The following is a 71224-nucleotide window of genomic DNA, read 5'->3' on the forward strand; positions in this document are numbered from 1 at the left end:
TTACAAGTGATAAGCCCGATAAGGTCCCATATCACTTTTCTAGTCCCCATCATTTGTTCCTCGCTGTACGAACGAAATCCCAACTTCCAAATGCAATCCCTGCGCACTCATCAATCATTAATCCAGGTCCTCCATTTTTAATACATACAGATCAGACGGTGGTACATCCATACACTACATCTACATCCAAGAATATAGATTCTAATCCGAAGGTGCCCGTTAAATCTCCTTCCTACCGACCAACAACAATACCAAGATACTGCTTGGTAATCGTAACCGTATACGCTTATACTATACAAAAGTGTATACTGTACACCAATGATGGTACTGTTGTGACGTAATGATCTGACGGTCCCGCCAACTTTATAATTGATCAAAGGTCATGATTACTGGGCCCACCGCATGCATTTGACCACGGCCATACGGCAAAACCACCAAGATCATGGGCATCGGGGTAGGTGAAAAATGAAGGTTTACAGCGAAACTCCTGTCCGTTCTCAGCACCGTAAAAATAATTTATTATAAACCATTTAAATTTTGTATGAACAGATAACGTAAGTATCATAACAGTGACACTAACCTTGATTATTTAAATTAATAGAGAGTTAACTTAGTCTTAATCTTATAGCAGCAGCCCCACTGAACGCCGCTCCACAAAGGAAAACAGAATTAAAGCGCGGCCATTTCGTAATTTTGTGGAAAGTTTGCCGCGTGTCACCTGATCAAGGCTATATCGTGAAAATAATATCATTAAAAAATTGAAATCGGCGCTTCTCTTCAAAAAGAAAAAAGAAAAAGGAGAAAAAATAAATAAATAATTTTAAAAGAATAAGAAAAACTCGTCTTTCTTTCTGTTCCCTCTGGTATTTATAATCTCTGACCTGAAGAAAATCTTGGCTTATTATATGTAGATTGTCCTGTAAAGATAGGGCTTCTGGTTTTCTGGTTGCGTGGAGGAAGAGCAGAGCTTCAGAGGTACGTTCTTTTGCATTCTTCCATTCTTAATTGTAGTTTTGTCGATTCTTGCTCTGGTTTTTGAATGTCGATTTGATCTTTTGTTTTATTGTAGACGATTCGGTTGTTTGAACAAACTGGTTCATTTCTCAACTGTAATCTCGCAATTCTTGGGGGGCGTGAATGGTTTTGTATCTGTTGAGGGGAGTGGTGTGGCCTAATTGGAAATTTGGAATAGGATTTGTTTCTGTTTCTTCACGAAATTGACAAGGCTTAGGATTGCGGTTGTTCACGAGTTCTAGTGTTTCGTTGTTTGATCCTTGATTTTAGGATCCGATACGGAGGATGTGTGTTGTCATGTGTCGGTTTCACCTTCGAGGCACCGGGGGTTAGGTGGTAGTTGAGTGGTTGGGGACGGGGACGGGGACGGGGAGGGGATAACATGACTGATTTTGGGCCGCGGCAACAGAAGCAGGAGAGCAATGATGCTCGTGCGGAGTTCCAGCGGGGTTTGGAGGAGTTGATGCGTGGTCATTTGGATGATTGTATGTCATTGGCTTCGTGTAGCTCTACTCGAGATCAGGAGGATGATGATGAGGAGGGTGATCAGCTTGTGCGCCGCAGGCGACGGTCGGATCTCGAAGGGGATGACTTGGCTGAGTCGTCTGCGGCGCGAAGGCGCCACTCGCGTATTCTGAGTAGGTGGGCTGCTCGGCAGGCCCAGGAGATGATTACTACCATTGAGAGGCGGAACCGTGAATCTGAACTCATGGCTCTTGCCGGTTTGCATACTGTTTCCATGCTTGATTCTTCCTTTTTGAGGGAGTCACAGTCTCCCACTTCAAGACGGCAGGGGGCTGTTGAGAGGCCGAGCACGCAGGCATCCTCTCTCCTGCAAATGTGGCGGGAGCTGGAGGATGAGCACGTGCTCAACCATGCCCGAGAAAGGGTGAGGGAAAGGTTGAGGCAGCAGAGGGATGTTGAATCTAATACCAATCTTTCAACCACAAACATGTCTGAAACCCGGGAGAGTGAACACCGTGGCAGTTTGGATGATGCAAGTGAGAGTGAGAACGAGTATGGGACGTGGTCTCAAGGTCAAATGGAGTCACATAATGAACGTGGAGATCATAACAATTCTAGCCGTGAACAGTCTCCTGATATTGGCGAAGTTGAAAGGGAAAGAGTGAGGCAGATTGTTAGGGGATGGATGGACATTGGTATGAGTGACCACACGTCCAATGCTTCCCAGAGAAACAATAGCCCTAGGGCGGAGTGGCTTGGTGAAACTGAACGGGAGAGGGTAAGACTCGTGAGAGAGTGGGTCCAAATGACAAGTCAGCAGCAGAGAGGTTCTCGTAGCAGTAGAAGGGAAGAAAGAGCTGTTGCACTTGGTTCTCAGATTGAAAGGGTTCGTGATGGTATGGTTGTTGACCATGATGAACGCCAAACTGTGCACATTCGAAGGGACAGGCTGCGGTTGCGTGGAAGACAAGCTCTCATTGATTTGTTGGTAAGGGTTGAGAGGGAAAGGCAGAGGGAACTGCAAAGCTTGTTGGAGCATCGAGCTGTCTCGGACTTTGCTCATCGCAACCGTATCCAGGTCAGTTGCTTATCAAAATGTTCATTTCTTTTATGTTTACCCTAGTATGTATGAATATTGCATTTACTCTTGTTATCTGCAATTCCACAAGGAAATTAAATTCTAGGTACTCTGATAGTCTGATTTGGAAACTCGATACTTTTTTAGGATGGGACCTAGCCAATTAGGGGTAGGTGTGTTGGTAACATGCTTAAGATATAGAAATTCAATGTCTTGAGTGTCTCTCTTTACTTGAAATGCATATTTATAATTGAGTAATAAAAGCTAGATAAAATGTGATACCTAGAATGTAATGCATGCATAGCTGTGCTTATGCATGCATACACGCACCCATGCATTAATTAACAACTTCTTTTGTAACTTTGAGGTGTACCTCATCTTATATAGTACTTAGAATTTACATAATAAATGGATGGTTAAACCATGCCTCTTTTTTATCATTCCTTGAGATATCAAGGAATTTATCTGATGATTATGATATTTTAATCTTTCCAAAACTATTCTACTATTTTGATTCAAATGTTCCTAAAATGTTTCTATTTTCAACTTAGACGAAGTCTTTGTCCTAGAATCAACTATTTTCGCTGTCTTCTTCTTTCACAATTTTTACATCTTCAAATGATTTACTAATAAAGTTTCTAGTCATTTAATGCCCAATGAATTCATTTAGAATCATTTTAGTATCTTCAATAATTCCATGAGTAGGTATTCATTTTTAAATATATAGGATGCTTATGTTCTCAGTTCTCAACATTTCCTACTCACAAGTTAGAATTCCAGATGAGACCATCTATAGAAATTATATTTGTTACTATGATGTTTAAATTACATGCTATATGCTATTGTATGACTTTGGAATCTGATGTGGTATTTTTTCCAGTCATTACTCAGAGGTAGATTCTTGCGAAATGAAAGATCTTATGAGGATGAGAGGCCACCTTCAATGGCAGCGAGTGAGTTAGGCCAGTTAAGACAATGGCATACTGTATCTGGTTTAAGGTATGCATTACCTGTTCTATTCCATGTCTTCTCTACCTTTTTCAGCATTGCCTTCACATTATTTTTCTTGCATTGTGCTTTATTTGTTACTACCTGGTACATTTTCTTTCTGGTTCAGCTCTGCAATTTCTACTTCTTTGTAGAGCATGTAAAGAGGACACAATTCTATAATATTGTTTGTATGCATTCTCTTTGGTAGTGTACTTCCAGTTTGATTAGTTGGAAAATAAGAATTTACGCCTGATACATCTTTGGCAGATAAAATTTAGCGACGGATAATTTTGTTGACATTTATTCATAGAAAATTAATTTCAATTTGTGTGTTGCTAAGAACCCATTACAGGCTAACTAAACAAGGGAACTTTGCAAAGCTTAAGTTGAAAACATTGTTGAGATTATAATTCTTAACAGTTCCAACTTCCAAAACATCATTATTGAAAAGTTGTGAACTTATCAATTGACAAACCTAAATTGAGATCAGGATACAAATTGAAGGAAGAATTTGATTGTTGCCTGCTTCATGTCTTTGGCAAGAGACTGATTCCACTTGGTGTCTTGTCCACAAGCCTTTCCTTCCCAAAAGTTGGTTTAGGGCTTTTATGTTTGAAAATCTTCCATAAATCTTATAGAACATTTGTTACCCATTTTTTTTAAATGTTCATCAATAATTTCCTTTGGAGCCTGTGGGTTAAATTCTCATTTGGGACTGTTTTGCTAGTTCTTTTAACTTCTGTCCTTTATTGGCATGTAGTATAGGTATGGATTAAAAGAAAAAGATGCCCCCTTGATTTTAATCATACATCTTTATAAATTAAATTCCTAGGAGTTCTATTCTTCTTGTTTGTGATATTTGAAAAATACATATGGTAATCAATAAGAAAGACTCAGGAAATGGTACTAATCACATACTGTAGAGACATTTTAAGGTTAAATATTGAGCTAGTGTGTCCAAGCTGATACTTGGAAAACCTTTATTAATGAAAATTGATTTTAGTTGTTTCTGCAAGCTCCTGTCTGGAGTCCTGTCAATTTAGGGCTCGAGTTTCTCCCCATTATAGCTCCTTTTGATTGAAGGAATGCACACCAATGCCCATGGAATAATGTCCTGGATTATATGATATGGTAGAACATCCTGTAATGTCTTGAAAGCACTTGAAGTTGGAGAAGTATCTAATCTAATGTCTTGAGTGGAATTCTTAAGGATTTTGATCACATGCCTATATTCAAAATAAATTTGTTTCTTTTCCACTTTTATGATAGTATTTAGAAGGGGATTTATGAGATATATAAGAATATTTTTGGGTTTGATTTGACTAGATTTGTAGCAGAGGGGGGGAGTAGAGGTGACAGGTTTAGAAGTCTGGGTAAGAGGGGGGATTGATCATAGGAGGGTGTTGATAAGATTGGATGATGATGGAGAATGGACCATGACGTTTGCTGCAAAGATGGAAATGACTAAATGAGGGGTGTGGTGGGGGATGGGGGAGTAGGAGTGAAGAAATGAAATATCTCTGATTATCACTGTATTGAATGGCAGGTTTTGGTGGTTTGGTATTGTTTTTTGTTGTGTTATGGTGAGGTCTTGCTTAGGATGATGAGAACCCTCCATATGCACGAGGCACTCAGGCACATGACTTGAGCTTGTGAACCTCCATTCTCAAAATTGGTTAAAAATGAAATACCAGTAAATAGACAAAGCCCTGTTTGAACATTTTGGTGAGATTTTTATTTTTATTTTCATTTATTTTTATTTATTTTTACTTCATATTAACAGTTGATAATATTCATCAGATTAAGCCAAGAAGAAGTACAAGCATATTGTTGGGTCTACAACTGCTCTTTATTTACTCGAACGACCCTTGATGGGAAGTGATTAAGTAAAGCATCCACAGGGTTTAAAAGATTACAAATATGTTAAAAGTAAGCGGTGCAACATTTGCTCATTGCTCAAACAATATAGAAAATAAGAATTTGTAACAAAAACAGTTTCTCTTTTCTATTTTGTTTGTTTCCTAGTCATACTTCTCTGGTAGCCTAGTTTTTGGTTAATCTTTGAGCTGCTTTCTGCTGACATAAGGCAAACTTCAACAGATGGGGTATACTCCCCTAAGTGTCCAAAGCACGAGGATGGGTTCGAGTTGTTTAACCCAATGTTTTCAATTCGTCATTGACCGGGCTGGTGGGAATTGGATCAATGACCCGGTAATGATTCTGGTTCTGACCGATCTAATTCCTGCCACTTTACAAAAAACTGTTAACTTGTCCTGTTGACCCAAAGGATTGAATCATTGACCTGTTTGGCCTGTTCACTGGCTTAGAAGGTTTTCACGTTTTTTTTTTATTTTTTTTTATTGCAGCAATTTCACAGTTGACCATTGACCCATCCACACAAGGCAAAAGTGGTTCAGCCTCTGGGTCGACATTGGTTTAACCTTCAAGGGCCATGCCATGACATTTTCTTGAATCCATTTTTCAAGGAAGAAAAGGTTAAGTCTTGTCTTGACATCAGCAATTACGAAGAACTTTTTGAGATGTGAATGTCTAATAATGTAATAGCTCGATCTGTTCTTGTTGCTTGACTGAAAGTCTGTAACCATCTTCCTAAAGCCTACGTGCCTTTTGGAAGTTTAATAACTGTTATAAAAAGCCTACATGCCTACACGCCTTATTTGAAAAGCCTATTAAGATAATCCATACCTTTTGTATTCTAACATTATATACCTGCAAAAAAGGGTTAAAAATGTTGCTTTTGTTGATAGTGAGCCAAGCTTCAATAAAAATAAAAAAGGTATACATGTAAAAAATTATACATATAAAAAATAAAAATTCTATATGTAAAAAACTATTTATGGTTATACATATAAAAAATTATTTGTTATTGTATATAAAACTAAAAATATTATATATAATTTAAGCTTGATTAGGCTTGTGAGCCTCACAAGCGGGAGCTTCATTAGGCTTGAGCTTGGCTTGATTAGCAAATGAGCCATATTGGGCTCAAGCTCAGCTCAAAGCTCAGTTTAAACCGAGTTGAATCGAGCTTTTCACGAGTTAAGCTCAACTAGCTCATGAAAAGCTCTGTTCGTGTCCACCCCTATTTGTTACCAAGTAACAAAAGATACAAAAAACGACATTTATCTTGTACATTAGCTGTTCATTTACGTGAAATAAGATAGGAGGTAAAAGGGAAATGTTATGTAAAAGTGTTCTCAAGAATCTGTGGAGTGTGTCACCCATTTAGGAGGGTCAATGCAACACTGATTCTAGTTGTTATCTATTGCATGGATTCACTTGTTTGGTGATCTGCCTTTAATTGGAATTTTTTGTAGAAGGTTCTTAATCATTACCGTAGTTTTTTTTTTCAACTATTTGTTTTTAATTTCATGTTGTATATTAATATGTTGCTAAATTATATTTGTGCAACACAATATGTAAGTCTGTTTCTTACTTTTTGGTGTAGGATCACCTTCTCTTATACCAATTGATGTAGGATGAACCTGAGGGTGAGCTTAGGCAGGTAGGTGTTGATTGGGTAGAACAGGGTTGAGGAATGATCTTAACACTAAGGTAGAGTTGATCAGGTTAGGAAGGGTCTTGAGACTTAACTGTAACAATTGTAGATTTGTCCCAAAACTGTGAAAAATTTTTGTTTGGGGAAAATGGGTTTAGTGTTAGATTTTATTAATGAAATTCTGTATGTAGGTTTTGTCCTGGATAAACATAAGTAGTGATCGCATTTGGTAGGGCTAGGAGTATGTCTTGGTTATAATGATGAACACTTTGCTTTGTGAAGAAAACCTGAAAATTATGGAATCTAGGGTTTTAGGTGGAACTTTGAGAGATTTGGTGGAATGGTTATGAAAACCCATGGAGGGCACCCAAATATGAGAGCACTTGGAAATGGTTTGGCACAAATGTACAAAAGCTGTTGGAATCGGAAAACTTTGGGTTTGATGATAAATAAGGAAAACTTATCTGGATCAGTTATAGTCCCTTGGGAAAGTTTAATGATCACCATTTGATGAATTTATGGTTGTTGACGGCCTTGATTACCAATATCATAGGAAAGTAATTCCTAAACTACTTAAACAATGACTATGAAACTTTAAAAAACACAATTTACTTATGATTAGACAAACTGAACTCTAAGGCTGGACTTCACAGACAACATGCAAAATGACCAAAATGGCCCTGTTGTCAGAAAAAAAAAATTACATGAAAAAAATAGAATGTTTCATTTGGCTTCTTTACTTTGCATCACCTTCTCGTTTCATCTGGATTAGAAATGTAATCATAATTTGTTAATTTGACACCTTTTATGTAAATCAGGGAGGGATTTCACTCTAGACTAGAAAATATTGTTCGTGGTCAAGTAAGCGGCCATTCGAATATTTCATCTGACAACAACATAAATGGGTCTAGAGATGAAGAAATTCAGTCTAGCACTGTACCTGAAGTAACAACTGAGAACCATGAACAATTTCAATCTAGAAGGCAGGAAAATGAAATTCATCTTTTGTCAGAGCGTACGGTAGAATTTACAAGCAATGCAACTATTGAAAGCACACATATGCAAAGATCCAGTATTGAAGGTGGTGATTGGCAAGAACAAATTGTTGAAGATGGTGGAAGAGAATTGCAACAGCCTAATGAAGCTGAGCTTAATGAATGGCAAGGTGGTAATAGGGAAGAAATGGATGGAAACTGGCAAGAGAATACAGCTAGGAATTGGCCCCAGGAAACTTCAGGAAATGATGGTGGAGAAACTAGTCACCTGCAAGAAACACAGGAGTGGCATGAAGATGTTTCTAGGGAGGGTGTTGAGAATTGGACAGATGGGCCTTCTGATCCTCCAAGAACTCGAAGAGCTGTTCCTGTTAGGCGGGTCAGTAGGTTCTACCCACCTGATGATGATAATGTGTATAGCATGGAATTGAGGGAACTCCTCAGCAGGTGTCTGATCTTATCCTCTGAAATTGTTTTATTTTTACAACTTGACCTTTTGAATTATTTGCAATGGTTATCCATCGATTTCTTATTGTTTTGCTTAATTGAACTTTGGCTACTCTGTAGGCGAAGTGTTTCTAATCTTCTTCGAAGTGGATTCCGTGAGAGCCTGGACCAATTGATACAGTCATATGTAGAAAGACAAGGTCGTTCTCCTATTGATTGGGATCTACATCGGACTTTGGTCACGCCTACTTCACCCCAGCAAGATCAGGAACAAAGAGATGATCAGAATGGTGATCAGCCTGATACTGTTGCGAGACCTCCACTTGTGCTGCCTCCTCCACCAGTCCCCCCACCACGACCTATTTGGCACCAGGATCTGCATCATGCTAATTGGCCTAGGCACAGCATGCATCGTTCAGAAATTGTGCGCCATTTTTTCTCTGTAACACTTCAACTAGAACCCTTTGGCAATAGCATTATATGTTCAATGATTTTATTAAACTTGACAAGTTTGATATTTTTGGTTTTCCTTACATGTCGCACTTTATGGAGTCACACGTCATTTTTTCAAGGTGAAAAGTATTATAGGTGTAGACCACTGAGATTTCATAGCTTGAACTTGCACTCTTCTGTTTGCAAAGTCAATGTTGCAACTTGCAAGCCTGTCAGAGTTGTGACTGTTATCCTTCTATTTCAAAGTCTCTAAATCTACAGCAATGTCTCCAATGGTGACCTCATGGACCACAACATCAGAACCCACTGATTTAGGGTTTTGTAAATATTTAGTGAAATTGTATTCTGTTAGATGGTAATTAAAATCATTGACAACTTAATTGCTATTTTTGACCATTCAAATTATCATGCTTTCACGGATGATAGATCAATTGATTGATGTGACATTTGGCTACTTAATCCTCGTGGTTGATTGTGAAGAGCCTTTTACTAATGGGTTGGCTTGCTCCCGGCTCTGGTGGAGTCGGTTTATGCACCCTTGACCTTGAGTTTACTCTGGGACAGAAGTTTTATCCCTTGAAATCTGTTCTCCAGTAGCCTCTTATTTTTAGATGACACCAGTAACCTCTTTTATTCAAAGTGTACATGCTATTTTTTAATAGTTTATTTTTATTTTTGTTTATTTGTTTTCTCTCTTGACATACAAGGGAAGGGTAGAATCAATTCTCTTTTATTATATAGTCTTGTTATCTAAAAAGACTCATTGTTTCATGAACATTTCTTCACTCATTGCACAAGAATTCCTCGTATTTGTTTCACTTGAGTGTGGGTGCTTTATTTGGAGCAGGAGTGGGAGATCATCAATGATTTGAGGGCTGACATGGCTAGGCTTCAGCAAGGGATGAGCCACATGCAGAGGATGTTGGAAGCCTGCATGGATATGCAACTTGAGTTGCAGCGTTCAGTTAGGCAGGAAGTCTCCGCAGCATTGAACCGGTCAGCTGGTGGGCAAGGTCTGTACAGCTTTTGACACACAGAGACATGTTTATGCTAAAAATGCTCTATGCAAGAAGACCTTTAATCTGCTGATTTAGTAAATTACCATATAATTAGTAATTAACTAATTACAATGACATATCACTCATTGCTTTCTAGTGAAGTTGCTGTTTTGTGTCCGGGATAGGTGTGGAATCATCGGAGGATGGATCGAAATGGGGTCATGTAAGCAAAGGGACATGCTGTGTGTGTTGTGATAGTGATATTGATTCGTTACTGTACAGGTAGGTGGTCTACATAATAAAATTTTATGTGCCTTGTCCAATTTAACAGTAAACACCAAGTCTATGTGCAGTTACCAATAATCTGTCCATGTTTCTTTATCCTCTGTTATTTACAGATGTGGACATATGTGCACTTGTTCAAAATGTGCAAACGAGTTGGTTCGAGGTGGAGGAAAATGTCCACTGTGCAGGGCACCAATCGTTGATGTGATCCGAGCTTATTCTATACTGTAAAGAGAAGAGAATAAAAAAACAAGAAAGAAAGAAAGAAAGAGAAGATAGAAAAAAAAATTAGGTAAGATAAGATGTTGCTGAAGAGCCTTGATATTTGCTATTTTCGTGGCTCTATCAGGTTCTTATCTTTAGATTGTTTTGTTCTTTTTTGCCGCTGTTCTGATCATTTCCAGGATTGCGGAACATTATGCAAATTTATGTTTGGAATGACAAATGGTACCTTCGATTACGATTCATCATTCATGTCTCAATAAAAGATGTCTTCAAACTTGGTGGTATGGTCTTTTGGTTACTGGATAAAGCCAGCTAAGATGCGTGCTCGCATTGAGTGCATACATGCACACACAAATACGAAAGCAAGACACTGTTCCATTCTTCATTTTCATCATCTCCAGGTGGACAGTGTACTTCCCACAAATTCCTCTTGCTCTTTTTTGATAGATAAACTGCCTCTTGCTCAAATGCAGATATGCAGAATCCGGATCTGCTAAAGACAAGATTGTAAGTTGTAACACCCAATCAAAAAGTAAACAGTCAGTTGCTACAGATCTGATTGCACTACGTATCATTTTTTTGGGTCAGGATTACGCGATGGATCACTGATGTATTTATTTCTTATTTCTAAATGGGTGTTGCATATCTTGTTTCTAGCAGATCGGAGTCTGTTATTTGTGGTATGCAATCAACCGCCTGATGCTGTAGATCCCCGGAGTTGGGGGGTGACAATGAAGGGGATGATGGGTAATAAGATAATTGGGTATCCTTGTTATCAGGAAATCCGTTAATCCACATGCATAACAAGCGGGAAAATCTCAGGAATTGGCCAAGATGGTTTGATTTATTTAGCCATAACATAGCCGAACTGTGTATTTGTTAGTACCCTCCTGAGTCCTGACTAGATGGTAGCTCATTCTTGCTCGTAAAGAAGAGAAAAAAAAGACTCCACATGTACAATATGCTTCTGTAGATGTTTCCGCGTTGAAAAGAGAGGTAAAACATCGATTTCACCATATGCAGAGTTTTCTCCCCAAGTTTATTGGATTAATTAGTTCTGTACTATTTGTCGGATGAGTAAAGTGAGGGCATTGGATTAACGCATTTTGCTCCTTCTGCATCGTCGACTTAAAGGTAGAATAGAACAGAGCATGGCTAATTGGCATTTGTTATTGAAACGTATGGCTTTCTACTTGTAAGTTTGAGCTTGACGGTGGACGATCTTTTTGTTATGAGTCAAAACTCGTGATTTGTTGAGAGTTGGGGGGGCTGAAATCCATCATTCATTAACTTGCTTAACTTAATGGACACAACAGCATTCACAGAGATGTCGCCGTTAGAGGAGCAGCAGCAGCATGAGAAAGGGGATTTGATGCCTGTGGATTCAGGGAAAAAGAAAAAGAAAACCAATGGTTATACTTCTGTTGGGATTCAAAATAGTGCATGGAATGAATATAATCCCACGTTGGAAAGAGTGGCCCATTCTAAGCTCTTGGGTTGGTTGTAAAGTGATATCCATCTCTTGTGTAATCATCTTTTACAAGTAACAGTTGTATGCTATTACATTCTAAGGGGAACCGATCCGGTGGCAAGCCATTTGGAACAGCATCATCTCGAAAAGTCGCCCCAAGAAACATACTAGTTTCTACGGACACTGCACAAGATCAACAGCTCGACCTATTTGGAATTGGAACCGATGGGTTTCATGTTGACAGAACCAAGAATCCAGTTTTAGACAATCGGGCTGAATAGCAACAACCTGATATGGGTTCTCTAAGTGATGAATGCGATTGGATGTTGATTTCAGGTCAAAATAACTCGATGCTTTTCTCTAGTGAAGACTTCCGCCAGGCCCCAGGAGTAGGCATCAGAGGGAGCTCTATCTTCAACGCAGTTTTCTCATTGGAAGTTCCCATCTTACAGCCATGCATCCCAACTATTTCTTCTTCTTCTTCTTCTTCTTCTTCTTCTTCTTCTTCCATTGGAGGGTATAGACAACTTATAACTTTTATAAGCCTAAGCAACTATGACTTGAGAAAGATTTTACATGCTGTACTTGCCAATAGTGTCCAATCACATAACTCCTAGAGAAAACTCGGAGGAAAATGAGCATGGGCAACTTTTGTAGTATGGACTATGGAGTGCACTTCAATCCAGTATGGTACCAAAAATCGTATATACTCCTGCAGTTAAACTTTCACCTAGTGCTATCCAAGGTTACAAACTTATAACCATCCAAAAGAAGTTATGCATATATAGTTAGCATACTGGTCAGGTTTTGGCTTAACCAATCTCCCAGAAAGAATCCATTCAGATCCTCTGCATTTTTTGGCAGGTGTTCTGCAGCTTCACTAGATCGCCTCATGGTACCACTGCAATAGAAAGTAGTTGTCTTTTTAGCTAGCTGCCGAACAACTGAAAAAGTACAAGGGAACTCAACGGCAGCTACAATTTTTTGGCAGGTGAGGGCACTATATGTGAGGCTAAACCCAAGGAATTCCTTGTCAAATGGATGGTTCACTTTTGCCTCATAAGTTCTCGTCCTTTTTTATGAATCAATATTTTATTGTCAATTATTTACTAGCATGCAATTACATCTAAGAACTTATTAATTTATTATTCAAATTCTTAAGAGGTTACTTGAAATATGATTATATAAACTATGTATCAGATTTAATAATAATTTGAATTCCATACAGATTGTGTAAAAATATCCCTTGTCATGATTGATACCAATGTAAAAATCTAAGTTTGTAATAATTGGTTGTAGAAAAATAATTTGAATAAATCTGGTCAGCCTTGTAACTACCTACAATGCTTTTAGATCTTTAGTATAAACTGTTAAATTTTAAAATCTAAATCTAGAAATTTTAATTGACAAATTTCATACTTTCAGAATTCTTATTAGCATAAATAATTACCAAGCGTGAGAATGCTAATTCAAGCCTGATAACAGCCACTTTGTGCCAAAAGTAGCTGGACCAACAATTGGGTAAAGGCCTTAAATAGTTGCCAAGAAATGATGAATATTATAAAAATAAAAAGAACAAAGTTTGTCATTTTTAAAACAGAAAAAACTTGAATAAGACTTGCCATGCAAAATTCTTATAAATGAAAAAACAATGTCTACTTAAATCTAAATATAATTATATAAAGTTAATTAAATTATTAAAGATCCAATAAAATTGAATTTTAGCATACATGTTCCAATTAGAGAGTTCCTAACCAACAATTCTTAGTGTATCATCCAAAGGATGTAATTGTTAGCATCTTAAGTTTCTAACTTCCTAGAATGTACTAGTAAATTTATTTTAAAGACCTTTTCTTCTTAAATCTTCTCATACAAGTTGGTTTTAATTTCATGATAATAAACTCTTCCTTTTAAGATTCTTACTTGTTGTTTTTCCTCTTTAGTCGGTTTGAAATATGCCGAGGGTCTGATGAAGATAATACCATTTGAGCAAGGTTGCTCTATAGATGGGTTTATTAGGCTTTGTAAATGGTGACTTCCAAGCCCTACATTAATTGATCCTGTTCAAACCTTGATTACTTTTACCAAAAAAAAACCTTGATTATTGACATCATTATCATCTCTTTCATTGTTATTTTTGATAATGTTAATAGTTCCTGGTATTACCACAGAGAAAAAGAATAACCAAATCTAACAAATTATAACTCCTAAGAAAAAGGAATTCAGTTACAAGCCTACTTGATGGTAGCTAATCCTAGCTTTTCCTAACCTGCTATGGAATTGACACATGTTCTCTTTATATTTTACAAAGATTTTCCACATATAGTTTACAATCTAGGAAAGACTGATCTCACCTGCCTTCAGGACTAGGTGCTTTTACATGATCCAGATTTAATCCATTTTAACCCATTGACACCATTAGACACATCTATGTCCATCATATAATGCTAATTGAGATTATCAGGAAATAGAGCTTCAAAAAGAAATTGCATCTCATATATAAAGAATCCATCAAGTAGAAAGGAAAGAATTGGTTAGGGAGCTGGATTGAATAAAGGTGGAGCTCCTTGGAGTTTTGGGTGGCTTCAGGATAGGCCCTATGGGATCGTCTGACCATCTTGTTGTAAAGATATGGTGGGTAGGATGTAATGTTTTTATTGGAAAACGTCTTGGAGGTTAGGTTTTTAAGGGTTATTGTTTTGTTGACTTTCATTGGGGAAGTGAGTGAGTGTTTTGTTGGGGCCTGTAATGTTGGTAGAGTTAGGGATTTAGAGATTTCTACTGTTCCTTTTTTATGCTATTTTTGGGGTGTTGTATTGGAGTGGATATTGTTTGAGTTGTGGCAGTGTAGAATGGGTGTTTTTTGTTGGCAGTGCCTTATCACCTGCGATTGTATCATTTTTTCCTTTTTCTTAATGAAGTTTTTTATTTTTCTATAAAAAAAATTAAAATAAAGTTAGACAGAGCAGGTCAATCACTTGCCCAGATTCATCTAAGCATTCTCCACCTCCAGTGAAATGCTGGTCAGGACCATGAGATAGGTGTTGTCTTAGCCAGTGCAAATAAATAATTAAAACTTGGCATCAGTAGGATCTGAGCTGGTTCAAATCACATTATTCTTGGCATCCATCTCAAAAGGATATCACTATCCACCAGAACTATGTCATTTCTAAACTAGTGCTTCTACTACATGGAGCTAATTTGAGCTTCGATTAGCACAAGCAGCTGATAGAAAACCCTCTACTTACCTACTCCTTGCTAATTCTCTGCATACACAAGTCACAAGTTCTTGGGCCCTGATTTCCATAATTCTTGCTTGGATTGATTGAATGTTGAGTTACCTATAAGCATTGACCTTGGATTTCCTTTTATTGCTCTAATTACGTACAATCATGTTTAGTAGCCTAACTTTCTTTTCTCTATTCCTTTTTACAAGCACTCCTCCCTTGGTTAATGATTTTGTATTCAGAAATACATTATTTTCTTTCAAATATGAAAGAGGATTAAAAATTTGGAAAAAAAAACTGAATATTGGAGAAAGAAAAGTACCCTGCTAAAGCAGCAGATTCATCAGAACCACCTCCTCCCACTCCTTTGTGGCTGTGCCTTGAGCTTCAATACAAGCTCCTCACGCTCAGCTTCTACCTCAGCATATTTGATGCTCATCTCAGAGTACCTCTCATGCATTTCTTTCAACTCTGCCTCTAGGGATGATATCTTGTCATTGTATCCTTCTTTTGTAAAATCTTCAGTGGCCTCAGTATCACCTGAATGTTCATTTTCCTCCTCAGCTAATAACCTGGTTGACATAATAAATAGGAAACTTATCAGCTATGTTGCACAACGGGGTAAATTCTAACGAACCAAATATAGGTGGTCAGTTAAGTTGGAAAATATTTGCACTTACCTCTTAAGTTGTTCTTTATACATATTATTTGCTTCCAAAGCCTCAGAAAGTTCAATCTCAAGAGCCTGAATCCTTACTGTGGGATCAACTCTTGTACCTTGAGGACTTCTAATATGATTAGAATTAAGGTTATCACCCTGGAACCAAAATAAGAGAGGGAGCGTTCAAATGTATTGAATAGAAAAAGACAGATCGTCCATGACTAAACCACTGTTGCAATAGCCAGTGGTATATTATGCCACTAAAAGTTCGAAAGACCAGGAAGGCATGTAATGACTATCAAGGAAGAAAAAAAAAAATATATGAATATTTATAACCTCTCCCAAGTGTTGGACAGCATCTAGGTTTGGTTGATCTTGTGGAATCTCTCCTATTTGATCAATCTCTACAGATGACCTCTCTTGGTTTTCTCTCTGTTGGTGGGCATTCTTCTCCATTCCTTCCTGTCACCATAATGCCTGAAGTTAAACACCAGATTCTGATGTACGTTTGAATAAAATTTTTAAATAAATCTAAAGTAAAAAAAATACATCAAAGAGTAACCTCTGAAAATTTCAGTTCTTCATGTATCATAAATTTGGCATTAGATTCAGGAAATCCAGACAGATCTTTATTGCTGGACACACTTTGAAACCGGTTTTCTTCTCTCTTTAGCTTCAATTCCTGCTCAAGGACTTGAGCTCTCTTTAAGTACTCATCTTTCTCCTCCTCAAGGTGTTGTATTTTCCGCTGAAATTGACTATTGGTTCTTTTAATTCTGCTAAGCTCAATTTTTATCCCAGCATCCTGAGCAAATAATGCTTCTTTTGCAGTTAGATCACCCTCCAGTCGCAGAACCTTTTCTTCCAGGGCAACTTTGCTGCGTCTGCAATCTTCAAATTCAGACATGGCCTTCTGCAAACTAGAAACTTTCTCAAGCAATGGTCCTCTCTCTGCTTTCAATTCTTCACAGTCTCCAGACAGTAACTGCATCAAAGTTTCAAGTTTTTCCTTCTCAAACTTAGTTTCATTAAGTGAGCTCTTAAGAGACAAAACTAAATTCTGAAGTTCTGCTGTCTTCTTCTGTTTAATTTTCAAGGTAGTAATTTCTTCGAATAGGTGTTGCCTTTCATACTCAGAATCTGCAAGTCTTTGCTCGAGACCAGTCACAGTGCTTTTGAATCTCTCTCCACTAGATTTGGTAGCCTCCAACAATCTCTTCAGTTTTTCATTGCCAGATATTAGTAATTCATGGTTTTTCTTGGAAGCAGCAAGTTCATCAACCAAGACTTGTACCTTCATATTAGTTTTTACTTTGAGGGCATCTAGTTCATTCTCGGACAACTTCACTTTAGCTTGGGCCTCTTGAAGAGAACTTTCTAATTTTGATTTATCTGCACGTAAAGATATTACTTCAAGCACTGCATCTGAAGCTATTCTCTCCCTTTCATCATCAGGTGCTAATAACTGCTCAGCGAGGTGTGCTACCTCTCTTTGGAGGTTCTCAACTTCAGCAGTCTTTTCCAAATACTTTTGTTTTAATAAGTTTTTCTCCAGAATAAGTTTCTCTTTGTGCTCCTTGTTTTCCTGAAGGAGAGCATCCAGTTTTAAAGTTAGGAAATATTCTTTCAAGGAAACGTCTTCTTGCATTGAAGAAAAATTTTCCTGTAAAGCTTCAACTTTTCTGGAGCAATCAGAGAAATGCATTTTTGATTCGAACAATTTGGACTCCAACTGAATGCAGCGCTTGTGCAATTCCAGCTTTTGATTCCTTAACTCTCCATTCAACTTTTGAAGAGAACTACATTCTTCAATGAGACTTTCTGCAGTAGCCTGCAATTTTGGATTTGCTTTTTTTAGATATTCACATTCTTCTTGAGCTTCTGACCACCGTTTTTGCATGTCCTGTAACTTTTGTTTTAGATCCACTTTTTGAGTCTCCATCTGAATTTCCAATCTTCTGATCTCATCCTGGAGACCACTGGAAACAGATTTTGAATTTTCTAGTTCCAATCGACTGGACTCCTTATCATCTGTCAAATACCTTAACTGAGCTTCCAAGCCAGATATGCGTTCTAATAACTGTACATTCTCTTCTTCTAGATAATTTATATGGACCTCCAGTTCTTGTTTTGCACTTTCTAGCTCTGAACATTTCCATTCAAGAGTCTTATTGGCAGAAACATGAGAAGATACAGTGCTGCCAAGAACCACCAAATCATGTCGTACATTATCCAAACACTTCAATAAAATATCGTTTTCCCTAAGTAAAATTTCTGCGTACTCCTCCAATTCACGTTTTTCTTTTTGAAGAGCAGAAACCTTAAGTTCTAACTCTGTTTGAGAACGCCTTAGATCATTGATCTCTTCTACCTTTAATGACAAACTGGCTGCAAGCTCCTCTACTTCATACTGCCTTGATACAAGTTCCTTGCTCAGATCTGCAATGTCCTCTTCCAATCCCATCTCCAATTTCTCATATTCTTCCAAGCTTTGACATGATTCAGACAACTTTGCATCCCTCTCCCTGATTTCTACTTCTTTATGATGAAGTGCATTTTTACATTCTGTAATATTTTCTTCCAATAATTTATTTAGCATAACAAATTTTCTTATAATAGCCTCACCTTGCTCTTTCAGATTAGTTATAGCTATACTGTTCAATGCCATCATACCATCAAGATCATCTTCACATTCAGTATCTACATGAGAATAAGTCTTATACCATGGCTTCTTTACATGAGTTAAGGCCAGCTGAAGCTGATTAGTTAGTTTGGAGAATATATTTGAGATTTCTATGCAAATATTTGAGTCAATATATTCAGATCTAGCACAATCAACAATGTACTGGTCCTCTTTGTCAGTTTTTCTACCTTCAGACCTCTCCAAACGTTGTTGCAGTGCAGTAATTTCCAAATCCCTCTCTTGTACTTCAACTTGGCTTTTGTGAAGTTGGGCATCAAGAGTAGAAGCTTTATCCTTGAAGATTTGTAGCTGAAGTTCCAGTTCAGTATACTTGTTCTCAAGATCTATCAGTTCAGCTTGTAAGTTGGTGGCAACTTCTTCAGGGAACATCTCTTCCTGTAGCTCATTTTCCAATTGGCATATTTGGGATTCAGAGTTTCTGACTTCAGGCTCAGATATACCGATAAAAATGTTGGAATCATCCAAAGAAGCACCTCCTGATGGAAGACCCTTTTTTGATTCATTGAGCATAAGTACAAGATTCAGGTTTTCATCTGTAAGCTCATTGAAGTCTCTCTCTAGTTCATCAATTTTTGCTTTCAAGGATTCAATTTCTTTAGTAAGATCAGGATCATCTCGATGGTCCAGCCCTATTTTTTCATCATTGGGATTACCAGATACCATTGCTTCTAAGTTGGTGATTTGTTCTTCTTTCATGGATAGCATATGTCTCCATTCAGCCTCGATATCCGATACAGCTTGGTTCCTCAGGCTCCGCTCATCCTCAATTACCTTGTTTCTTTCCTCCATGGTTTTCTCTAGTAACTGGATGGTATTTTGCAAGTTCTCTTGTGATTCCTGCAACTCCTTGAGCTGGAGAACCAAGTTAGACTTTTTCCCATCTACCATTTCATTCAAATTTCTACTTATGTTTCCAGCATCACCATCTTCAGAATCAGAATCAGAAAAGGCATTTCTTGTTTTCTCGAGTCTATGAAGTGCTGAAAGATCATCTATCTCCAATCTTTGTTTCTCTATTGTTTCTTCTAGTTCCTGAAGAATAGAAACAAGCTCGATATTTGATTCTTGAGTTTTCTTTAGTTGTAGAGCCAAATTTGCATTTGATTCTTTCTGAAATTTTATCTCATCCTCCAATTCCTTCTGAATATGGCTCATATCTTCTGCCTTAAGTTTTGAATACTCAGTTGCTGTTCCTTTGTCTGTCATTTCCTTCACCAATATTTTAAGTTGTTCAATTTCCTGTTTCAACCCATCACGTTCAGTGCATGCTGCTGAAAGCTCCATATCAAGATCTGCCTTATGTCTTGACTGGTCAGAAAATTCTTTCTTCAATGATTGCAGATCAAGCATTAATTTCTGATCATTCTTTTCCCACATCCTTGCTTCTGCACAGAGTTCATCAATTGTTTCTTCTGAAGATTCAAGAAAGTCTTTGGAAGCACCAACTTCTAAGCATTCCTTTCCCACATCCAATATAGCTTGGTTCCTCAGGCTCCGCTCAACCTCAATTACCTTGTTTTTTTCCTCCAGGGTTTTCTCCAGTAACTTAATGGTATTTTGTAAACTCTCTTGTGATTCCTGCAATTCCTTCAGCTGGAGAACCAAGTTAGACTTTTCGTCTATCATTTCTTGCAAACTTCTACTTCTAGCATCACCATCTTCAGAATTAGAATCGGAAGAGGCATTTCTTGTTTTCTTGAGCAAAGATCTTGTTGTTGAATTTAACTCCCCGGTGTCATTATTTATACAGTTATAGCTATGAAGTTCTGAAAGATTATCTATCTCCAATCTTTGTTTCTCTATTGTTTCTTCTAGTTCCTGAAGAATAGAAACAAGCTCAATATTTGATTCTTGAGTTTTCTTTAGTTGTAGAGCCAAATTTGCATTTGATTCTTTCTGAAATTTTATCTCATTCTCCAATTCCTTCTGAATATGGCTCATACCTTCTGCTTTTAGTTTTGAATCCTCAGTTTCTGTTCCTTTGTCTGTCATTTCCTTCACTAATATTTTAAGTTGTTCAATTTCCTGTTTCAACTCATCACGTTCGGTGCATGCTTCCGAAAGCTCCATATCAAGATCTGCCTGGTATCTTGACTGGTCAGAAAATTCTTTCTTCAATGATTCCAGATCAAGCATTAACTTCCGAGCATTCCTTTCCCACATCCTTGCTTCTGCACGGAGCTCATTAATTGTTTCTTCTGAAGCTTCAAGCAAGCCTTTGGTGGCTGAATCTGAAGCCCTTGAATCAAATGATAAAAGATCAGATTGAGAATTATCAGAAATAGGAGATACACCACGAGGCAAACTACTTTGGGAACCAGTTGAATCTTTTATTTCAGTTGGATCATATGCATCGCCACTCAAGTTGTTTCCAGGGGAAATGTCCATCTTGTCTGTGGAACTATTGGCTGAGTCAGAACTATGGTGTGACCCTGATGCTGAGAAACTTGGGTCCTGTGGTAATAAAAGTAGAGAGCAAAATTATGTGATTTTCCAGGAAAGAAATGCTAATCAGTACAACAAAAGCAGAAAAATTAAAAAAATAAAATTGCATATGTAATTTGCCTACAGAGAAAAACCTCTTGGATGTAAGAAATCTCAGTAAAAGTGTAATATGAAGAAAGCTATAAAACTACAGAAGCATCAAGGGCCTGTCTGACAATATTACCTCAGATGCACCTATCCAAACTCATCCTATAGGTAGTAAAGAGATAAGATACACTGTATCGCATTACACTACAAATAAGCAAGAATGAAATCTGGTTGAGATTCTATTGTGGATGGATGAATAATGTATTTAGAATTAAATATGTTAATTTCCATATTTTGTAGGATACTACAATTATTGTTAATTTCCATTTATAAACACATATTTTCTCATTGTAATTGTGTGATTCAAGCATACTATTAATAAAATTTTGAGTTAATTTGACTTTTCTTTTTCTCTTAGATTAGTTCAAGTATTTTCTCTTATGTACACATAACAGAGTTCTCACTTTTCACTCTTCTTTCTCAATCCTGCGGAAGTTGCAAGTGCAAAATAAATACATGGTAAATCCTGTCTTTATTGATTGTCATCAATCAAGCTGGTTACTTCGTTGGTGGAACACTCGACTGGACCAGTTAATTTGTTGGTGACAAGAAGAAATGTCAGCAACTTGTGGCAAGTTAGTTTCCACAAGGGTTCATGGTTGTGTAGAAAGTCTAGAAATGTCAGCAACTTGTAGCGAGAAGAAAGTTGTTAACATCTGCAGCTTGGATGCTAGGAATGGACCTTTCTTTTCTTTTTTTGAGGAAGAAAAGTAATGAATTTATTAATGAACAGGAAACCAAAAAGACAAACCCTGTACAATAAATTGCTGTACAGAGGGAATATAAAAAGCTGTTCAAAAAACATTTAAGCAATCAGACCCTGACTGTTTATAAAAATATTTTCAAAATAAAAAAAAAGTATTTGTACTCTTTCCTCTAAACATTCTGTGACCCGCCAACCAAGATATCATCTTCCCCAAAATTCTTTTTGTAACTACTTGGAACTGACTTTGTTTTCAAAAATCCTAGTGTTTCTTTCTTTCCATAAAGACCAAAAAACTGCAGCAGGCAACATTCCCCATGCAACTTTCCCTTGCTTACTCAGCCCTCTCAAGTACCACCCTCTTAAGAATGGACTTTTCTTTCACCGGAGAGATCTATTTTGCTCTTATTTTCTGTTCTCATTGTCATTGGTTTCTTCAGCATTGGCTTCATTGGTTAGATACAGTGATTCTTTGGATCACCATGTGCTTGAGTGTGGAAGATAGAGAGTAAAGAGATGAGATACACCATATCTAATCACACTATAAATAAAGAAGAAAATTTATTTGAGATTGTATTAGCTGGATAATGATTGCATTTAGAATTAAATATGTAATTTTCCATATTTTGTAGGGTAGCATTACCAGTTAGCTTCAATTTAGAATAGGTTTCCGTATTGAACCTTACTATGTCCTTTAAGCACACATATACTCTCTTTAATTGTCCAATTCAAGCATATTATCAAAAAAGAAAAAGATTTTATTTAAATTCAGAAGAGTCGTCCACCCTTACTACTGAGGCATATAAGAACAATTTTTTTTTCCATAACCAACAAATATGGGAACACATTATGATGCATTATATATACCAAAGAGAATTAACAAGAAAGTTTTATAGGCAACACATTTTTTCTCTATCAAACATTTCATTGTATGATAATCAATTCTTTAATTTGCATATATTTATCTTCTTCACAAGAATCCTATCCCAGATATGATCTGAGTGAAAGTCTGAAAGTTGCAAGAGCTTGTCAGGAACGCACATGCTTTTCAACTACTAATGCTATAAACTATGTTGTCCATATAACAAATCAGAATGATAATTCATCATCGTCATCATCATCCAAGTCTTATTCCAGCTATATGGAGTCAGCTAATGAATTAGAATGATAATTACCTTGGAAAATGAATATGTATTCTAGTCTCTTAGACCCTAGTATGCTTCATGCTTCATGATTCAGAACCAAAATAATAGTTTAAGAAATTTAAAATGTTTTTTAGTGGAAAATGTGAGCCAAACCGAAAAAAAACATTTAAAAGGATATTACATTTTATTGATTTTCCCCATTTTACAGGATTAATTATTAATCATGACAAACACGTGACAAATAAGTACACTTTCAATTGCATATAGAAATGCTAAACAAAAAAAGAAAAAAGAAAAAAGAAAAAGAGACAAGTAATTAAGAGTGACAAAGGTAACCACACCCTACTCCCAAGTTCTCCTGGACGAGAGGTGCTACTCAAAAGGTTACTAGAAGTAGATCCAACATTCTTAGCAAATGCATTATCAGACCCATTTGATCGGTTGTCCAAATCATAATAGTCTGCATTCAGATCTTCCAGATGGGAACTTCTTTCTTTCCATTGTTCATCCCTGAAATATAGTTTCCACAATCAAATGAAACGGAGGATAATTAGAATGAAGTAAATAGTTTGCAATATTTTGGACCCAGCCAGCTTGGTTAGTATAATATTTGTATGGTAAAATAAAAGGCAGAAACCTGTCTCTTATTTGTGTGAGGCACTGAATTTTGACCTGAAATTTTCAGACAAGGAAAACATCCATGTTACTAATGAATAACAAGAAATTGCATGCTTTCAAGACAAAAAGAACCAAGTTAGGAGATGATCATGAATTTGTCACTTTTGCCATGATGCAAAGAAATGGATGGGATAATTGGCATTCTACTGATATTGTGAATCATCATCTAGTCCCTCAACCATTGTGAAACTTAGTAAATATTTTATTCCGAAGAACATCAAGAATCTTATGCGAAAGGTGAATACCACAGATTAAAAGGAAAGTTCTATAAAACATTTGTAAGGCCAATTATGCTTTATGGAGCAGAGTGTTGGGCAGTCAAGAAACAAGGGCTGCCCAGTGCATGAGAGGCTCCTGCCAATGTGGGGTGTGGGGAGGGACAGATATATGCAGCCTTACCCCCACAGATACACAGAGAGGCTGTTTCCAAGATTTGAACCCTGGTCACCTAGGCCACAATGGAGAAACCCAACCATTGTGCCAAGACCCACCCTTGCAGTCAAGAAACATGTCCAAAAAATTAGTGGCAGAAATTTATATGTGGAGATGGATGAGTATAAAAAATAGGAAGGATAGGGTCACAAATGAAGTCATTTAAAACATAGGAGTAGTTGAAATAGATGATAAAATGAGAGAAAGTAGACCAAGATATGGTTTGATTACATAAATAGAAGACCTTTGACAGCACCCATAAGAAGTGATCAGTTGCAAGTTGAAGGAGCTAGAAAGGCTAGCGGAAGACCAACAAGGACTTGTTTGAAGCAGTAAGAAATGATTTAAGTGCTAATAATTTAACAATGGATATGACATTAAACAGAATGAAATGCCAAAATAGGATTCATGTAGCCGACCCCATATACTTGGGCTAAGGCTTGGACGATAATGAACATCCACATAATATCTAAATTACTTCCACTTGTAAGCATTTCTTAGTAAAGAATGCATATATAATTACAAAACAAGAAGTTTATGCGTATAATTTAAAAAAAAAGGATTATTGCCTCACTTGTAAAACTGTCCCATAATTGCATTTCTTCAATGGAAATAAAAGAGGAACAGTTGCACTTGAATTCATGTAGCTTGTTAGGTTGAGGATAACCTCTCCAAGAATACCAGATTTGGACGAACCCTAGAGCAAGCATGTTATTCAGATTAGTTAAGTTAAACTTGAGAATAAATCTTCAGTGAGAATAGTGGTGTTTAATGCTTTAGCAAATGGAGTTTTTCAAATACTTAATAATGATAAAAATTTAATAAATAATATCAGACCATGGAAAGCTTAATGAGACATTCTTCAGACTCCTTTGATTCACGTGAAACCCATAAAGATTCTATCAGTGTCTCGGTCCATTGACAAGTTCCATCTCTTACTGCTACTTTGCTTGTCTTGGAAGTTGTTTTCCCAGTTTCCAAAGAAACGACATACACAGAAAGCTTTTCCCATCCTTTTGGTACCTGTGTTAAAGATAATTAAAGTAATCAAAAACAATTCAAGCAGGAAAAATTTTCATGGTCTAACACTCTTAATAAAAATATCAACTGCAAAGACATGTATAGGTCCATAAGGGAGTTTGGAAGCTTAAAAGAAAAATTAAGCGCCCAAAATATGTAGACTTCTGTAAAATTATTGTTTCACTTAGAAGTCTATGATGATTTCAACTCCACAAGGGAGAGTCCTTGTTGGTGTAGGCACTATGACAGTGTTGAAGCTACTTTTCAATTTCAATTAAGTCTATACCCTTTCAGGTTTTCACTTTCTTCTTAGAAACATAACAAGAATTACAACTAATTTATAATAAATTCACAACCTGAAGACAATATGGAGGTTCACACCAAAATATGAGAATACAGATGATAAAAACATGAATAGCCATTATAACACTTGGGACTCTTCTTGCACAAAAACAAATTTCAGTCCAGAGAGAATGCTCCATGCTTTACTGAGGTGCTTATTGCTTGACATCTTGAGACAATAGTGCCAAGGTCTAACATGCTGATCAATATAAATTGGGCTAACCTCTCTAGTCAGCCATGTTTTACTTATGTAAACCATTTTTAGTCTTCACTTTTTTTCTTATCAAAGGTGATACATTGTTTGAGCACTTGTTTTTAAAAAGGTAATTTATCAAAGGATAATTACACTATGGGCCTTGAAGCACCCAAGATGTATTTAAGACTATACAAGCATTGCTAGCAAGATAAAAAATACATTCATTGTTGGAGCACGCATCAAACATTTAAAATTGATTATGATGGAATTGGACATCTATACTGGAAAAGCATCAGAATAATTACAACACCTATCTAAAAGAGAAATTTCATGGAGAAAAAAATTTCCCAGTCCTTCATGAAAAAGACTGAGCAGATGGATTTAGATAACCAAACAGTAACTTGATATTCTCAAAACAAATCAAATATTGTTTTCTCAATATAGGATCTACTAGACTTCTATTTGATCCTTCCATTGCACAGAAGTGAAGTTCCTAGTTGGCCATTTCAGTCTATACTTACATGTATGCTTCAAAACTAAGCACCCTAACAATGTTGGGGACTCATGACAATGAAATCCACTTGCATTGATTTGAGTTTATATATACTGGTTCAGTGGTACATGCAAATGTGTGTGTAAGATAAGTGAAAAAACAAATGGACTAAAATTTTGTGATGGTCTTATTGACGTGAGGCCAAGTCAAATATTAGCATTGTACAATAAAGGTCATTTGATTTGTTTTTCAAAAGTTGCATCTTTATTTATATGAAATCAATAATAGTTATTAGTGATAAAATTTAAAAAAATTAAATCATATCTGCTGAGCCACCTCATATCTGCTTTGGTTTTTGGCACTTGAATCTATAACCATGTCAAAATGTTTTTTGGTGTAATTTGATGTTAGTTACATCAATTTAAGTCTATATGCTAGCTTCTTTTCTAATGTTCATTAGTAATATCTACAGACTTCTAGGGCAATCAACACTTCACTAGAATCCCCCTACCCCCCCCCCCCCCCCCAAAAAAAAAAAAAAACAAAAAAAACAAAAAAAAAACAAAACAAAAGAATAAATAAGAAAACCTATAGAGGTTATTAGTGTACTTGATACAATTAGTTTGCACGTAAAAAAAACTTTCAAGCTCAATTAGGAAGAACTGCTTTAATCAAACTTATCTGTCAAATGAGATTTGTCTCATTTGACGGTGAATCACAACAATCAGTCCTGGAAACTAAGCTGCAATTTCTTTCTTCCATTGTCCCACAGTTACTTATGATTCTGAAATTGGGAATTTAATGCCTTCCTATTCATGAGAAACCAGATACCCTCAACAAACTATGGGAATAAGTCTCACAATTGCAGAGCATGCTAAAGTGTTGTCCTCTATGCTTAATTGATTCTAAAGAACTTATAATGCCTAAGAGTTGGGTTGCATGAGAAACCGGATGCCCTAAAAAAACTTTGGGACTGGAAGGATGCTCAAGTGTTGTTCTCAATGCTGAATTTATTCCAAACTTATAATGCCTAAGAGTTGGATTACATGGAAATAAAACAAAAAAAAAAAAAAAAAATTTAGTAAAGAAAAAGAAAGGAAGAAAATGATGTTTCTGTTTGTATCACAACAGTTGTGCATTCATAACAACAGCATTCAAGCAAAATAATTTGGAGTTGTTATGGAAACACTAGAGAGAGAGAGAGAGAGAGAAAGAGAGGTGTTTTGAGTACCTGAAGTGCCTGAAAATTAGAGAATCTGAAATCTATTCTCTTCCCTGACCCTGACCCTGATTTAGACTTGTGCTTGTGCAGCTTGAACATCCTTCTTTCTCCCTTCAAATTCTCCAAAATCTCATTTCATCCCTTCAAACAACACAACCATTGCAACCACAATCACCTCCAATTCCATCACCACCCCATATTCACACAGAGCATTAACTGGTCATAGTTAAGATATTGGGCGTTTTATTGTGGTGTCAGAGAAAACCAGACGAGAATATTAATGGGCGGGACGTCGTCGTTCTGACTGTCAGCTATGGAGGAATAACACCATTAACGTAGTTTAGAAGTGGGTACAGGTCTCAGGACTCCGGACGGAATTTAATTAATTTTTTAAAAAGATCGCAGCGCCGGTGCAACAAATCAGCGTCCAGACAAGGGGAGCCCACAGACATCCATGATCCATTTCGTTCGTTATTTTCGTTACTCTCTCTCTCTCTCTCTCTCTTCACTAATTAATTATTCTGATATCTATCGTTCCTTCATTTCGCGAATAATAAATCCCGTTGATGTGCCCACCAGGTCCACCACCACCGCGCCTCCTCCTCCTCCGCCACTCCCAACCGTTTCTCCTCCGTCGACGTTCTCTCCCTCCAATCGGATCTCCCTATCACATCTCTCTTTGCTAACGTGCGCCCGAAACATACCATGTATCAGATTGGGTAAAAGTACAATGCTTACCCAACTTCTCTGATTAGTTTAGGATGATTAATTACAGAGATGAGAGATGAGAGATCCTCCCTCTACTTTCGAAGCTTTTGACACTTTACTACTGTTTTTCACACTTTGTCCCCCCCTACTTTCATATCACGCCACGTGTCATCAAAATCTTTCTAAAAAAACCTTTATTTTCTATCATAAGATCTCTACCATTGATATGTTGTGACTTCAAGATCTGGACCATCAAATTGCCATTAAATTCATCTCAACCATTCAATTAGCAAATCAACGGATTAAATTGATCTCAACCATCCAAGTGATACAAACATTTTAACTTAAATAATGGGCTGAAAGTCTGAAACCTCCCCCTGAAGTTTCTCGCTATTGCTGATATAGACTCTATTTGTTAAGAATCTTCTTCTAAAAAAAGCATATAAATGTCCAAAATATCTATGCACTTACTTTTTAATAAAAATGTTTGTTTTCCAATTTTTCTTTTCATATGAATTACTATCTCAAACCCTTTCAATCTCTTTTTTGAAATTGGTTTATTTTTTAAATTTACCTTTCATATCAATCACTCAAAGGTAAAATTGCAATTTTAAATTCCCTTTGTTTTTATTTTTAATTGTTCATAAAGTTTGTATTATTTTTTTCAAAAAACCAGCCTCAATAGTCACATAGATATTTTGGACATTTTCATACCTTGGGAGGTGATTACAATTACTAAAGTTCAAGGGAGGTTTCAACATTAAATTAATATAGGTCATTTAAACAAGGTATCAAATCAATTCAAAAATCAAGATTAACAATTGATTAATCAGATCTATCCAAATGATGTAACAATTTAAACTAACGATTTGATCTGTCAAAGTGGCACCATCATCATCATCATCATCGGTCCAACCTTATTAGGGTCATTCCCCTATTTGAGGGAATGGCCATTCCCTAATGAAATTCCATTCCTACTGATTTCAATTCCCATTTTCATTCCTTTCTGAATTAAACAAACTATGAGAATGGACCATTTTATTTCTAATTCCAACTCCGACTGCAAACCAAACGGACCATTAATATTATATCCATTGTATTGTTGTGAACAGACACGACTCCCAACTTTCATATGGGATTCATATTACACGAAAACCCTTGGCTAAACTATATCGCTTAACCAAAAACAACATTGACGTTTGGAACTGGGAAGTACAATCTTGATTGATCATCATCCTTCATCCATCATCCATCCATCCAATGGGTGGGTGTTGGGCCTGGGCCACACTGACATGGGGCCCATCAGCAGTTTGGGAGAAAGTTTACTTTCCTCTTCGAGGAGTCCTTGTTGTAATTGAATGAAGAAGATGGGAGTCATCTGACAAAGTCTATCAAATCACGAGTCTTTGAAAAAGAAAAGTATTCTTTGTGGCTGAGCTTCTCTTTTAGTCCCTTTGTGGGTATGATTTCAATAAAATGGTGCCGTATGTATAGGGGTGTGAATTGGACTGTATTTGGTCCAATTCGATCCAGTTTAATATGAATCTATTATAAATGGATCAGGTTTAATTTAATCCAATGAATATTTTGAATTAATTTAGATTGGACTAATTTAATTTTTGGATAGTCTAATCCGTTCAAATTTATTTTAATTTAGATTAATTTCAATTCAAATGCAATTTATTGACATATATTTTTATCTTATATCAATAGATTAGATATTTATTTAATCCAATTCAATCTATATAAATTTGTTACAGATGAACCAAATCTAATCTAATCTAATAAATATTTTAGACCAGAATAATTCAATCTAATATATCTTATATCTTATTGGTCCAATCCGTTCAAATTAATTTTGGACTGGACGGAATCCGATCCAAAACGGTTCCATTGACACCCTTACGTATGTATGCTAATTAATACGAGAATGGTGAAGGGTGGACAGTGGAGTAAAATGAATGAAAAGGTACATTAAATTATGAGGATTGGGTGCGGGACAGATGGGTCGTACCGGATCCGGTACACGTTTTTTCTGGGTGGTGGACCCGATACACGTGATACGTCCTTAATTGGGTATCAATGACCCTACATGCAGTCAGAATACACCCTTTGCAGGAACCACTGATTAGTTAATGCAGGTCATGGTATGTTATATGGGGGGCAGTACTTGGCATCTATCATCGGGTGGAAGCGGCCAAATTAATGAATTATGAACCCTAATTCCTAAAATCTATATTTTAAATCCTTAAACCCTAAATTTATTAATTCTAAAATCTAAACTTTAAACCCATTAATCCTAAACTCTAAAATCTAAATCTTAAAAATTTAAACTCTAGAAAACCCTTAAACCCTAACCTGAATCTTGTATAAAATGATTTTAATTAGATGCATGTCCTCCGACCGGATAGAAATCAAGTATTTTCTGTTTTATGGACCCCACCAAATATAGTTGAACGGGTGAACCAGAGAGACCATGGTCCAGTGAGCTTTCCAGTTTTCTGTCCAATTTGAGTCTGACAACACTGGCTGGTGCAACTTCTATGTAGGTAATTGAAGAAGCAATTGATGCAGTGAATATAAAGCTTCAACCTACCAGCAATAAGATGTTAAGAAGTGAAATTGACAGTATCCCACCATTCATTCCTCTTACAGTTCTTTCTAACTACACCTTGAATGGCAGTAAATATTGAATGCCTCTTCCTCATCCCACATCAGACTGAGATCATTTTTTCCACAAATTTGATTAAAGTTACTAATTGAGATTTACAAGTCATTTTCAGTTTAAATTTGAACATGTTAGTAGTGGATGACCCAATAGCTGAGATGGTCATTCGACGTCTCTCCAAAAATGGAGGTATAAGATCAATCCTGCCAAACTGTAGGCTCTCCATGGTAAGTCAATGGACCTTAGTTCACTCTGCTGGGTTCTCACCCCTCAACCCCCCAATAAAGCGCAATTAGATCGGAATGTTGTATTCTAATTAAATGGAAGATCAGAATTCATGTAGCCCATGGCACAACGTTGTAAGCACTTTCAATAAGCATTTGAAAATTTTTTTGACACCTGTCCCTTAAATACCCAGTATTTGTTCCAGCTATCTAGGGACTGGGTCTTGAGAGGGCTAGACTAGGTATGGTCTTAACCTTTGGCATTTCTGGCGCAAAGTGATTGCCCTCTGGTTTGAATCAGTCCAAGATTTTACCATGATTTAATGATTTATCAACACAGTCCTAATAGTTCACTAGAGCTGTAAATGGGTCGGGCTTACCTAACAAAACTGAACCTAACCAAATCAATTATACTGGGTCTGCTTCTATAAACTATAATTGGTCCGTTCTGGTTTTGCCATTTCTATCTCGGTTATAATTGTTGGGTTGGGAGAGGTTTTAGCTCTCCCAAACCGATTATAAATGTTTAATATAATAAACAATGTTTCATGGTTTTATCATAGGCACCTATATGCCTCTGTGATGATTTCTTCAATCTTCTCAAGGCTAGTTCCTAAAACTATAGCCACTTTAATTTATGAATAAATCTCAACCTGGTATCCCAAGAATCTCCTCCACAGACACAAAATTAGTTCATACATTATTTGCCTTGAGAATGTAATCTGCATAAATTCATATATAACCAGCTAGAGCCAATATTATCTCTACCTGAGGAAATTAGAGCAAATGAAAACCAAATAAAGCTAAGCTACAATGCTTTTCATTTTCACTTCTGAAATTCCAAGACGGTGTAGAACTGATCAATATAGAATGCTCGGAAATGGGGAAAGCCAGAGGCTAGACCCAACAGCTTAAATTCTTCTTCGGTCCGATGTTTACCCTTAGCTCTGTAGATAGCCATGACAAAGATGTCACCTTCCAGCAGCGCTCGAGTCCTATGGCTTCTGTCTGATTCCTTCGGCAGCACTGGTTCGCAAGCAATCATCTTTCCTCCTGGAGGGAGGGCTTCATAACAGTTTCTCATTATCAACTTGCATTCATCATCCGTCCATGTTGTCAACACCCACTGTTACAAGACATGAACACATAAATCATAAGAACCTTACTAAAGTTTGTGTTTAGGCACGGTATCGAACTTCTGTAACCCTACGCCCTTCGTGAGGATTTGACATGCACCCTCCTGTCCTTAGGCCTGTCAATGATGCCTGTCTCGGTTTGACATTTAAACCAATTATTCACTGAAAATACTATAAAAATGCTGAAAATAAGAACCCATTTGGGAGGGCTTCAGCTTCCGTTGAGCTGCTAGGAAGAAGTTGCTTTAGTTAAACAACTCGTCAAAAGTTGCTACCATATGCATAAATCATGTTTGATAAAATAATAACATGTTCAATGGCTGAGCAAATCAGTAAATTGACAGAAAAACGATATTGTTGCTAATTTTGAAATGGTTTGGGTTCGTATTTTGAAATCATTTGTTGCTGCCTGTTGATTGGCAGGTATGTGTGGGGACTGTTCTTCTCTTCATACTTGCGGTTGAATATGTGTGATAGCAATAGGGTTTGGTGCTGAACCCTATAACAGCAAGTGTTCAGCAAAAGTTATTTAATTGTGGTGTGGTGTGTTGTGTAGTGATTAATGAGTGCTGAATAGTCCAGGGTGATTCTTGTAGTTGATTTTTTTTTTTTTTTACCTTCAATGACTTTCGATTGATTCACAATAGGGGACCTTCAATTGAAGCCCTTGAGGCACATCTCACCAAGAACTTCTGTACTTGTGTGTAATAAATTATAATTCATGGAAGATGTTCCCAATATATGAGGGGTGTGCCTGTGAGGTCAGTGTGAGGTGCGATCTATGAGGAGCACATCCCAATTCCTCCCGGCACTAAATTGAGAAATCAAGTGTATGGAAGCAACATTTTTTTCTGTTTCAAGATACATAGGTATGAACAGGGATTACGTACAAAAAAAAAAAAACATTTCTCCGGCAAGAAACCTCGAAAAATGACATATATACATACATATATATATTAAAACAAACGGTCAAGAAATTTTCTCCCTTTTTTGAATTTTTTATTTTTTTATTCCATGTCATTTTTGAAACAACCAATGAGATGCACTTTCCCATAACCTAAATAATCACTTCTCCTAAAATTTCTCCTAAACCATCTCCCACACTTTCTCCAAAATTATCTCTAATTCCTATTTATCTCCAAAATTATCTCTAATTTACTAGTGAGTTTATTATAAAATATGAATAATTATTAATTATTTAAAAAGTTGAAAATATAAAACAATTGTATACTCTTATGTGATTCTATTAGGGACATTTACTAGAACACATCTTATAATTTTACATATTTGCTTAAACCTACCTTATAGTTTTTATTTTATTAAAATATCCCGTATATTTTATAACTTATTTACTTAATCAACTTTTCATTAAGGAGTGCTTGTTTTGCCATTAGGCCCATTATTTTTTTATTCCAAAAATACTCTTAACACTTTTTTATATAGAAAACAAAATTAGCCAAATATAGCCAGTGGTTGTCTGTGTCTTATTAAGGACAAGAATGATATTTTTATTTCTAGTTTCTTTTGATTAAATTTATTTAAATGAACATTAGGGTCAAAACTATCATTTTCCACTATCATCTAATGGAAGCGTTACAAATTATAAGTGGTGTTTTAGTAAAATGCTAACTATAGGGTAGATTTTTGTAAATCCATAAAACTATAAAATGTATTTTAGTAAATAACCCTTTCTATTATTTAACTTTCGCTTAATAAATCCCATGCATCACACAGGTCCCCGCTAGTTTTTTTAATTAAAAACAACTCTCACAGAAAGCAGGTAAAAAAGTTGAGAATTATATATATAAAAGCAATAACACCTCATCTACATACGAAGTTATAGATAAGGGTTTTTATTGTTCATTGGGTCCTCACAAAATGATGATGCTCACACGTGGTTTTATAGTTGGAATATTTACATGCAAGGGGAATGAATCAAATTCCCAAACTTATATTTTTGGATAAATTACAGATGGATACCTTATACTTTGAGGGTAGTGACACATAGGTACCATGACCTTTCAATTGCAACACTTGAATACTCTGAACTCTCAAAAATAGACACATGGATTCATCCATTAGTATTCCATCAATTAAACATTATATATTGCCAAAACTCCCCTTCTCGTGTATTTTTAGACTACTTTTCCCTTCTAGTTTATAAAACCCCAATTTGTAAACCTTTCTCCATTTTTTCATTTTTTTTCGTAATTCATCCACCTTTGCAGTAGTTGAAGCCTAAGGATGAAAAAAGAAGAAGAAAAGGTTTACAAATTGGGGTTTATACACTAGAAGGACAAAACGACTTGAAAACATTGTTTTGAAAACCGGATTGGCCCAGATGGTCGAACCATTTGGCCCAAGAACCAGTCCAGTCACTGGTTTCTGTTTTGGCCTTGAACCATTATTTTGCAAAATTCGTTGAAATGGTTAGAGAACCACTGACCCAAGCGGTTAAACCACTAAACCGTTCAACCTAGTTAATGGTTCATGATTTAATAAAATATTTAATTTTTTTAATTTATTTTAAGTATCATTAACAAAGAAAAAATGTGATGTAGAGATGGGGGAGAAATGATCTCAGTCTTGGGACCGAGAGATCTCATATCAGAGAGAGAGAGAGAGAGAGAGAGAGAGAGAGAGAGAGGGGGGTTGTGGAGAAACGTTGCCGTTGCTTTCTGTCGCCACCAGGCCACCACCGTTGTCACTACCACCGGTGAACATCTTCATTGAGCATCTCCTCCTTCTTCTTCCTTCCTTTATTCTTTCTTTCTTTCCCTTTCTTTTTTTTTTTTTTTTTTTTTCATTTCCTAGCCAATAGTCACCCCACTTCTCTTTTAATGAGACATACTAGCGGAGGGGGCCCGTAGGGGCTCGCTCATAAATTATTAGGCTCGAGCTCAATTCGAATTAAAGACTTGAGCTCAAGCTCGGGCTTAGCTTGAGTCAAAAGCTCGGAAGTTCAAACTCAGCTACCTTTGATTGCAGGTCTCTCAAGCAGCTGAGGTCTCCCTTAATTGTCGAGGCGCCAAACCGAGGTCTCCCTTAGCTACTGAAGTGTCGAGCTAAGGTTTCCCTAGCAGGCAAGGTGTCGAGCTAAGGTCTACCTTAGTTGACAAGGTGCCCAGTTAAGGTCTCCCTCACTTGTTGAGGTGCTGAGCCGAGATCTCCCTCAGTGACCGAGGTGCCAAGCTGAGATCTCCCTCAGTGGGTCAAGGTGTCGTCTAGTTCAAGACAATTCGATTTAGAAACTTGAAATTGAGCTCAAAAGTTCATGCTTAGCTCGACTACCTTTGATTGCAGGTCCCTGGCAGACGAGATGCCGAGCCGAGAGGTATTCTTGTAATTTAGAGAGAGATGGCGTTCTTATAATTTATAAAAAAAAGAAAGAGAGAGTTGGTAGGAGAGAGAGTGACATTCTTGTAATTTGAAAGAAAAAAAAAACAAGAAAAAAGAAAGAGAGAGAATTGATAGGAGAGAATGGCATTCTTGTAATTAAAAAAAAAACAAAAGAGAAAGATGAAAACTGCTTGACCCAAAATCCGGTGGTTAAAGCGGTTTATTTTCTGGATCGTTTTTAAAAGCTTGTATGAAAATACATGAGAAGAACAATTTTTACATCATGTAATGTTTAACTAACAAAATACTAATGGAGGGACCAAAATGCCTTGAGAGTTCAGAATATTCAATGCTATTGAAAGTTAAAAGTAAGACTGCCGCTGCAGCCAGCAGCCCTTTGGCGATCCTCCAATCGATAACAAACGCATCAGCGGTGGAAATAATTTCAAATAAAGTCCTTTCCTTTTTATTTTATTTCCACAGCTGATGTAGTGATGTGTCCGAGTTTCATTGGGTTGAAAGAGTATGCTGTGACGACGTGTCCTGGCTGAAGAGTTTTAAAGGCTGTGTTTGGTGGTGTTTCACACTCCACCGGCCAATTAGAATTAGAGAAGATCAGAGGAGAATCAAATCAAACCACGCTGGTCGTGAGCAGAGTGGAGTAGAGTGCGGGCAGTGTGCGTACCTTCATAAAGATGGCATCGCCAGCCGGAATCGACTCGAACATATCTCCACCGACGTGTGTCACTCCTGCACAAAACCATACTCGTCACTGTCAGAAGATAAGACGCAGATGCAAAGGCTGAATTTGATAGTTTAATGAAAACAAAAAATGAATATTATATTGCTCACCGGGAATATTTGGGGCTTTTGCCACCACCTCTGGCAGATCGAAATTGATTCCTTCTCGGACATGAGGATGCTTGTGTAGTATCATCCGCAGGCAATCTCCGGCGCTTCCGCCCACATCCACCAGGCGCTCCACCCCTTTGAATCCATTGTAACCTTCCAATATCGCCTTCATAAACGGCACGGATACCCCTGACATGGCCTTCAGCATTAGTTCGTTCATCTCCGATTTGTCTCCATAGTACGAGTACGCCGGTTCACCGTTCGCCTTCACGAACGGTTCCTCTTTCGGGTCCACCACCGCCTCGTGCAGGATGGGCCACGCCTTCATCAGTGCGTCCTGGTGGTGCTGCAGAACGTACGCGGCGTAGGATAGACCCTCCCCATCGGTGACCAAGGTCTTTCCAATCTCGGTCAGGGAGTATTTGCGCTCCGAGGAGCCGTCGGCGATGTGCTCCGAGAAGACATCGTAGGTGGTGAGCATTCGGAGGATGCGCTGCAGATTTTCGGGATCGCCGGTTGGGAGGACACGTGCTAGGATCTCGGAGGCGGAGAGAGGGACGTTGGAACCACTTTGCCAGATGGCGTCGGGGACCTTGAGGCGGACGATGGCGTTGAGAGACATCGGGACGCTGATCATGTTGGCGAGCTCCAGTATGGCCAGCCTGGCGTTGTTTCGGATCTCCGTTGTCTCGTCCGCCATGGCCGTAGAACTCTGCTTCTGAGTTCTCACTTCTTTGGTTTGATAAAGAGGTGAGGGAGTGATACTATGTAACTATCGACCTCTCGTGTCTGTATACCTATCACTGATTTCCTTTTCATCCTACCCCACCGTATTCTACGGTCATCTATCTGGAAGCCCAACGTTATCAACGTTATCGGGTTAGCATAGTTTAGTTCCACCAAATCGGTTGTTTCTTCTCACGTGATTTTTTTTTTTTTTTTTTTTCTTTTTGATCTCATTGGTTTTTTCTTGCATTTATTCAAGTAAATGTCTTTTAAAACCGAGTTCGGATCTCTCGCACTCAAAATCAAGGTTTTTAAAATCGATCTGGAGAACGAACCAGTCAGGGGTCTGGTTCTCGGGTCGAACGGTCTGATTGTTTGAATCGAACAGTTAGTCCCTTCTAACAGAAAAATAAAAAAAAAACGGTTAAAACCGTTGAATGGTTTGAATGATTCAATCATCTAAGTCAACGGTTTATTAATTAAGTCAATATTTTTTGGCCAAAATCCAGTTTTAGCTTGACCGATTCTGAGTTTTTTCGGCCGACCGTTCGGTCCAGTCTGATTTTGAAAACCATGCTGAAAATGGTAAGGGCGGAGGAATGTAGTTTTAACGGGGGTCTGTTTGTCAAATAATTTTTGGAATCTCTTGATTCCTCCAAAATTAAAACTTTACTTTTCCTTCTCTTAAATGACAAATTTCCTACTAAAAATAAATCTATTGCAAGAGGTTGTAGAATAGACCCAACATGTGTATAGTGGGGAAGATGAGAATATTGATCACCTATTTGTTTGAAATAGGTTGGTTGAAATGTTAAGTGTTCTAGTTTAGGTTTCATATGGAAGAATATAAATGAAAAATGTTTTGGTGGTAAGGCTAGTAACTCCCAAATAATCATTAATAGAGCACATTAGGTTACTAGAACAAAATTAAAGAAACCATGTTGAGTAATGAGTCAGTGTTGGCTTGGGTAAGTCTTTGAAGCAAGTTGAATGGCTCAAACCTAAACCTGACTGCATTAAAATAAACTTCGATGCTAAAATGTTTTAATAATGGAAGTTGTGCCATCGGATGCATTGCTAGGAATCATTAGGGCAAAGTTCTTGAAACCAAGGGCCTTAGGATTGGATCAACCACAAACCTTGCTGAAGCAATAAATGTAGCAATCAACTACAAGAACCAACAGATCACCAATTCACCATCAAAGGAAATTCTAAGATTGTCATAAGTTGTCTCAATGGTAGAATCACTCCTCCGTGGGGATTGGAATGCATTATCTAGGAGCATCTCAAGTTTATTGACTTCTTCAACTTGGACATCAATTTCAAGCGTATGTACCGGGAAGCCAATCAAAAGGCTATTGCTGAGGTGTTGGATTCTCTATATCAACACCATACCCATGATAATGAAGGATTTGGTTCTAATTTTACTTTCCCCTTGGTGTTGATAACCCTGTAAAGAGGTATGCAGTCCTTGATGTTTGCTTGAAGGGAAGATGATGCAATCATCATCATATATATGGAATCTATCGAAGCACCACCATTTCCCATCCTACCGATTAGACCTGAACTTTAGTTCTGGATTCTAAGAGAACCTAGGTTTCATTGGAAAACAAAGAAGAATGGGGAAGTCACTATTGTACTTGTTTCCTTCAAACATCGGGAGATCTCACCCCAGCCCTCGTCCTCCATGTCTGAGAATACTTTAGGAGAACGTCTTGTAGTTCTATCTTACCCAAGAATCTCCTGCAATCTGTTAATGGTAGATAGCATCTTTGTTTACTGGAGTTTTCATTTGGAGTCCAAAGGCGGCAAGTCTCAAAAGACTCCCACTCATTTTTTTTTTCACCTTTTCCTTTTAATTAAATTCAAAATAAAAATATAATAATCTAATGGAAATTTTACTATTAGCTCTATAAACGAGGTACCCGTTACATGTTTATTTCTTGTTGGGAGTGCATTTTCGAGTGTAGGATATCCAAACTCACATTTACCTCGGTAAGTGCATTTGTCCATCTTCTTTTTAAATCTAGGATTCCCAAATAAGTAATATAATGATATTTTTATCCATAAAAAGATGAAATGAAAATGGGTAAAGTTGACCCATTATTTTTCCATAGGTGAGAAAGTTACTTACCACTTGTGAGATGGATAGGCTTTACCTAGGGAAAAAATGTGTAAAATCAGGTCGTGTTAGGTGCGACACAATTGTATGGGTCATGCTGGGCTTGGGGTTTTAGGTCTACAAGCCAGTATGACCCATATATATTTATATATAACATATTTATATTTATATATAATATATGATATATTATATCACTTATAATTATATAATTATATATAGTATATAATATATTAATAAAATAAACAATTATTTTTAATATTATTATACTATTTTATTTAATTATTGTATATATAAACAATTGTATACATCAAAATTCATATAAAATTAAAATTTTAAGATTTTTATTTTCAATTTTTAAAATAAAAAGCTTTGGCTCGGTCTACAGCCTAAGGCTCAGCCACGAACCAGCCTAGCCCATGGCACTTTATGCAGGCCGTACACGAATTGTGTCGTGCTGACCCAGCACGACCTGTTTTATAGCTCTACCGGGGAAGTGGAACTCATTACTATGGGCCCATTAGTAAATGCAGAAATAACATTTTAAAGTTTGTTAATGGGAAAAAGATACCCATTAACAAACTTTCCCAAGTTTATTTACCAACAAATGAACGGGGCCTTAATGGCGGCATCTTACAAGGGTAAGAGAATGCGGTGTTTGGCAAGTCTTCCATGTGGTATTGTGGGCTTAGGCAAACTTGAAAGATCGAAAATCCGTGTTTTCCATTTGGTAATCAAAAGGTGGGAAGATGATAACACGCATGCATAGAAAGACCTGAAAAGATCGAAAATGTCAAATTTTGGGAAGCTTCAAATGACGCTTTTTGGTCGTTTTACGTGATATATAGCCTCTAAACACATTTTTAAAAGCCTATTATACCAAGCCGCTTATAAAACCATCTTTGCCCTTAAAGACAAGACATCAAAATCTCAACATGTCTTTTGGCCATATAGGCTGCTAGAAGATCTTACCAAAAAGACTTACCAAACAGCACAAAGTAATTTCCTATGAACTATGAAGGTTAGGAATATGGAAATGTGGAAATCGAAAATCATTTTTCACATGCAGTTCAAGTATCAAATGACCTTCATATCCATTCCTTCAAACTGGTGGATGAAGGTAGGCTGTCTATGGATCGAGTCTACCCAATGGATCTAAACCGATTATGTTATTAAACATATAATGTTTTTTATTCTTTTTTTATAATTTTGATCATATTTTATGTTTGAAATGATAAGTTTTATAAATAATAAATAAGTTAATATTAGTAAAAAATGTTTAATTTATTAAAATATAAGTAATTTAATATTTTCTATCATTTTTATAGAAATCAAAATTAAAATTTAAATTATTGTTTAAATAAACAAATATAATTTCAATATTAGGAAGGGGGAGTAGAGGAATGAAGAGCGGATAGATCGAACCCAGAACACTTACCCAGAAGAGTGGTCATTGGTGGAGATTGATACGTGTAGGGGTGAGGCAGTTGGGTGCCATGGTGGAGATTGATACGTGCATGGGTTTAATTAAGGTTTTAAAAGGCTAAAGGTAGGGGTGAGGCAGTTGGGTGCCATGGTGGAGATTGATACGTGTATGGGTTTAATTAAGGTTTTAAAAGGCTAAAGGTAGGGGTGAGGCAGTTGGGTGCCAAAGAGGCGATGCAAAAGTCTCAAGGCAATTTGAGGCCTAAGCCTCAAAGTATAAATATAATTATATTCAATTTATATATTTTCTTTTTATTATATATCTATTCTCTTTAGGGAAAATATAATTATATTCAATTTATATATATATATTTTTATTATATATTTATTTTTTTAGGGAAAATTCCACTTTAGTATCCTGAACTTTGGGGGTAGTGTCAAGTTAGTATCTGAACTTTTAAACCCAGTATCCAAACTTTCAAAAAGTGTCTTGCTTCAAAACCGTTAACTAACGTTAAGTATCATATAAAAGAACAAAAATTCCCTTTCACCTGTCTCTAACCACCATCTCCATTTCAGGACTCTCTAGTTGCAATTATTGGGTCCTGCATCGTCGTCGCTGGTGGCACCTCCGAATTTGAGGACAAAGGAGAGCATCTTCTATCTCTTTTATTCTTTTGTGCTTCTTTCTTATTACTCTCAACTTTCAAACCCAGAAAATTTCCTTTTTCTTTTTATTTTTCCACACGCGATTAGCCCAGGTGATGACCTCCAATAACTCCAGGGTTCCACAGCCACCTATAAACAGGACGAGTGAGGGTGTTCCATTTTGAACGAATAACAAAGGAAAATGGTGGATTCCCCATTTCTTCCAACTACTTGTTGTATGGGGATGATGAATAAGAGAAAGGTATGTACCTGGTAAAGCAATAAAACAATCAGAGTGGCACGCCATCTTTGCTCTCCTTTTGTGAATGTCTACTGCATGTTTTACCTCTCTCTCTTATGTTCTATTAAGACTCAATTTGGAAGGAATATAAATACAAATACTTAGAGTGCAAAACTTTGTATAAAAGTGAGTAGGAAATGTCAAGTATGTAGTTTGTATTATTTTATATACATTTATATTGTATATATTTATACTTATACTCTTTCCAAACTGAGCCTAAAGGATTAAATAGAAGGTATATTGCAAAAAGAAATAATAATAAATATCATTGAAACAAAAAGAGAGAGAACCATTAGGAATTCTTTGTCCTATGAAGAGAAGAAATCCACAATCAAAATCGAAAGAGAAAATCGTTTTTGTTAAAAGTGAAAATACAGTAAGGGAAACCTTCAACTTCGAACAACTATAATAACCATTGGGTTTCACTCTTTTAACAAATCATCGCAGATGTCCTTATTTAACTTACAAGAAGAGAGAAAAAAAATCAATTAAACCATACTTAGATATAGATTTCTTTATCTAAAGTAAAAAAAAAAAAATCGACAAAAACAGAACATGCAAAGATATGATTGTTCTAGTTTGCTTCAACAAAGATGTGTTCGTGGGTCAAGTGTTGATGGATCCAACCATACGCGCACTGGTGTTCATGGGTTTGAATTCCTCAGTTCATGCACTCTGTTCTCTCCTCAAATCAATCCATTGTGGCTCATTGTTATTATAATTCAATCTTAAGGTAGAAGACAATGAACAATGGTTTATTTTCAATAGTAGTTTTGATAGTTTTAAAAAAATTTAAGTTGCACATGTCATCATATGATAAGATAACTAACAGACTATTAACATTAGGGAATAAATTGACAGTTTTTGAAAGTTTGGGGACTGCAGTGACATGTTTGAAAGTTCGGGTACTAACTTGACACTACCCCCCCGAAAGTTTAGGGTACTAAAGTATTTTTTTCCCCTTCTTTTTATTATAACTCTTACGTTTTTTTTTTTATTTTCTATTTTGTTTTATGTTTATAACCCTGTTTATATACATTTTTAATATATACATACATACTAAAATTATTTGTAATATTTTATGCATTAAGGGTACAATTTATTTATTTTATAGCAATTTTTATATTTAAATTCATTTGTTTGTCTTAAATTAATCATATGTTTTATGGTGTAATGCTTTACCTAAATAAAATTATCCATTTATTTAATAGTTTATCTATAATATATAATTTCCTTATATGTTTTCAATTATATTTTTCTTTCTTAGTTAATTTATATATTTATTTTTATTAAATTATGTTCTTTTAATGTGATACCTTTTTTAAATTTTATTTTACATTTATAACCGTTTTATACTAAATAAAAAAATATCTTTACTTTATATATATATATATATATATATATATATATATATATATATATATATATATATATATATTAGATATTTTTTTATTCATTGTAATTAGATTTGAGAAAAAGAAATCCTATTCTAACGTATACATTTAGTAATAAGAAAATAAATGACATTTTTTTGGTTTAAAAGAAGTATTATGGGAATTTTTTTAATATAGGTTGATTTATTTTTATTACAAATAACTAAATAATTAATCTTCTTAAATTTTAAGAAGGATTATAATTAATTTACAATATTTTTTTCTTTTTTTTTCAGTTTTAATGCTTTTTATATGAGATTTGCACCTCAACAATTTCACGCACAAGGCCTAAGGCAGTGAGGCGTATGCGTCTCAAAAATAGAGGTTGTAGCCCCTTAGTATGGGGCAAGGCGCCTCAGGCTTTTTGGCTAGGGTTGTCAATGGGTTGGGCTCATCCGGTCTTAATATTTCAACAGGTTTATTATAATCGGATCAGACTCGACTGTCCCAATAACCAATTAGTTCAGTTTTTGGTCTAAAATTACATATCCTATCGGGTTTACTTCAGCTCCAAATCTTCAATATTTCTTGTCGAGTTAGTTCCAGTTCTAACTGGACCTAACCCATTAACAGTTCTAATTTTGGCTCCACCTTGCCTTGAGTAGGGGTGAGCAAAAAAAAAAAAAACGAAAAACTGGACTGACCGAAAAATCAAACAAAAAAAATCGATTAACTGAACCAATTGGTTCGGTGTTTTATAAAAATTAAAGATACCAGATCGGTTTCGGTTAACCAAAATAAAGAACAGATGATTAACCGAACCGACCAGTATACATGCATTTCTATATATATATATAATACAGTTCGGGTAACCCTAGCCTTAGTGCCTTTCAAAAGCATGGGCTTAATTTTATTATACAAAATAAAACATATTTGATTCAGCAAATTTAACCTAAATGAAGACACCACACTTTTACATTGAGTCGTGGGGGTGTTGGGAGGGAGATGGGATCTCTTAAAAAGTTAAAATCGTGTATACATTATTTTTGCTTTCAAGAGATCTGTGCTCATTATGAGCATTTCCACTTTTATTTGTCATATGTAGAACATGCATATTTGAAATTACAATAAAATATTATACATTATATGTTTAATACCAAACACCACCTTAATCATTCCAACTAGATCAGGCAGATCCAAGCACCAATATTGAGCTAATCAATTGAGGAATGGCGTTTGTCTCTACTCCTGGTGGGATTATGGGAATATTTTAATATTAGAGTGATAATCAAGTGAAGGTCGTCACGCTTACTCATGTCAAATTAGGACCATTGGCTTGAAGACTTGAAAGATTAGCTCCAATGAAATATCTTCTGCCGATTTTTAGAATAATTCATCTAAAAGTTCAACTAGAGAGCATTAATTAATATTAACTGCATGCTATATTTAAATTTTAATTAATCACGTTCAAGTTTATTATAACTTTTTAATGGTTCATGTTTTACAAAAAATTATTTTTATTTCTAATAAAATGTACTTATCATTGTGTTTAACCAATCATGTCTTCTGTTGCATGGTATAATGGATATACTATAGACTTTACCCCTACGCCCTAATCAAACATGTGCATAATAATTTCTGTTAGCTAAAAAATTGTGAAAACAAACTAACCAAATACATGGCCTATTTAGGGTAGTCAGAATTGAGGCTTTGACATGCTTGATATGCTCAATATGCTCAATACTAAAAATGGATTATCGAGAAAGTTTGGATCTGCTGACTACAACACATTTTTGGCCAAGTTCACTCAGCCGCACATTGGAAACATTTCTTCTACTTTATATCATTGATATTGTCCTACCGGATTTTTGAATCGGATCGAATAGAAAAATAGGATCCAATCCTATTTTGTAATTTGATTTTTTATATTCTTTATATTATTTTATAAAAATCCATGTATATCCCTATTTTGTTTAAAATGTCTATGTTAAAAATGGTTGAAAAAATGCTTGTATTTTTTTTTTCTTTGTATAGACTGTTCTGTTTATTTTGTTTTTATTAATAATTTTATAAATGTTAACTTGTAGATAATTAAATAGATCAGACTTGGATATTCAACATCCTTAGAAAGTTCAAATTCGAATTGATTTTGGTGAAATCCATTAGGTCATCGGATTGGATCGGATTTAGATATACCCCTATTCGAATTCAATTTGATCCATTTGCATTCCTAACTGTTGCTTGAATTAACTACCAATGTATTATGGTCAGCACTCAGCAGATATGGACTTGTATTGAGCGTGTCAATACCTTTAACCTTGTTCAAAACAAAAAAGTAATTATCAAGTCAGCAAAAACAATATGACTTTCACTACTTTCACTAATGAAGTCATTATTTCTTTTTATTTTGAGAAAACAAAATCATACATATTGGGAAACTTCCTCTTAGAGAACATATGCTTTCATTTCAATGGTCCTGATCCATCATGAGGCTATGCATTTGATCCTGAGGGACTATAGATGGCCCACCATATCTGTGCTTAAGAAATAAACTTTACAAACTTTTAATACTTGTTATCTAAATTTATGCTTTGCATTTGCCTGATTGTAGTTATAATTTATGCATGTATTTATTGCAAATTTTGCACTTTTTATTTTTCATTTGCATTCATTGGTAGTGCAAATTTTACATCTAAAAAACTGATAAAAAAATTGCACCACCATCCTCTTACATCAATTGATTCAATTCTCTCATATAAAGTGGAAATTACATCATCTTACTTCCTTTCACACAGCTCCAAACAAATAACCTCCTATGATCTTATCTCCTTTATCTTTCACATAAAGCGGGCATGACTTCATTTTAATTATAAAAAACAAATAAGAAAAAAAATCAAATTTGAAGCAAAGATAAACCCAGAATTTACACTCAGCCTTTTGCACACCCATGCATTTACAACATTTACACTTCAAACAAACTGATCCAAAGGGTCTTTTTATTTGCACTACAAATCTAAATTGGATTCAAAATTTGCATTGGGTTCTGTTTTACCTCTATTTGCTTGTAATTTTTATTTCCACCTTCCTCCTACCTCAACTTTTGCTCTCAAATAAAGAGGGGACCATGCCATTTTGCTTCCTACCCCACTCCAAAACAAATAACCCTCCTGCTACCTGCATCTCCTTCATGTAAGTTGGGGATAATATCATTTTACTTCCTAATTTACTTCTTACAAACAAACAAGACAAAGCTGAATTGACATATATGAATGAGTTCAAATTAAATAAAAAAAAGCATAAAAAAGGGGAACAAATTAAGGGGTCTGTGGTGGTCACCCTTTTATGATCATGATCATCATCTCAATCTTCGCGATGCTAATCTACATGCACTTACAATTAGCCCCTGTGCTTATTGATAGAAGTATTAACATTTTGAAATGGATTTGGTGATTCTACACACCAAATTTGTCCTCATTGCAATCTCAGCGATGCTTATCTATATGCACTTACATGTTTAATTGGCATTGATCAGGAAAGGATGTCTTCTTTGATTTAAACCAAGAAAACAATGAAGTGCTCATTGAGTAAGCTATAGACATCTTGTTGTGCTTATTGCTCATTTACTCCAAAACCAAATGAAGAAAAAAAAGAAAAAGAAAAAGAAGAGTAGTGATCCAATGAACACAATAAAGTCTTCATTGAATGTGTTTTTAATGAGTTTGATTACATTCAACAAGTTATAAGTACCCTAAATATGTTCTTCACTCATTTTCTAGAAAAAATTGCCAATGTTTTCACTTTTTTCTTCTTTAAATAAGCAGTAACACATGAGGAATGTTGGACATTGTATGGAAAAGTCCAATATTCATATATATATATATTGCATTTACTATTGGATAAACTTAGTTTGTTTTACATTTGTGCATTTTTGCAATTCCATTTAGTTTGTTTTTTGTATTTACTATTCAAATTTAGTTTGTTGTACATTTGTTTTACACTTTGGTTGGATTTCTCCTTCGGGTAAAATTTATTTTCTATTCTTTTGGGTCTGATTTAATGTGGTTAAATTCCCAAGCTGATCTGGGCAAGAGAAATGGTTTGTCTCTAGGTGAGAAATTGCATTCTGCAGTTTTGTCAAGATAATTTTTTTTTGAATTTTCCCTTCTACTTTTTTTTTCAAGCCTTCAAATCATAATGGATGAATATGCCCTCATGCATAGTTCAAAGTTTTGGTTTTGAAGGTTCTTGATATGTCAAATACAAGGAATTAAGGCTATGTTTGATTTGAAGGAAAAATCATGGAAAGGTAAGAAAATTCATACAAGGTTTATAAAAGTTTCTTCACCTTTCATACCAACATGACATGTTCTGGTCATTTGTAATGGACTCAAGTTGGACTGGATCGGATTGGATCAATCCAATTGACAACCCTAACTAGAAGTAGAAGACAAAACAATAAGCAATGGATGAATCAGATTCATCCACTTCAGCCGTTATCAAGTGTAAACCTCACTTTATCGTTTTGTCATTTTGTATAGGAAAAATCTATCATATGAAAAAGATATGGTATGAAAAGAATTTTGACCAATCAAAATCCATTTTGATAAATCACACACCATTTTTCAGTTATCATATCTTTTCCGTATCATAGTCGAACATTTCCCTTTCCCACCATTTATTATTTATCGTAAGGGTGTATCGGACTAAGTCGGGTTGGACGGTTGGACCAACGTTTCTAAATCGTAATCGTTTGCATCCACGGCCATGAGCCAACAAATCCAATTGGTCCCACCTAAATGTATTATTTATATACAATCTTTTATCTGCTTATTATGATTTTATTGGACCCCACCGCCCACACGTTTTATCATATGCATAAATCACTCCCGTGGTTCGATTCCCCAAGTTTGCTACGAGGAGAACTGTAGACGATTGTCGTAATTACAAAACATTGTTGTATGATAAGAGTATCGGTACAAAATGCAGTGGGGCACACACGTGTCGAGGAGTGGCACGTGCTACACAGTTCCATACCTAACACTAAACATCCGCTGTGCTGTGTCAGATACTCTTCAGAAGCTGAAGCTCCTTGGAAGCGACGCCCTCTCAGTCTCAGTCTCAGTCTCTGTCTCTGTCTCTTCCCCCGACCTCCAACAGTAGCTTTTCGTCCTTCTCAGCCCCGCCGGCCGTAATGGTCGTACCACCACCACCTCCTCCTCCTCCTCCTCCTCCTCCTCTCTTATTACTACCGTTTCAATGCTAATGCTAATGCTAATGCTAGACGTGTCTCTACTGTCCACCGTCGATGACATCTGCTGCGGATCGCAGCAACCACCATGATCGTCGCCTCTGTCCTTGTCGTCCAAAGAGACGTCGCTGTTCTTAGGAAACAACTGTGTCGACCGACAGAGAGGACAGGACCCATGAGCGGACAGCCACATGTCTATGCACTGTGGATGAAAGACGTGCCCACAGTAAGGTATCACCTTCACGCTTTCTCTCTCCTCGAACTCGCTCAGGCACACTGCGCAATCCACCGGCTCCTTCGCCTCCCCATCGTACGCATACACCGGCAGGGATTTCACGGTTGTGGGGTCCACGCCACGCGGGCACGACGCCGACGAGGCTGACGCTGCTGCTCTCCGTTGCTGCCGCCGGCGTCGTGACAGTTCCAGGGCGTTCTCCTCCGCGAAGCGGCGGATGTAGACGGAAAAGAAACCCATGAAGAACAGAGCCGTCAGGAGCACCACCACTGTCAGAGCCATGGAGGAATCGAAGGTCGACATGGGTTGCAGGGGTTTTCTAGCTGCCGCTGCCGAGGCGATGGCAGGGGTTAGTGGCGGAACCAGGTAGTAATCTCGGGGAAGAGACGAAAACTCGCCAGGGTGGGGGGCATCTCTGTCGAGGAGTTTTCGGGTGTGGGGTTTCTTCATCAGTAATGGCCGACTTGCTTTCTGTGTGTAGAATCCTGTTTCTCTGCCAGATGATTGAAAAAGCTTGAAACTTGGAATTAGAACTCTGGAAGTTCGAAAGAACGTTAGAAAGAGAGAGAGAATAGACGAGAGGAGGGAGAACCGGAGAAAGTGTCGTATCGCTTTATATAATCAATGTTTCTGAGTAGACGCTGGAGCAGATGGCGAGGGGGTCTGGATTTTGTGAGCAGAGGATGAGAATGGCTGCGGCTACGCCCTTGGATAAGACAGACAAACCGATTATCCACGTGTAGCTAGATGGGGTTGGGGATGGCCCACACACAGAGACCGGAAACATGATTGGACGGTGCATTGGAGTGCAACTGGATTTCTAGTTTCCACAAACAACGAAACAAGCTCTGATGCCCTGGTTGCTCCTTGGTTGGTTTGCTCTGTGCCGTTTAGAAACTTCCCTCCGGATATTGATTTTGGGGACATCACAATCACTGAATCACATCCCGAGTTTCCTGTAAAACAAAATTATAATATCAATCAATAATGATAGAAGAGACTCAATTGAAATTGGTTTGGAACTTCAGTCAAAGCAAAACACAGACATCTAACCTAATCATCTCAATCCCCACCCAGGAGAGGGAAAAGTTAAAGTTAGAAAGTAAAGAAAAGAAATAAAGAAAGGATGCAGAAAAGGAAAACAACCCTGATTGATACTTGACCCACCTTGCAGCAGCAGGGGCTGGTGGGCCTAAAAATTCTAAACTAAAGCTTGAAATTTGAATTGTAGATGTCACCCTCTTATGCAGTCCTTCGCACGCTGATCAATATCCATACAGCTCATACAGGATATCAATGAGCCCCAACTGATCATTCTGCACTGACCATTAGGAAGATTGCTTGATCAATGAATTTTTAGGTGGAGGCCTATCTTACACCAAATAGGAAGATTGGTTTGAATTTCTCTGTGAAAAAAAAAATGATCCTCCAATTGTTGTAGATAAGATTCAAGAGTAAGGAGGCATGTGCTTCATCCGCTTCTCTGTGGTTATGTTTAATGCCACGTGTGTAAGAATTATAATTTAACTTGAAATTTGTTTTTAAATGTTTTAATAATTCCGGTTTTTTTATTTAATTTTGTACCCAATTCTGAAGTCGACAGAGAGGGAGAGAGAGATGGGCATTTGCAAATGAAGGAAAGAAAAGCTGATATGTTCTGGTAGAAAAAGAAAAATGAACTACTTCTATCTTGCATAGGATCCCTAACTTTGGGCCATGTGAACCATCGAACAAGGAAGCTTAGGGATTGTTTGTCTAAGGAAATGATTTCTTTTTTGTGTCCTTTTTTTTGGGTGAAGGAAAGAACATTGTTTATTGTTAATACAGTTGTCTGGAATGTCCAATTAAGGGATGAATTAGAAATTTGTTCTTGTTACTGGGCAACCCCAGTTTGCAATTGCAAACATCAAATCATATTCTCGGATTGGTCCAGGAAAGTAGTAAATTTATGGATAAGATGGGTGTTTCGTAATTAAGCGGATCTTTGAGGTTAATACTTGATAATCCTCTTCCCGGCCACGTGGGTGGTTCATAAATTCCGTAAGCTAAAGGGCAGAGAGGGAGCTAAAAGACGGAAGTGTCACTCCCGTTTGATCCTAATAATTTTCGGACTCTCTTCCCCCTTTCCATCCATCTAAATGCGAATCCAAACCCGATCGACGTATACAGAGGTGGGTGTCTGGGTAATAGTCCAAGTAAACCCGCACTAAGTGCTGTCCTCGACTGCCATTTTTGGCAGCTGAGATGGCCTGGTACAGCCATGTCAGATTGGGACCCACTTCTATGTGACAAATTAATGTTCATTCTTCCACCATGGTACTAACAACATTGATATGGAGACATGTAGAAGTTCAAAAGAACTTACCTAGAAGATTAAGCAAATGCTGGCTGAGTTTTCCATAGACTCAATTTCATGTGCAAGCCCTGCATCAATGACACCCATTCAGAAAACATCTTTTGAATTATATCCACATCAAGCCCAATGTAATTGATGTGCAATGTATGGAAACAAATTCAGATCCAATTCTTCTCCCAAAGAAATAACAACAGATAGAAATAACTAGTTCTAAACTGGTTCATTGGTTGTATGAATTGTTGCTCCTGTAGTCATGCTTATCTTCTGATCAGGAACCAGCTCATATTTCAAGTGTTGCAGAAAAATTGCAAGTGCAACAATCACTTTCAGAGAAGAAAACTGATTACAAATGGTCTTTCCCAGGGCTCCCACTAAATGGATTGAATTTACAGTGCAAATTCTCTGAAAGTCGATTCACCTAATGCTAATAAACTATGATGGAGAAGGAGAACAATCGGATGTTCCCAAAATATAATACAGCAATGACCTGTAATGAATACCTCCAGAACAGCATAATAGAGGTTAAAACCTTTAGATTGGGACTTTTAATCTGAAGGATTGATATGATATATTGAGGACACAGAGCCATAATTTTGACCATTAGAAAGCAAAATAAAAGATTCCAATTTTGAACATAGACCTAAAACACCATGAACTGCAATAAATCCAATCAATCCTCAAATGAACAGTTAACCCAGCAGTTTTAGCCCAGGACAATCCACAGTTTCCTGGGGATTGATATGAAATACTGAGGATCCAGAGCTACCATAGCTCCTTAAGATTCAGGTCCATTGAAATGTCTAAATTTCTAAACAGTTGAAATTCTATGAAATGGGAAGAAAATTAATGATCCAGAATCAGAAAAGACTCATGTCCTTATTTAGAAAGTTCTAGTATAAATGGACACCAGAAATCAGTGCTTGACTTCATAAGACATTGTCTCTTCTAAGTCAACTCTTTATGGCAAAAATTCTTCTCCTCTCTCCCAGACCATGGAGAATATGGTCATATAAATTACCATATCAAGAGTAGAGAATAAAGTTGGAAATTATAATTCCCATATCCAAATTTTAGTTGTGTTCAGAGTTAAGCAGAAATTTGAACAAATTCAAGGTCCAATGTTAAATTTAAATTGATCAAGTTTTGACACCCTAGATTCTGTAACCAAAGAGGAGACCCTAGATTCAAATGACACATGCCTATGTTACTGGTCTAATAAAATAAATAACAAATCAAGAATAGAATATCACATCCAAGAGGATGTGATGGATATTACACACAGATATCATCAGCAACTGGAGATACCTTATCTACATTTGAAAAGTTGAGTTGCTAAAAAAATGTTTCAGCACAAAAAGGAAAATTTATCACTATTTACTGAATACTGACCACCTTCTTTCTTTTGGCATATATTGAAAGGATACCTATTACCCCATCTGAACAAATCCTTATCCCAATTATATGGTACTTGGTAGAATATTTGTCAATTGTCACCCTCTCAAAAAGGAAACTAAGGAAAATTGTAATTCACAAACTCATATTAATTATAGGGCATAAATTGCGTTATAGATTTGTTTGGAACTTTAGTAAAAGAAAATAAAATGAAATTATATAACAGTTAACTAAAAAGGCCATTACAAAATGTCGGCTCCATCTATCTGAGGTGTTGAGAGGGATAGACTGGATAACAGTCTACTACATGATAAACATAATAATAACAAAGTGAAATCAGCTAGTATACATTGGTTAACTGTTAGCTTATTGTTACACATTTGAAAATGGGATAATTAAATTGGGCAGTTTCCGCAAATGCACAAAAACTCTATATAGTAAATTTGCCTTCCTGAAAAAAAGTAAACTTGCCAATTTATCAATATCTAACCTAGAACACGAACTGGCTAATGCTGCATGCTTTTTTCTTTTTTTTTTTTTTTTTGATAAATAATGTTGCATGCTTATAATACAAAGGACATGCCACAAAGAAGTGATTTGATGCAAGGCAACAGTGTTTTAGAAAGTGTATGAAGCTTATATCTTGAGGTTTGCTTGGTTCAACACATTGAAGCTCAACTAGAAGCTCATGCCTGAAATCAAAGGCACATTCCTCACACCTTCAAATCCCTTATATGAGTATATAGACATATGTGCATATCTATGTGTATTTGACTATCTATATCTATATGTATGCATTTTTATTATATCTATGTTTCCACATATTTAAATAAGTATTATTAAGTAGTTTATAAGCTCCAAACATTATCATAGTTTATGTTTGTGGGTTCAGCTTTTCAATTATATGTCATAAAAATACGCTCCAATTGTGCATGTTTCCAAACTTATTGGGTCTTACTTTAGTGTTTCTTAACAAAATGGCAACTCACCTCACATGTCTAAAGGTTTTGACATTTTTCTTCACACCTAACGTTTTTGAACAATGGTTCTCAATGAGATAGAGAGGCAGAAAAGGACATGGATAGAAGTTGTGAGAGAATCCTGTGTACAAACCATTTTAACAAATGTGGCCAAGCATAAGACTGATTCATGTAGCCAACATCAAATGGTTGGGAATTTGGCACAAGGCATAATTAAATTGATTTGAGCACAAGCTAGCTACTATTATTTTTTTTTTGATGAATAAACAAGCTAACTATTATTGATCTTTATTATAGTTTAATTAGTGATGCATCCTACATAATGATGACAAACAAAACTTAGAACAAAATTATTCAGAAATTGAATAAGTGAAGACATCTACCAAAAAGCATGCAGAGATCACTTCTCTGCTTGCAAGCAAAAGCAAAGGGTACTTGGATCTCATTTACATATTCCTCCTCATCAATCAGTTCCCCCTTGGCTTCCGCAATCTCTTTGCACTTTGTAATATGTTCTTCAATGGTTCTTCTGATAATGGTAATAGCTTTTTCAGCTTTGTTTTTTCCTTGATTGATTTGTCATTAAGCTTCTATCCACACTGTGAAAACTAAAAAAAAAACAGAAGTATTGATTTTTCATTTGGAAAAATGAGACAAATAGGAGCAAATTTGATGAAGAAACCTTTCAATATGATAAAACCAGTTGAATGAGCCTCTGCCTCTTTTAATGCAGTGTAAGCTTCATCTATTACGAGACCATTTGCAGTAAGTGAATCATAATTGCAATTGAAAACTGCCAAACCCATAACATCTCATGTTAATTGAGAAAATTTTGCCTCCATGTTGACTTTAGTACCACTGATTGCATCGGGTTTGAGCTTTTCCACCAACCCCTCAGCACATTTACAGAAGACTCCATCTAATATCATGGAAAAATACTCGGTATGAAGAGATGGAACCACTATCCTTTGTTTCACCTAGCTAAAATCAAACTTTCTCCACAAGCTGTATGACCTTAATAAATTTATATTGAGAACGGAATGAGCTTCAATTATCAGCATTTTCTTTTAACTTGTAACCAGACTTTTGGAGAACTTCATAAACGATATAAACTGATATAGATACAGGCCTACATACGTATACGAATGAATATGAAAAGTATACATACAATGCATTAAGCCAACCTTCCTACAAGCCACTGAATTAGAGATTCAATCCCAATTTATCTACAAGTATACTACTGGAACGAAAGGATAATCGTCTAAAACAAGGTCATCAGCAATGGTTAAGCCGTACCTAAGAAAGAACTCAGAGATCTCTGCAGAGACAACGGAAAAAGCCCTTGGCATAGCTTCCATAGTTCGTCAAAACATGCTTCGCAGTAGCTGGGTTATTGCAACAAGAAAATTACGAGGATCCGCGCGAGATCTATAGATTGGTCCATACTCATTCACCGATTTGAACAAATCTAGGAAAAAGAGCACATCCCAGAAGGTCAGACATATCTTCAAGCTCGGCATTGGCAGTGGGTATTTCTGAATCGTCAAGGACAATGCTGAAGGACCTGGTTAGGGAGGTTAGCCAATCTGGGCTAACCCATTAGCCATTTGCTTATGTTGCAGCTCAATTTCTTGTATATTTTACAAGAAGTAGAAGAGCCACTTTTTGCAGAGGACTTACTGGAGAGAGAATGATGGGTCTGTGAAGGTGCTGATGGATGGTATCTGTAAAAGCCCAAGTGAGAAACGCTGAAGAATCAATGGTCACAGATAAAAATTTGAAGGGTTTCAATCAGTTAATCTTTGCTAAGTAGTAGGCTACTCCCTCTCTCTCTCTCTCTCTCTCTCTCTCTCTCTCTCTCTCGTCCACCATTGCTCGACTTAACTGGCTGGTTAACGCTGAATCATGGAGACCGTTTCTCTGTTACCAAGAGGGAACCCTGGTTGAAGTCTGCTGAACTTGGAAACTGATTTCTCCTAGGCCCCCCTTGGTAACGGCTGAAGCGGAGGAATTACCGAAGTAATCCACCAATTCCATTCAGCCACTTCAGCCGTTCTCACTTTTCATCTGCTGTGCTGTGACCTGTGAGTGTGCTCTGTGTGGATCTCATCTCACTCTCAGGATCTGGTCTGGCCATCTGGGTATCATGGAATATACCTCAGTTGAATCTGGTCTGGAGCACAGAGCCACAGACCACAGGAATGGGTCTGGCCCGCATAACTTGCCACTGTACTCGGCCCACCAATAACGGGTCTTATCAAGCCAATATTGATCCATCTTCCAGCTTTGGTTGAGTCCGTTTTGGTCCCAACAACCATTGCATGAAAGATAGGAGAGATGTTCCTAATGCACGGCTGCAATGGCTGTTGGGGCCCTGTGTTGGGATTTAAACCGAATTTGATTTGGTTGCATTAAGGCTATTTATGGATCGGCTTGGGTCAATTTAATAGATTTTTTTTTAATCAATCCGACTTGGTTGGGTTATTTAAAGAGCAAACCAAAACCGACCTATCATTAAACAAAATCGACCCTAACACGAAGGGTTGGTTTGGGTCAATTTGGCATCGTTTGTGAATAGCCCTATATTTGGTGTAAAATTTCCTACTCAAAAAAAGAAAACAATCCTAAAGATAAAAGTAATTCCCACTTAACTAATGTTTTATTGTTCTTTAATGGTAAAAATAAGTAACTAACTAGAAATAATAAACTAGGATAAGGATTATCTAGTTAGGGAAAGACTAGAAGTTCAGAAATTAATTCAATTCGGTTCAATTTGACTTTGATTTTCACACATGAAAATCAAAATCGAACCGAATTATTAATTTATCCCCTCTTCACAACCCAAAACCGACCAACGGTAATGAAAAATCAACCAAATCAGACTGAATAGGACCGATTTGATCGGTTTAATCGGTTTAACATTGTTTGTGAACAGCCCTAGGTTGCATCAGGGCTGTCAATAGGTTTGGCTCAATTCTGGATAAAGGGTAATAGACCCAGAACCGATCCCCAACATTAATTGGGGTCATCGCAGTTGACAGCCCAAGGTTGCGTCCGAATTGGACCCAAGATGAAAATAGTCTTTACTAGGTGCCCGTTTTGGGGTGGGGGTGGGCCGGTGGGGCTCACGCATGGGCTTCTAGCTTTGTGAGGTGTGCCCAGACACAGACAGAATAGAAGCTCTGTTTTGTGAAAATTTCAGAAAGTCAAAATATGCTTTTGTTCAGCAAAAAAAGTTGGCTTCTCCGGTGAAGCTTGTTTTCAGTATCTTCTTCAAAGCAGTTCAATGAAAACAATCCTATCAAAGCTGAAGCCCTTCCAAATGGGACCTTACATTGGGAATGGGTTTGTGCCTTCTATGAAATGGACCTTTCAAAAACTGGACCATGGTTATCCAAATGAAGTTCGGTTGAGAAACTGTTGATTAACTTGGTGATTAGCTCATTCTGGCCATAAAAACTGTTGATTAACTGGGGATCCAGTGTCACTGGCTCAACATTCAAATAGAGGGTGCAATTTGGCTTGAACCGGGTTGGGAATTTGTTAAAGTTTTAATGGATCCAAATCCTAACCCAAGCCAAGGTTCAAAGTATTGATACTTTTGATATCCAAAATTTGAGTAATTGATTGATTCCGATTATTGGGTCAACATTCAAATAGGGGTGCAACTTGGCTTGAATCGGGTTGGAAATTTGTTAAATTTTCGATGGACCCAAACCCTAACCCAAGCCGAGGTTTAAGGTATTGATACCCTCAATATCGAAAATTTGTGTAATAATTCGAATCATGCAATGAAATTAAAATGCATATTGATGGTTCAAAAATCAAAAACCAATACATATCATGTACTAACATGTCCTGGGCTGGATGTAGTTCAAATCCTTCCAATCCGAGTTGCAGCCCTAAATTCAATTGTCCAGTGCGGTCTGAATGAATGTATTGCTTCATGAGATTGGGTGAGTGGGGACCAAGAGGAATCTTGTGAAAAGAGTTGCCCCTCTAGTTGGACCATGCGCGTACACGTGAACTGTGCCATTCCTTTTCAAACTGATCCTTCTAGGGTTTTGTTTTTCCTTGGGAATAGAATTTCTGGTTTTTCTGGTCAATCAGACATTGGGGCCCAGTCTCAATATGGGGGTTAAGGAAATATAGATATAGTGTGGAAGTTAGCATCTTTAGCTGATGATGATCCTTACAAGCTGCAATGGGCAATTGGTGATCCAGGTAGTGTTTAGGGATGCAAAAGTATTGAATTGAATCACATTCAGATTGCATTTGGATAGGGATGTAATGGGCCAGGTTAAATGGTCTTGACCTAACTCTATAGTGCTGGGTTAAGGTAAGATATTTGGCTTTAGAAATGGGTTAGGGTTTTGATTCTTTAATCTGAATCATGTTCAGGTTTGGGTTTTGGCTACCTGCCCCACTAGGTCTAGTCTTAAAGTTTAAGATTTATTTGCATGTTGATTTTGATTTTCTTTTTCTTCTTTTCTTTAATGGGAAAAGTGACACCTTAGAATTTATAAAGCAATTTTCTAACTTAAATTAATGGATTTTAGGTCTTCAAAATGCATTAAAAAATACAATTGAAATGCTATGGTCAAGTCTGGAAATTATGTATTTTAAGGTGTCTGGTCAATCGGGTTCTAAAAGTGATTAAAATATTATATATTATTAATAAATGAAGTAAAAATCATTTTAATATTGTATATCATGAACAAAATTGATTGAAAATAAATTTATAAAACTTGAACCAATGACTTTTCAACAAAAGCATAACATTCAAACCAACTTTATATATTCAATTGAACTAATAAACTGGTTTTAGATTGGGCCAATCCAGTCCAAAATATTTATTAGATTAGATTGGACCTAGTCCGTCCGTAATAAACTTATATTGGATTGGCTTGGATTAAGCTAATATCTAGTCCATTGATATATGATAAGAATATAGGTGTCATTGGACTGGGTTTGGGTTGAAACCAATCTAAATTAAAATGAATCTGAACAGATTAGACAATCCAAACATTGAATTGGACCGGTCCAAAATATTCATTGGATTGGATTGGACCTGGTCCATTTATATAGAATCACATTGGATTGGACCAAATCGAAACCAATTGACACCCCTAGGAATAAGGGACTTTTATTCCCTAACTTCCCAAATTGGATCCATAATTTGGCTTGACCTGATTTGTTTATCTAATTTTATTTCTCTTCTATGTTCCTCGGTTTTGTGTTGTATTTAAAAAAGCTTAGTATTATTTTTAATGAATTATATCGGATATGTTTGTCATGAAATCGTTCAATTTAAATGCTTAAACTATTACTTAGGTGAGGTCCTTGAATAGGTTTTTATTCTTTAACACACTCCCTCATGTGTGGGCTAGCACAAGTCACCCATATCTTGGGCTGAAATTTAATTAATTAAAATGAGGGCATTAAACATAAAATAATAAGCCATTGCAAACAGTCTCCTTCCTATCTCAAGGAACTGTTCAAATTAAAAGCTTAAGCTATTGAGGCTGCTGAATAGGTTTTTATTCTCTAATAGAGGCTTTTAATCTATATCAACTGCTAATAAAATACATTACAACACCCTCCCAACATAATCTAACATCACATATCTCATACATAATGGGTCTTAGTCTCGTGATGAAATGTGCAAGAGATGTAAGGGTGTTGGAACGTGTTTTGTTGGTAGGAGATCCCAGCTCCTGTCACACTGGCCCTCACTTGCTGAACCTATCTGGCCACTGAGATGGCTATGGAGGATAGTACCTACAATTTAAAAAGAACCCAAAGTTTTTTCGCTTTATTATTGTCGATACTTTACGTATCAAAGCAAGTTAGCTGGAACAAAATCCAGTTAACAAAGTCCCTCATATGGGGCTCTGGATTTGATAGGGTTGAGGTTAATCAGAGCTTCAGGCTCTGATGTCTGAAAATGGAGTGAAGACGTAAAGATTCAGATCTTTTGTCATGGTCTCTTTCTCACACAGAGAGTGAGAGAGATAACAATCCCTCAAAAACATGAGAACAACCAGACCAGACCAAGCTGGCTGAGACCTACAACTGAGAGGCTGTAGCTAAAATATTACAGGAAGATCGAGAGCTCTCGTTGAAAAAACCATGAACGCCCTAGCGTGTTTTCTGATAATTGGCTCTAAACTTCAGACAGCCAAGAGATTGAGTTTGTTTGAGGACACGCTAGGGCGTTCATGGTTTAGTTGATGAGAGCGAGCTCACTGGAATACCAACCAAAGGTCCAAATTAAGCTGAGGTGAGTTCGCATCACCGCCCCACTGGGTCTCGCCCCACAATCACCCCACATGACGTAATGTGACACCTGTCCAGTCGCACGCGGTGGGGCGTTCCCGCGTGCGACACTATATGAACGGACGTTAACCCTGCCCGTTAGCTGCTCGTCTCTCCTCCTCCTTTCTCCTTCCCCTCCACTTCCCCTCCATTATTCAAATTTCTGAACTTCCCAAGTCGGACAGGGAAAACCCTCTTTTCAGTAGGAATTTCCTCCATTCCACTGGTTCCTGACTAGAAGCAAACCCATCCTCTCCATCGCCTGGACACCCACTCTCCTCCCTTAAATCGTCAAAATCAAAAGCTGGATTCTCAATGGCAAGGTTAGGGCTGTAAAGCGTTCCTCTACAGAGAGGGCATGTTGAATTTGACAGCAGCCATGTGCGTATACAGTTAATATGAAACTCATGACTACACATAGGAAGCAACCTCAGTTTGTCTCGCTCTGAAAATTCACATAGGCAAACTGCACAGTCAAACGGCTCTTTCAGACCCATTATCTCATTGTAGAGGAAAACAAGGAGAGCATCTATGAAAGCCTGATCTAGACCAGAGTCATGCAGATGGAAGAGCTGTTGCAATTGCCTTTGGAGAGCATTAGAGCCAGAAATTTCCGGGTATCTGTTAGACAGAGGAAGACGGTTGCTTTATAAGGAATCTGACAAGCAGGTGGAGCAGGCAGAGATGAAGAAAATAACGGCTAGAATAACTATAATAAAAAGAACAGCAGGGCTGATTCTACGATGAAGGAGTTGATTCTTTCTGGTAATTATTGTTATTATAAGGAGATGAGAATGAAGATGATGGGGAAGCAGAAATAGGAAAAAGCAGAGGAGAGAGTCTGGTAATTATTGTTATTATAAGGAGATGAGAATGAAGATGAAGGGAAGCAGAAATAGGAGAAAGCAGAGGAGCGAAGGGAGGTGGGTGGGTCAAAAGACCAACTTTTTCCATCATTTGAATCCGATTCCAAGACATTTTTAGGAGATGGGTGAGCTCAAAAAACCATCTTTGTTTTCAGCTTTCCCATAACAAACACAAAGGCATTCGTAGCTAGACTAAAAAAAAAAACATCTTTTGACGAGCTATGTGGAATTAAAAAACGGTGGCCGAAGCTATCGCCGGTGCCGGAGAAGGGGGCGGAGTTCGGGTGGAGAACGGGGTGAACGGGGTGAGAGCCTCCGATTTGAGCTTGGGGGCGGAAATACGGGAAAAGCTTGCAGATTCACGGATGAAGCCCTTTTGAATGAGAATAGCAACTAACGGGCAGGGTTAACGTCCGTTTATTTAGCATCGCACGCGGGGGGTGATGCGAACTCAGCTGAGATGTATCGTGTTTCCATGGAAATTGCAAAAGCGTTTCTTTTTCTTTTTCAAGATCCCAAATAATAATAAAATAATATAATAGAGGTGTAGATAAAATGTACCCCAAACAATCAATCCAAATTATGTACGATGAAACGAATGAGAATGTACGAAGCCAAGCCATCAAATCCAATTCGTCGCTCACACTGAGAATTCCCTGCCCCATCAGCAGCAGCAACAGCTTTTCCATTTCCAGCCACCCAATTGTCTCATCAATGGAGTCTTATTCTTCTTTCAAATGATTCTTTATGCTTTAATACAAGGGGTTTTTCTGAATTTAATTCATGAAAAGCTCCCTTCCATCAGTCACACTACAGCTAGCCTTTCACAAGTTTTGAAGTATTATTTAGAGAATATAAATCATATTTCAGGGACTTTAATTAAGAGCTTAAGCTTTTAGGTTGAATGGAGAGACTAGACTATTTGACCAATTGGTCTATGTTTGATCTTCACTGTCTTTTATTATATTAATTAAATTTCAATACAAGGGATGGGTGGATTTGTGCTTTAAAGAAAATTAAACTAAGTTTCCTAAATTTAATTGAATGAAAAGCTCTCTTACGGTGGTTATACTTTATACTTTCACAAGTTTTGAAGTATTTGGGAATAAAAATTCATTCAGGAGTCTTATTGGTTGTTCTGACATTTCAAAGTGCAATAAATACATTAAGAGATATATTGGTATTGATGAATTTTTCTTTCCCTTAAACTTTGAATGCAAAAAATGTTGTTTTCAATTTAGAATTCTGAATTATCAAATATCCCTTTTAACCCCATTTATGAGAATTTTTGTTTATGTTTTAGAGGTATCATTGGAAAAAAAATGGTTGTAAGATTCATCTTTAAAAGAGAAAAACAAACACCCATTTTTCTCTTAAAGTTGTAAGGAGAAACTAACAAGCCCTAAGAGATAACGCTTTTAAGTTGAATAAAGAGCATGTATGACTAAGTAGTCTGGTATTTGATCCTCATTGCCCCCATTATATATATTAATTAAATTCAAATACAAGGTGTATGGGTTGGTTTGTGATTTATATATGCTTTAATACAAGGAAAATTAAATTAACTTTTCAGAATTTAATTCAATGGAAAGCCTCCTTGCACCATTTGCAATTCAGGCTATAAAGTGTTAGAGAATAAAAATACATTCAGGAACTTCAACGAAGAGATTAAGCTTTTAGGTTGAACAGAGAGCTTGTTTTAACAAGTGGTCTAATGTTAGATCCTCATCACTCCCATTATATTAATTAGACCTCAGAATTTACAAAATATGGGTGGGCGTGTGCTTTATGTTTTAATGCAAAGAAGATTAAGTTAAATTTTCTGAATTAAATTCAATGGAAAGCTCCTTTCCAGCAGCTATTAAAGTGTTAGAGAATATTCAAAACATATTCAGGGACCTCAGCTAAGAGCTTAAGATTTTAGGTTGAAGGAAGAGCATATCTGACCAAATGGTTTAATATTGTTCGATCATCATATTCATTATATTAATTAAACCTCAATACAAGGTACGGATGGATTTATGCTTGTTCACACTTAAAAACCAATAAACTTTGCTTGAAGGAACATGTTAAAGAATAAAAACATATTCAAGGAACTAACCTAGGCTGAATAATTCCTTCACATAAAGATGGAAACGCTGGCCCTAACTTTCAGAATATATGCTGATTTTTCAGCTTTAATGAGAAGCACCGATATCTGCAAAGCTAATATAAGTCAATGGGTATTGATACCCAGAATTAACTAGAATTTAGAATCCCAGCTGTTCTTTCCTGGAGTGGATCGAACAAAATGAGAATAATAGTATACATCTAAATTGCTTTTTTTTTTGCTTCTTTATCTAAATTGCTTTTTGCGGCATCAATTCCAGCACTGAGTTCTTCTACTCAACTAATAAAGAAAACCATATTTGATCAGCTGCTAGTGTATTATTTGATCAGTTGATGAGCCATTAATCAATATAATTAGAACTACAACTACTTGATAATTATATATCAAGTTAAGCACTAATTCAGGCACCATTTAATTGATACAGGTATTTTAACTTAACAAGGAAAACAGGACTAAAGAAGAAAATAAATAATAGCTGTGATGAGAGATATCCTTAATTGGCTCCTACTCTCAGAGATCTATCTGATCTGGGTTTTCTTCACATTTCAATAAACCCTTTGCTAGATTTTTGATGGTACAAAAGTCAAGCTAGCTAGCTACGTGGATCAACCTTAATTTTGAATTCTGGGTTTCCATTTATCAAAAACCTAGGGCAACTTCCTAGATTCTAGGAAATTCTTCCGCTTTGGCTCACAAGACGATACGTATGCAAGGAATGTGGCGAAGTCAGTGTCCTTGTAACGCCTTGGATTGGCTTCATTGACCAGCTTGGGTGATGGACGAACCACCCTATCAAAAGGAAAGCTGTGCAGAGAAGCAACCGATATCCGAGACTTTGAAGAGTTCACCAGAACTCTATGGAGCACGCTCTTATACCTCCCATTGCTGAATATCTGTTCCAGAGAGAGAGAGAGAGAACCCAGATTAATTAATTAGTCTAGAGCCTAGACCCAGAAAATTCATCAAACACTTGAAAATTAAAAGGATCGAACGAATTACAAACCTCGAGATGATCGCCGACGTTGACGACGAGAGAGTTGGGAAGAGGCTCGACGTTCAGCCATTTTCCTTGACAGTTCTGTATCTGAAGGCCCTCCACCTCGTCCTGGAGGAGGAGTGTTAGGAAGCCATAGTCGGAATGCGGTGGCATGCCGAGAGTAAGATCTGGCTGGGGACAGGATGGGTAGCAGTTGACCACCATGAGCTGGCTCCCATCTTCGAACTCTTTCAAGGCGGCATTGTCTGCATTTTCTTCGTCTGCGTGCATGGTGGTTCCCACCAGTAGTCCTAGGCTCTCTAGCACGGCTTCCACCAGCTTAATGTACAGGAATTTGGCTTGCTGGGAGTAAGTAGCTGCTGCTTCCCTGTAAAAAGTATCGATTTCATTATATTACTGCTCAATTCCCCAATAACATATTGATAGGCATGCACTGATTTCTTATTAAATTCAATTAGGTAATCCGTAACTATGGGCTGTACCCACTAGCCACGGAGAGAGAGAGAGAGAGAGAGAGAGAGAGAGAGAGAGAGAGAGAGAGAGTCAATGTAAGCTGTCTCCTGATCACCTTAAGTCTGCAGGAGAAGTAGGCCAATAAGGAAGGACATCAGAGGGAGGATGACAGACTAGCTTCAAGAAGTCTCGCCAGCAAAATACACCATCTTTCTTCTGGTTAAAGCTGGTTCCATATCGAACAGGCGCACGCATATCAGTCGACATGTACTTAGATCTCTCCTCGAAGGGGAGATCAAAGAATCGCTTGCTCACATCAATCATACTCTGTATAACATCCCCAGGAATGCCATGGTTGGTTACCTGCGTACAATCAATTAATCCGGCCACCCATGAGTTAATTCAATTGCTTTTCAAACGACCGAGATCATAATTAATTCAAACCTATTGATGAAAAGTTAGTATGGAGTTTAATTATTTCCCACCTGAAAGAACCCATATTCTTCACAAGCTTTTGACAGCTTGTTTAGAACTTGTGGCCTCTGGGGACCTTGCAATTGAGCGAAATCGATGATGGGCAGCTTAAAATTTAGGTCGCTGACATTCATCCCTCCCCCTCTCAGATTGGCTCGCTCTGAAACAGGCAAAATATACCTACTCGGAAGGCTTGTAATCCCACTTTCACACAGATGTTTGACTCCTTTCTGGAATCGACACTCCAATATTGGATCATCTTCTCTCTGACTCATTGCAGGTGACATAGATGTAAATTGTAAGCTCCTACCTGAACCTGCAGCCAAATATATAGGATTGCAGAGAGATTCATTAATTACATTGTAATCTAATCATCACAGCAAATTAATTAAGCCCCAGGCAAGGCAAATTGCAACAAACAGAAACATGGGTGTCGAGAGTTTCTGGGCTAACAACTAATTAATTACCTGCAGATAATTAAACTTTAGGACTAAAAGAGTGAGCGAGAGAGAGAAAAAGCGAAGGAGTATAAATTAAACTAGAAACGAAAAAACCCAGAGGGTACTCAGATTGTGTGAGAAACCTGAGAAGCGATCGAGATGCATTTATAGGAGAAGATGAAGGGTGCGGAACTGTGAAAAGCTTCAGATTCTCAATGACTGGTTCCATATAACGAATCCGTTGACTAAGTTTGGTCAGAGCACGAGGTGGTGGGGACGAGAGGAGCTTCTAGCCGTGGCTCGCCAGCACCTCTCTCTCCTAACCAGGAAACTTCAACTGTGAGTTTTGTCTTCTCTTCTTAGGAAAACTACCTAAGAAGACCTCTCTCTCTCTCTCTCTCTCTCTCTCTCTCTCTCTCTCTGTCTGAACCATTGATGTTCATCTCTATGTCGTGTTTCGATCTTTCCTTTATTGCATGTGTACTGAGTTTTTCATTAGTTAAATTGGATTATTTGTTTCTTCACCTGTTAAACATATATTAATCATTTTGATGAAAACACGTGAAGTTGTTTACTTCTATTTCCTTTGTTTTTTTTTTTTTCTCTGGCAATAACGCATTTTTTTTAATTTATTTATTTATTGATGGGTGCAGGAATAAGATGGTTAGATATGACAAATTCTGGATTATAGCCAGCGGATTATACTTCAATTACTGTCTGCAGCATGCCATCCCTAATGACATATATATGAATATTGTGTAGTCATATTAATTTGTTGATATAATTTTGTCACATTCATTTAGCTAGATTATCAGAATGTACTAGAAACAGTTTTCAGGTGTAGGGTATTGCATGTGCATGTGATTATTGTGGGGGGGAGTACAGCTATATTGCATATTTGGAATGGACAAGTGGCACGTGCTCCGCACGTGGTAGGACATAGAATGTAAAGGGGGTGCCTGAAATCTATTTGGTGATTTGGGATTAATGCGAGTACAATATAAATGTATAAAAAGGAGTGAATGAATGATGAGTATTGCTGTAATTCCTTGATTTTCTTCTAAACACAAATATATAGGGTTTTCATTTATAACTTAATCCCAACAAAGAAAGCTACTATTTTCAATTTTTATTATGGATGATTGAATGTAATTAAGAACAGTGAATTAAATATTGGTGTTTTTAATTAGTGTGGAATACTAGTTGTTTTTTTAATAAATTTCCCAATATTATTAGTCATGATGAACAAGTATTTAAATGTAATTAGGCAAAAAGATAGTTGGATTGATCAACTAAACTAGATTAATTTTCTTAATGTGAATTTCCTTCCCTCCCTTAATAAATAAGGAATTATTGTAATATAGTTCATTAGCGAATGCTCAACTAGTATTAGATTATAAAGAGAGAATAAATTAAAGAAATGGTAATAGAATGTATATAGTTAGACGCAGGTAGATATGGGCATTTAAGGACCCTTTTCTTCTTGGAATTTCCTAAGGGTGGAGCAGATAAGTACAATGAATCGTAACTTGTGGGAAAGAGATGGGATTTGCTACTCACAGACACATCCATCGTGCATTGAGAATATCTCTCGTAAATAATAACTTATAAGTATGGGAGATGTTCCCAATGTATGACAAGATGTGCATGTGAGGTCTGTGTAAGGCATCCTGTGTGAAGAGCAGATCCGCTCTGTTGAGAAATGGGGGGAATTAATTAAGATATGAATAAAAGTCTCTGTTTTAGGGCATCAAGTCTTATTTCCCTAACTAATTTATTGCTGAGAGGGGTTGTCAAATCGTGTGGCCCCCTTGTGTCTTAGGTCACAAAACCCTTAAAAAAAATTGTATTAGCCTATTAGGCACGAGTGACCTATATCTACATAACCTACCCATACCACCTCCACGTCAACTCTCCTAACAAAAGTGATGGTTGTATCTACTCTGCCAAGCTGGTTTACAGTGTTCCCCCTTGTTGCACCACTTTGTCTTTTTTATTGATTCCTTGCATGGTTGGATCCATTCACCTTCTGCTTATTTCTATATGTGTGTTTATACTATGATTTCCCTACCTTACATTTCACATGTCACCTGCATTTTGTTCCAGGAGCATCTCTCTCTCTATATATATATATTTGTACATCTTTGTACTTTGGTATTTTTGCGTGTACTTGTATATGTATATAGGCATTAACCACTTGCATGCACATTTGGGAAATTAAACACAAAGCACCAACATAAACTAGGGAATATACCCCTATGTTTAGGGAGTGTCTTATACCCAATAATGAAGAAAATAATTTAATAGCTATATTATATATATATATACAGTCCCATTAGCTTATGTGGGAGGACTGATAGATAAACTTTCTGCAGTGGAGTCCACACTGAGAACATGAACATGATACCCAAGGCAAACTGAAGGAGTAATTAGTGGTGATTGGTAGAGTGATGCACATATGATATTAGGGTAGAGGGTGGCTTTGGCATGCAGCTAAAAATATATATATATACATATAAACTAAGTAAATGTCATTTGGTCATTGATGAGAGAGAGTGTGTGTGATTCTTCTATTGAAGAATATAGGTTTTGGTTGTGATTTCATTGTCACACAAGTTTTTGATGGGCAAATGTATATCATGATCTTGGATTCTTTACCAGCTATCAACCTCTGTATTATTGTTCCCCCTTTCTGTCAAGATGATAGCAGAGAAATTAAAGCTATATTTTGGTCCTACCATATACTGTGATGCTAATCACTGTCCTGTATATAAGACACAATTCTGTTACATGCATCAACTCTTTGATAGCTTAGAGAAAAGCTTATAAAAATGCTTGGCCCCATCATCAAGACTGATAAGAGTCTTGACAAGACCAAAATAAAGTTAAACCACTCAAATCCTATTATTATGCAGAAAGATGACATATAAGGACAATTCAATTGATAGTAAAGGCCTTTTGAATGAAGTATTGAGAGAAAAGTATCTTTTCTAGGGTACAAAGTTCTATATGATATTCAATATGAATTCGAGTCCATAAGATCTTAGCTTCAATATGTCATAACTTTGATGACTTTCAAATCCATGCCCAAATTGAATAGAAAATTTAATTAGAAATCCTGACACCTTGAACTGATCAATTGAGCCATAATTAGTGATGGAATTTGACTTTCAAAATCTAGTTCTCCTACAAAGCTAAGATCTTAATCTCAGATTATTATTCCTCCAATTGCCAATTTATATTAATTTATGATTCATTTCTGAGTTGTGGGCTGCATATATATATATTATATATTAATCTTCTGTGGCAGAACATTACCAGATTGGACTTCTTATAGGCAGAACATATCCAAATCTTCCATTCCTTTCATTAGTATTTCTGTTTTTTGGTTACCCAATCACCTCTCTTCTATGCAACCACCACTGCACATGAAATGAAGCCTAGCTACAACCATAAATTCCACAATTCGTGGTTGTCCATCAGATATTCTGCACGAGCTAGGTTATGCTCCATTCATAGTGGCAACTACTAAGTGTCCTTAATTTTTTAAGCTCCAAAACTTATTCCAAGTGGAATGGTGACCATAGATTACAATATAGAGGAAACAACACCTTACCTAAACCCTCATCAATATGATATCCTGGCCTAAATGTTCCCTAATATTAGAACTAAGGGGGCAATCTTTTTTTTTCGGATTTTGAGAGGGGGAAAAGCTGGGCAATGGAATTTTGGTTCTCATTGACCAAGAAATCCATGTTTTTTTTTTCAGATTTATGTGGGGATCAGGCCAGAAATCTTATTTTATCCATTTCTTAGGTGGGCAAATAACTTTCTCACCAAAAACGTCCCATCTATTAATCGATTTTTATGACTAAAATGGTCATTGCCTTATTTACCTGGGAAATAAAAGAACATGGGTAAATTCACTTACCAAGGTAAATAACTTACCGAAAAGTGAACACGGCCTAAATGCAATACTGGGAGGGATATACATTGACCATTACTCCATAAAAAATCCATAGTTGAACCTAGAACATCCAATTTAATTACCATAAAAAATTGTCAATCTGTACCACAAAAAGTAGTCCCTCTTCAATTGTAAATTTGGTATGAATCCTTGTAATTAGGGGTGGCCATGAGCCAAGCTCGAGCCCAATTTATAGGCTCCTTTAATAATCGAGCTGAGCTCGAATATCTACATATATATAATATAATATTTATATATATAATAATAACTAATTATTATAATTCTTAATTTTTTAAATATCAAATAAAAAATATTTTTTATATATAATTTTCTTTTATTTTATAAAACATTTTTTCTCAGGTTGAACTTGAGCTCGATCCTTGTACTATCTTGATGAGCCGAACTCGAGCCTCATACTATTCGACTCGGCTCGACTCAAATCCACCTGTACTTGTAATTAGACAGAGATGGTGATTTGGTAAATGCATCTTGTTTCATTTTTTTCTGCCTGAATTCTTTTGTGATTCGATTCATGTCAATAAGTAGTTAGGGATTGAATTTCTGCCATTTATCTTGATGAGAGTAATAGGTCTGTTGTCACTGATAAAACATTGCTTTCATTAAAAACATTGAATCGCATTATATTATATATATACATATATATATATATATATATATATATATATATATATATATATATATATATATATATATATATATATCGGTTTAGGGACCTCGATCGGTCGCTCCTTTCTTTTAATTGCAGTGCATTAGGTCAGAGGTATCCTCTTCATGGCATGTTTCTTGTTGTCACTGTAGTTCAGAATCCTATCAGATGATGATCTTCCAAAGTTTTTTTCCAGTGATATTTTATCAAAATGTAAAACAAGTCATAAAATATGAGAAAGAAGCAGTCCTTAGTCCTTACACAGATAAATTAAGTATAAAAAAAGAAAAGAAAAGAAAAGAAAAGCAATGGATGAGCTTAAAATATTCCCCAACAGGGTAGACCCACAACACAGGGATTCCATCATAATGTTTCCATGGAGAAATGTTTTCTGAGGAGACATTTTTCGGAACGATACAAGGGAAGCTTCCAACTTTAGATAGTAGTAGGACATTGTACGGTTCAACTTTTTCTTGGTTCAGGTTAGAGGGCGGATTCGGTCCTCCAATGGTGACACATGATACTTCAGAACAATTAGGTGACACCTGGAATTACTTAGGCAACAATTTGCCTTAGCCAAGTTGATGGTGTCCCACCTGGCGGCCTGGCACAGGTGCGACCTGGAGCGGCATGGCCCTGGTGCGACCTGGCATAGCCTGACTTTGGCGCAACATGGCAACCTAGCACAGGTGCTGACTTGGCGGCTTGACCCAGGTGCGACCTCGTAGCATGACACAGGTGTCAACCCGGCGGCCTGGCATAGGCGCCGACCTGGTGGCCTACGAGACGTGCTCGCCGACGAATTCGGCATGCATATCCTAACACTCCCACGATCCTTGGAAGTTGGCCCACGTGTTGAACGATCCGGAGGGTGGTCAACCTGCATGGCGGTTACCTCCGGAAATCTTGGACCACTTAGACGACCTCGCGAAAATCTCGGATACGGTGCGTGAAGCCCACGCCAAACAATGCCTATATAAAGGCACCAACCCCAATGACATGGGGGGGGGGGTTAAGTAAGCATATTCTAGCTCTCATACTTTGTGATTTTTAGCTCGCAGTCTACTATGAGAGTACTGACTTAAGCATCGGAGCGACCTCACCAGGTTAGCCACCCCGAGTCCTTTGACATTGATTCATTGCAGGTCTCTAAAGAACTACGAAGCTCAACAATCAATCTAGCTCGACACTCTAGTCAATTCGGCACCTAATAGGCAACTTGGCCCTCTGGTCAACGCGGTACTTAATAGGTAGTTCGGCCCTCTGGTAAGCTCGTTACCTAATATGCAACTCGGACCAATTCGGCACCTAACCTGCCTAGCTCGGCTCAGTCAGCTCGACACCCAATCTGCCCCCAATTCTTTGACATTGATTCATTGCAGGTCTCTAAAGAACTACGAAGCTCGGCACTCGGGTCAACTCGGCCCTTTGGTCAACTCGTCACTTAATAGGTAGCTCGGCCCTCTGGTCAGCTCGTCACCTAATATGCAGCTCGACCAGTTTGGCACCTAACCTGCCTAGCTTGGCTCAGTCAACTCGATACCTAATCTACCCCCAGCTCGGCCTGGTCAGCTCGGCATCCAAGTTCTCATCCAACAAAAGTTCTCTACTTCGGCCTCTAAATCATCGGCCACTTAGAAACAGACCAAATAACGAGATACTTAACACAAAAAATTGATTCATCAAGATAGACCCACTACATGGGGAGACATTTTTCGGAATGATACAATGGAAGCTTCCAACATTAGTTAATAAGATAGTAGTAGGACATTGTACGGTTCACCTTTTTCTTGACTCGAAATGCCAATTATTGAGATATTTTTAGCAATAAGGCTCCTGAACTTGA

General features: G+C 36.9%; 5 protein-coding genes and 1 pseudogene across 14 annotated transcripts; 1 reads left to right on the plus strand and 5 right to left on the minus strand.

The window, feature by feature from the left end:
• The first annotated feature begins 695 nt into the window (after window positions 1-695).
• On the plus strand, window positions 696-10712 carry LOC148847195 (uncharacterized). 8 transcript variants are annotated; one of them, XR_016101011.1, is made up of 9 exons: window positions 696-975; window positions 1070-2557; window positions 3438-3556; window positions 7886-8509; window positions 8630-8951; window positions 9810-9975; window positions 10146-10242; window positions 10359-10537; window positions 10650-10712. XR_016101011.1 is itself a non-coding variant. In XM_088951079.1 (8 exons), exons 2-8 carry the CDS (start codon window positions 1397-1399, stop codon window positions 10474-10476), a joined length of 2607 nt encoding a protein of 868 aa, XP_088807205.1. In that variant the 5' UTR covers window positions 696-975; window positions 1070-1396; the 3' UTR covers window positions 10477-10712. The 8 variants fall into 8 exon arrangements, 4 of the variants coding, with proteins under 4 accessions (XP_088807205.1, XP_088807207.1, XP_088807208.1 ...); XR_016101012.1 differs by having other exon boundaries at window positions 775-975; window positions 10118-10242; XM_088951079.1 differs by having other exon boundaries at window positions 10359-10712.
• Window positions 10713-11919: 1207 nt separating this feature from the next.
• Window positions 11920-28096, minus strand: LOC148847196 (uncharacterized). Its single transcript, XM_088951078.1, has 10 exons — window positions 27366-28096; window positions 24921-25106; window positions 24658-24780; window positions 23611-23645; window positions 23315-23483; window positions 16392-20987; window positions 16166-16291; window positions 15849-15985; window positions 15491-15740; window positions 11920-12842 (listed from the first exon to the last, which is right to left on the minus strand). Exons 1-9 carry the CDS (start codon window positions 27453-27455, stop codon window positions 15512-15514), a joined length of 5691 nt encoding a protein of 1896 aa, XP_088807204.1. The 5' UTR covers window positions 27456-28096; the 3' UTR covers window positions 11920-12842; window positions 15491-15511.
• Window positions 28097-31635: 3539 nt separating this feature from the next.
• LOC148847197 (O-methyltransferase family protein) lies at window positions 31636-37282 on the minus strand. Its single transcript, XM_088949492.1, has 3 exons — window positions 36284-37282; window positions 36117-36181; window positions 31636-32082 (listed from the first exon to the last, which is right to left on the minus strand). The coding sequence occupies exons 1-3, from the start codon at window positions 36981-36983 to the stop codon at window positions 31783-31785; spliced, it is 1065 nt and encodes a 354-aa protein (XP_088805618.1). The 5' UTR covers window positions 36984-37282; the 3' UTR covers window positions 31636-31782.
• A 10525-nt stretch (window positions 37283-47807) lies between these two features.
• On the minus strand, window positions 47808-54853 carry LOC148847198 (RING-H2 finger protein ATL57-like). Of its 3 annotated transcripts, none has more exons than XM_088952218.1 (3): window positions 54383-54853; window positions 50724-50782; window positions 47808-49314 (listed from the first exon to the last, which is right to left on the minus strand). In XM_088952218.1, the coding sequence occupies exon 3, from the start codon at window positions 48806-48808 to the stop codon at window positions 47948-47950; it is 861 nt and encodes a 286-aa protein (XP_088808344.1). In that variant the 5' UTR covers window positions 48809-49314; window positions 50724-50782; window positions 54383-54853; the 3' UTR covers window positions 47808-47947. The 3 variants fall into 3 exon arrangements, with proteins under 3 accessions (XP_088808344.1, XP_088808345.1, XP_088808346.1); XM_088952219.1 differs by lacking the exon at window positions 54383-54853 and adding an exon at window positions 53470-53609; XM_088952220.1 differs by lacking the exons at window positions 50724-50782; window positions 54383-54853 and having other exon boundaries at window positions 47808-48851; window positions 48951-49089.
• A 4650-nt stretch (window positions 54854-59503) lies between these two features.
• On the minus strand, window positions 59504-60571 carry LOC148847199 (RING-H2 finger protein ATL46 pseudogene; annotated as a pseudogene).
• A 2178-nt stretch (window positions 60572-62749) lies between these two features.
• On the minus strand, window positions 62750-64881 carry LOC148847200 (putative 2-oxoglutarate-dependent dioxygenase SLC1). The gene is made up of 5 exons (XM_088952217.1): window positions 64772-64881; window positions 64316-64620; window positions 63946-64193; window positions 63384-63744; window positions 62750-63273 (listed from the first exon to the last, which is right to left on the minus strand). The coding sequence occupies exons 2-5, from the start codon at window positions 64589-64591 to the stop codon at window positions 63028-63030; spliced, it is 1131 nt and encodes a 376-aa protein (XP_088808343.1). The 5' UTR covers window positions 64592-64620; window positions 64772-64881; the 3' UTR covers window positions 62750-63027.
• Window positions 64882-71224: the final 6343 nt, after the last annotated feature.

This window comes from Nelumbo lutea, chromosome 6 (assembly GCF_056320005.1).
Source record: "Nelumbo lutea isolate HS-2025 chromosome 6, American lotus-T2T, whole genome shotgun sequence".
Lineage (NCBI taxonomy): Eukaryota > Viridiplantae > Streptophyta > Magnoliopsida > Proteales > Nelumbonaceae > Nelumbo > Nelumbo lutea.

Excerpts from the sequence above, each read along its gene's own strand:
- LOC148847195 (XM_088951079.1), top strand. The coding sequence starts at position 1,397 with ATGACTGATTTTGGGCCGCGGCAACAGAAGCAGGAGAGCAATGATGCT. Across the intron at positions 8,952-9,809 it reads TTGTGCGCCATTTTTTCTCT|GAGTGGGAGATCATCAATGA; the intron begins GTAACACTTCAA and ends TATTTGGAGCAG. Across the intron at positions 9,976-10,145 it reads CCGGTCAGCTGGTGGGCAAG|GTGTGGAATCATCGGAGGAT; the intron begins GTCTGTACAGCT and ends TGTCCGGGATAG.
- LOC148847196 (XM_088951078.1), bottom strand. The coding sequence starts at position 27,455 with ATGTTCAAGCTGCACAAGCACAAGTCTAAATCAGGGTCAGGGTCAGGG. Across the intron at positions 20,988-23,314 it reads CAGGAGAACTTGGGAGTAGG|GACCCAAGTTTCTCAGCATC; the intron begins GTGTGGTTACCT and ends TTATTACCACAG. Across the intron at positions 15,986-16,165 it reads CTGTCCAACACTTGGGAGAG|GGTGATAACCTTAATTCTAA; the intron begins GTTATAAATATT and ends TTTTGGTTCCAG.
- LOC148847197 (XM_088949492.1), bottom strand. The coding sequence starts at position 36,983 with ATGGCGGACGAGACAACGGAGATCCGAAACAACGCCAGGCTGGCCATA. Across the intron at positions 36,182-36,283 it reads AAAAGCCCCAAATATTCCCG|GAGTGACACACGTCGGTGGA; the intron begins GTGAGCAATATA and ends GGTTTTGTGCAG. Across the intron at positions 32,083-36,116 it reads GCGATGCCATCTTTATGAAG|TGGGTGTTGACAACATGGAC; the intron begins GTACGCACACTG and ends GTCTTGTAACAG.
- LOC148847198 (XM_088952218.1), bottom strand. The coding sequence starts at position 48,808 with ATGAAGAAACCCCACACCCGAAAACTCCTCGACAGAGATGCCCCCCAC.
- LOC148847200 (XM_088952217.1), bottom strand. The coding sequence starts at position 64,591 with ATGTCACCTGCAATGAGTCAGAGAGAAGATGATCCAATATTGGAGTGT. Across the intron at positions 64,194-64,315 it reads AAGAATATGGGTTCTTTCAG|GTAACCAACCATGGCATTCC; the intron begins GTGGGAAATAAT and ends GATTGTACGCAG. Across the intron at positions 63,745-63,945 it reads ACTTCTCCTGCAGACTTAAG|GGAAGCAGCAGCTACTTACT; the intron begins GTGATCAGGAGA and ends TACTTTTTACAG.